Source organism: Zalophus californianus, chromosome 1 (genome assembly GCF_009762305.2).
Source record: "Zalophus californianus isolate mZalCal1 chromosome 1, mZalCal1.pri.v2, whole genome shotgun sequence".
In the NCBI taxonomy this organism is placed as follows: domain Eukaryota; kingdom Metazoa; phylum Chordata; class Mammalia; order Carnivora; family Otariidae; genus Zalophus; species Zalophus californianus.
The window spans coordinates 190,174,861-190,235,827 of NC_045595.1; the positions used below are offsets into that span (position 1 = coordinate 190,174,861).

Sequence of the window (60,967 nt, forward strand, 5' to 3'; positions counted from 1 at the left end):
TATGTGGAAAGATGATTAGATTTAGTGATCTGGGCAAATTCTGTTGAAATACTTACCTGAGTTACAAATTATTTGAGTGAGGCTGTAGAACCTCAGTTCTTAGAAGGCTCTCTTCTACTAAATGTAATAATTAGGTCGATCGTCATAACTTTGTAGATGCTGAGGGCTTTCCAACAGGGTGCCATGTATGCTTCCTCGTGTTTTTTACATCATTTAAAAAATCTCAAAGAAGGTACCCTGGGAAGATTCTAAGTAGGAGTGATCAAATCCTAGGCAACTAATTTTTTCTTTTTAAAATCAGTTTTACCAATGTAATTCCATCTGACTGAATTGAGAAAGTAATTTATTTTACTAAATTATAAATATGTTAACTAAATGGAAATAGCTAAACCACATGCCTGTTCCCTTCCTGATACAGTATAAATCTGAGCTTCCCAGGTAAACATTCAATAAAAAGGCTTTAGACCCAGCGCTTCTACTACTGACCTTTACCTAATTAGGTACAGAAATGTTTTAGAAAAATATAGACCCTTATGATTTTAATTTACTTTTTTTCAGCTTTGACTCAAAGCAGACTTAATTACAGCCTAATTTGCATGTGCTTAATAGAGATCCTATTTAAAATTTTTAATTGTTATTTTAAAAATAACAACATGCACTGTATGTTAATTAACTAGAATTTAAATAAAAATTTGAAAAAAAAACAGATCTGCTTGATTAAAATACCTATAAAATTCTGTGCACTGAGAAATATCCTTCCCATCCCATTCTCCCTTATTGTCCCAGTTGGCACCCTCATTCCAATAAGGTAACCACATTTATTTCATTAATCCTGAAAATTTTGTTGTACTTTTTGTAGGGGAGAGAGGGAGGGAGAGAAATAAGAATTAACTCTATGATAGATAAGTAAATACAAATGTTATTCTCTGCCCTTTTTATATAAATGGCAGGCAGCATAGTATACAAATTGTTCTACATCTTTTTTCATATTTATTAATATATTTTGCAGATAATTATATAAGAGTACATAAATAGCTTCCTCATTCTTTTTATAGCTGCACAATATTGTTTTGGATTGTTTCCAGTTTTATGCTGTTAAAAAAATTGCATCAGCAAGTGACTGTGTACAAATACCACTTTACAAATGTACAGGTATTTCTGTAAAATAAAAAGTTAGAATTGGAGTTGTTAATTCCAAGAGTATGTTATGAATTTGTTACTCTTGTAGATGTTGTCCAGTTACATTCCATTAGGGGTTGTACCAAGTTATAGTCCCACCAGTTTATTAGAGTGCCCCTTTTTCCACAGTTTAATCAATACTGTGTATTATCAAACTTTTGGTTTTTTAATACATCCAACAGATAAAAATGACAGTTCTAATCTGTATTCCTTATATTTGAGGAATATTGCACCTCATTTTCATATATTTGAGACCCATTTATATTTCCTTTTTGGTGAATTATCTACTTATATCCTTTATCCATTTGTATTACCTTTTTTCTTATTTGTTGAAACACACTTTATATTTTAGGAATATTAAGTCTTTACAATACATTTCAAATATCTTTACAAATTTGTCATTTGTTTTGATTTTGTTTATAGGCTTTCTGTTTCTGATTCTCTGGTTTGTTTTGTTTTATCACACAGAAGTTTTGATTATGTGGTTGAATTTATCAGTTTGGTTTTTTTAAAAGATTTTGTTTATTTGAGAGAGAGAACAGAGTGAGAGAGCACAAGCGGGGTGGGGGTCAGAAGGACAAAGGCAGAGGGAGAAGCAGGCTCCCCACTGAGCAGGGAGCCCGATGCGGGGCTCGATCCCAGGACCCCAAGATCATGACCTGAGCCAAAGGCAGATGCTTAACAGACTGAGCCACCCCGCTGCCCCCAATTTGTTTTCTTTTAAAATTTCTGAATGTTAGAGTCGTCGTCAGAAAGATCTTTCCTTGTTTTCTTCTGTACATTTATGGTTTTATTTTTTTATTTCATTTTTTGATTCATTAAGAATTTTTTCTGGTGTGCATTGTGAAATTTGGGTTCTATGTTAATCCCCCCCACCATGGCTACCTACTTGTCCCAGCAGCATATATTAAATAGCTTGTCTTTTCCCCTACTGATCTGAATTGCTATCCTTAATCCTCTTATGTATTTTGATCTATTTTTAGACATTTTATTCTGTGACTTGGTCTGTTTATTCATGAGCCAGACAATACTACTGTAACTGTTAAGGCTTTATAACAGATTTCAACATCTAGAAGTTCCAATCCTCTTGCACTGCCCTTCATTGTGCTTTTCCTTCACTTTTTTGCCTATGTCCTTTTTAAAAAAACACCAGCACTATCTTCTCTAGTTAAAAAAAGGTTCTTATTTATTGTATTGAAAGGATAAAAAGACTTATGAATAGTTGACATTTATATAATATTGAGTTTTTTCTCATACTAAAACAAAGGATGCCTTTCCTTTTTTTTTTTTTTTTTTTTTTTTTAAAGATTTTATTTATTTATTTGAGAGAGAGAGAATGAGAGATAGCACGAGAGGGAAGAGGGTCAGAGGGAGAAGCAGACTCCCTGCTGAGCAGGGAGCCCGATGTGGGACTCGATCCTGAGACTCCAGGATCATGACCTGAGCCGAAGGCAGTCGCTTAACCAACTGAGCCACCCAGGCGCCCCAGGATGCCTTTCCTTTTGATCAGTTCTTCTTTTGTGTTCTTCAGAGGGTTTTTAATTTTTCTACCTTTAGCTTTTGTTCATTTCTTAAGATAATTCTTAGGTGTCCTGTCATTTTTGTTGCTATTGTAAATGAGATCATCCCTTCAAAGCTGTTGACACGTATATGGACAAACACAAATTAAAAGTAAGAGGTTTAATTCTCCCTGTTGAAAACAAGGGAAGAGGGGCGCCTGGGTGGCTCAGTTGGTTAAGCGACTGCCTTCGGCTCAGGTCATGATCCTGCAGTCCCGGGATCGAGTCCCCCATCAGGCTCCCTGCTCAGCGGGGAGTCTGCTTCTCCCTCTGACCCTCTTCCCTCTCATGCTCTCTATCTCTCATTCTCTCTCTCTCAAATAAATAAATAAAATCTTAAAAAAAAATTAAAAAATAAAAAATAAAAATTAAAAAAAAAAAAAAGAAAAGAAAACAAGGGAAGAGATTTTCCTCCCCCTCTTTTTCTTAGAGCATTTCCTTTAGAAACTTATAATTAGAAGTACTTTCTCTTCTCTTCGAACTGCATATAAATTCTTATGGAAACTAGATAGGCCTTTTGTCAGCTTTTCAACTCAGGAACGCCTTTCTCAAGAACTCGGGAGCCATGTCCTTTCCATGTAAACATCCAAGGAAGATAGCACCCTATTTCCAAGTTTCAGTAGGAGGGCAGGAGCCTCACTTTAGGTAACCTGGCTCCCAGTTGTAAAACTACCTCCTGTCCCCCCAAAATATGAGAAGTTTGTTTTTCTTTTGTCAGTTAACTAGCACAGATGGGCACTTCAATTGCCAGGTAAATTTAGGACGAACTATGTGAAATAAAATCGTGCTGTTAAGTCTTAAACGACTTAAGGACTAGTTACTGTTTATCTTGAGAACATGTACGTAATGGGTTGTATCTGCCTATGTGGCTGAAGGGTGAGATTTCTCTCTGCCTTTGCAATATCTTATCAGATTCCCTGTGATATGTATCACATTCTGGCTTAATGCTTATTCGATAATAGAATTGTTTTCTTTCTCTACTACCTTTGTGGAGAGGTTTTCTGGATTGGGAGAAGACTTTGTTTTTAGTTGTCTTTCCTCACATTCAGCTGGGAGTTGTGTGCCCCTCCCCCTTCTTCAGCTGCAGCTGCCATCTTGGACTGTACAGGTGACCTTGAAGATGGAACCCCCCCCCTGTGTTGGCTAAGATGTTGAGGAAAAAGGAAGAAACTTGGAGTCTGATGACTGTGGACCCACTGTACCAGCCCTGAATTGCCTAGCTTTAGATTTCTTTCATGTGAGAGAGAAATAAAATGCCCTTGTTTCAGCCACTGTTATTTTGGTTGTTCTGTTATATGAGGCTGAATCAGTTATTCTAACTGATACACTGCCAGAAAGAATAACTTCAGATAAAATAAAGCCAAATCAGCTTTCTTATTTAAGCATCCTTTAACATTTAACTGTTTTTTTGCTTACACCCATGTACTGCAAGTCAGCTGATTTGTTACCAAGACATGCATTTTGTGACCAGTTTATTTTTGGTTTTTTACCATGAAGCCATTTGTTCAAATTTAAATGTCTTCTGGGTGCCTTTCTGGCTTTAAAAAATGACTGAGATGGGGACGCCTGGGTGGCCCAGTTGGTTGGGCATCTGCCTTCAGCTCAGGTCATGATCCTAGGGTCCTGGGATCGAGTCCTGTATGGGGCTCCTTGCTCAGTGGGGAGCCTGCTTCTCCCTCTGCCTGCTGCTTCCCCTGCTTGTGTGCTCTCTCTCTGACAAATAAATAAATAAAATATTTTAAAAAAATGACTAAGATGGACTTTTGCTAATACATGTCTTTATCTTTTATAGGTAAAAATATTAAACATTGGTCACATTTTGAGCATCAGTCCGCCATTAATGCATATGTTGGAATGGGCCTATAATGTTCTTAAGGGTAATCTTGACCCTCTCGTAGGCTCACTTCTATGCAGTGGTAGCTAGATCTATTTCCACATGAGACTGGAAGTGTCTTCAGCTTTTCTTAAAGGATGTTAATTCAGTTCTAGCTTTGCTGGTGATTAAAACCTATCATTCTGTCCTACGACAACACCAGAGAATGTCTCCAGGCACTTGTCAGGAAGTGTAACATTATATTCACAGCCACTTAGTATGAAGCAAAAGCCCTCTGAGAAGAGTAATATTTATGGAGGACAGCTTGAAGGATATGCAGTCCTTCCTTTCTTCAGATGATCTACAATCCATCCTTAACTTAAACAGATCCTCTCGGGGCTGTTTGTCTGAATTCCATTGTTTTGGTCCTTTGTACATGGATTTTATTTAATTATGTTTTGTTGTTATGACTCCTGCCTACATTTAAAGATATTATAAATAATAGCTGTGTGAACCTATTATAATTACTATAAAGCTATTGTTGACTCAGTTATTCATTTCATGGCATGGTGTTTTCAGTTTCAGTACAAAACTGTGCATTTATTGAGTAAGTGACTGGTTACTTTTTATTGAGCAATTGGTTTGTTTTATGGATTATGAATTATTTTATGGACTTTTGTGTGGCATATAGTTTACTAAGTCTGATGACATCTATATCTGGAACAAGGACATCAGAATAAACCCTTGGTTTACTGTCACTTCCTGATTCACACTTTCATATATTGTCGTCCTTTTTCATGATCTCTATTCCTGTGACTTCTCCCTCCTTGGCTCATCTCTGGTTTTGTGTCTTTGGATTAAGGGTAAAGAAGGTTAGTTGGTTCAGCCTGTTTTTCTTAGCAGGATAAAAAACAAACAAAAATCACTTTTTATTTATTTATTTATTTATTTATTTTTTAAAGATTTATTTATTTATTTTGAGAGAGTGAGAATGAGAGAGAGAGAACATGAGAGGGGGGAGGGCCAGAGGGAGAAGCAGGTTCCTCGCTGAGCAGGGAGCCCGATGCGGGACTCGATCCCAGGACTCCAGGATCATGACCTGAGCCGAAGGCAGTCGTTTAACCAACTGAGCCACCCAGGCGCCCAACTTTTTTTTTTTAGAGTGGAGAAGTTTCATTGAGCTTTTAAGAGAAAGAACTTCAAAGTTGATAGTCTTTTAGAACGATTTTTTCAAGAAAAATTGGAATTTCTACTTTATTTTTCAGGCTAACAATTTACTTATTTTTTAAACATGCTTAGAAGTGTTATTTTCCTTCATTTTTTAAAAATTGATTAATACATCCATGCGGCTCTCAGTGCAAAAGGAATAAACAAGTATGGAATGAAAACTCTCCCCCCAACCCGTGTCCCAGTCTCCCAAATTCCCTTCCCTTGGAAGTTGCCAATGTTATGTTTCTTTTGTACTATATGTTTTTGGGTATACTTTTTGTATAAGCAAACAAATATATATCATCTCTTTCTTCTGATTTTTTTTTTTTAAGATTTTTTATTTGACAGAGAGATAGAAGCACTAGCAGGCAGAGAGGCAGGCAGACGGAGAAGCAGGCTCCCCGCGGAGCAGGGAGCCCGATGTGGGGACTCGATCCCAGGACCCTGGGACCGCGACCTGAGCCAAAGGCAGATGCTTAACCAACTGAGCCACCCAGGCGCCCCTTTCTTCTGAGTTTTTATGGTAATATAGTCTTCACACTGTGCTGCCTTCCTTTTTTGTCAAAAATGGCCTATATCACCACGGATATATCTCCATACCTGTGCATAGAGTGCTTCCCCATTCTTTGTTCCAGTGGCCAAGGATCTTACGGTTATATTTTATTTAACCACTTCTCTATTCATGTTCATTTTGGTTGTTTCTAATCTTTTAAAAAATTATCAGTACAAATAATATTTTATTGGATAACCTTGTACGGAACCAGTTTGCCTATTTGAGTAGATCTGTAAGACACAGTCCTAGAAGTATAACTTTCAGCTCACTTTGTACATGTATTTTAAGTTTTGAGGGATATTGCCAACTTGCTGTCCATAGAAGTGGTACTAATTTACATTCCCCCAGCTATTTTTGTATTACTTCTTAAATGAGGCCCTCAAGGCATCAAATTACTTGATAATCATTTATGTGCTATACAGGATTAACCATAGATGATCTCTGCCCTTAAGAAACTAGCATTCAGAAGAGATGAATTTTTTCTAAGTACGCACATATTTTTTAATTGACCGTCCAGCTTTTTGTAATTTACTTGCCCACATTTCTTTGTCACTTTAGAAAAGTCAGGGAGAGTGAGCATGTGAAACCGACAGAAACAGCTAGAAAGGTAGTTAACAAATGGTAGTCCTCCCTTGCCCCAGGGTCCATCATGTCATCTTAGACGTCTCCCACTCCTGGATTTAAAGAGACTTATGGCTGCAGAAGATGAGAGGGTGGGGAGAGATGAGCTGCAAGTCTGGTGTCTAAAAGTGAACGCTTAAACCTAGCCTTTCTCAGGAAACTTTCCAAACTACAAATTACTCTTAACTTAAAAACAAAAACAAAAAAACAAAAACAACTCCAAACCATTCCCACGGAGGATTCTGATTTGAAAGAATAAAAGAGCAATATACAGGGGCACCTGGGTGGCTCAGTCGTTAAGCATCTGCCTTCAGCTCAGGTCATGATCCCAGGGTCCTGGGATCGGGCCCCGCACTGGGCTCCATGCTCCGCGGGGAGCCTGCTTCTCCCTCTCCCTCTCCCTCTGCTTGTATTCCTTCTCTCACTGTGTCTCTCTCTATCAAATAAATAAATAAAATCTTAAAAAAAAAAAAAAAGAGCAATATACAAAATGTCCTACGCACTAGTTGGCAGAAGTCATGAAGAAACACCTAGTTTCCGCGGGCTGGGCCTGGCAACGTAGCTCTGGCTCGAAGTGGTTCTATACCCATTTCTGCCCATCTCATTTTATCTGTGGAATAAAAGGACAAATATGCTTTTCTCCTTGTGAAAACAGACCCTCTGAGCGCTTGCCTGCTTTGCAGTGGGATCCTACAGTGGAGATGTGGCCAACAAAGCAAGGATTTGAGAAGGTTGTGCTACCTGCCTCCATTATAGGCCTCAGGCCTCTCTTTTCACTCTATGAGAAGCCAGAACTCTGCCCCGAACTCAGGGTTCTCCCTCCCAAAGTCGGCCCTCCCTCCCAAAGTGGATCTCACACTATTCTGACTCATTCTCAGATTAATCCTTCTCACGGAATCTTCATTCCAACACAGAAGTACATGCTTATCTGGTAACATACTCTATTCTTTTCCACTTCATGTCTTTATGTTCTTCTTGTGCCTGGAAGATTCTTTTCCCCATTCATGACACATCAAAATTCTAGCTGCACTGTGCATTCATTAAATTTTCCCTAACCCTGCTCCAACAAGCTCTACGGAATCTCTCTCTTGGCCAAATGCATGCTGCACTTTCTCATACTTCTCATCTGGCATTCTGGGCGGAGCTGTTCATGTTTATGAATTTGCCTCTCATCTTTCCCTGCAATGGATTATAAATCCTTTTATGGCACAAACCATTATCCTTATATCCACTGCAGTGCCTGACTCACTTGAATGGTTTAAATACACACACACACACACACACACACACGAGTGTATTTAGCATATGCATAAAGCAATTATTATTGAAGTAAATGAATGAATGAAAAAGTGTAACTTTTTTCTTGTCAGTTGAATGGGTGAAAGACATTTATTATAATTGATGCAACCAGAAGATATCGTTTCCTCCATTTCTAATTAACCGGTGGTTCTCCATGCCATCAGGATCACCTGCATAGTTTGTTAAAACTCAGTATGCTGGGCCCCATCCCCAGAATTTGATTCAGTGGGTTTGATTGGATATTTCTAACAAATTCCCAGGTGATGTTGATGCTGCTGGTTCAGGCACCTACAGGTTGAAACCGATGGAAATAAGCTATTAATTATGTAAGTTTAGTGACATAATTATTCCTCGGTCACTTTTGTCCAATTAGCCCTGGTCTGTTTACTCAGGAGGATGTTTGATAGATTCCAGAAGCAGTTTGGCCTGTGAGTGTGTCAGTGGACTGTGACTGATGAGAAAACCATGCTTTGTGGCTGGCATTGTTTGGACATTGTTGCTCCCTTGAGCCTGTGAGGGAATCCAAAGAAATCCTTTTTCCACATCCCCTACCTCCCAGAGGAAGGACCGTAGACTTGAAGGTCAATCACTATTTAAACTTTGGTGCCCTGTTGTGGTAATGCTTGGGATGCGATACACCACAAAGAGGTAAGACACTGTACTGAACATGGAGCCTGTGTGGTCCTGATGCCTAAATTTTTAAAAGAATGGAGTCACAAGAACATAATTTGTGGGGCCTAGCACAAAATAAAAATGAGGGGTCTTTTGATAAAGAATTATGAAGAATTTCAAGTGGCAACAGCAGAGCATAAAGCACATTCGAGGCCCTTTTCTCTTGTAGAGCTGGAGTGACTGCTTAGTCACGTGTCCATGAAGTTGGTCCTGACCGTGGTCATGCAAGAGTTTCCAGCCATTTCTGGAAGAGAAAGCAGATGCCAGGGGAAGAGACAGGGTGAGGCAGAGGAATTGCATGACGCCTGTGGAGATGGTGGAGCAGGAGGCTGGAGTTAGAGCTGAGTTTCTTGACCCTTCTTTCTCTCCACTTTGTTATTTTGCTTCTCCCACACACCCCCGCCCCCCCAGAATAGAGAGCAGTGAAGGGTTGGCATGTCCCTCGGGATATATGGGCCATGATGGGTTAAGAAAGAATGCCAAGGATGCCACCAACCTGCCCCCCCCCGCAGAGCAGGGAAGAGTCTGAGAAGTGCCAGGCTGCCTGGGAGCAGCAGGTCACCCCAGGAACCTACCAGAACTTAGAGTTGATGCCATTCTCCCCCTTTAGTGCATCTTTTTCTTCAGGGGCTTCCTTTTTTTTTTTTTTTTTTTTAATGACATATATTATTTTTCTTGGAAAAAACTTGGATTTTAAAGAAGATTTTATTTATTTGTCAGAGAGAGAGAGAGAGAGCACAAGCAGGGGGAGTGGCAGAAGGAGGGGGAGAAGCAGGCTCCCCACTGAGAAGGGAGCCCCATATGGGACTCAGTCCCAGGATCCCAGGATCATGACCTGAGCCAAAGGCAGAAGCTTAACCGACTGAGCCACCCAGGTGTCCCCAAAACTTGTATTTGATTAAAAAAAAAAAAAGGATCCCTAGGTTTTCATTAAGTGCCTACCAGCTGGCAAGTTCCTTGGGAGCCAGGATCGTGTCTCAGGCGTCTCGGTTCCCTGTTCCCAGTACAGTACTAGGCCCACAGAAGAAGTGAGGTACAATTATGTTGAAAAATTGAACAGAATTCTTTCTGACATTTGTTCTAAAACTTCAAATATTCTCCATAGTGTCTAGCACAATGTCATTGTTTAAATATTTTAAAAGAAAATAGCTAATTTGAGGCACACATTTGGGTAATGAGCTAAAGTTTTGCTAGTTTTATTATGGAATTTTTCTTGTTATAATAAAATCCTTTGCTAGAATATGTATGTAAAAAAATTTAAGACCTTTGAGATTTAATCTGACACACAGTCACTGTGTGATCTGGGTAGCCAGTTAATAAGTCTGGACCGCCTTTTTCACATTCATTAATTTGTCTTTTAATTGAGTAATCAATTAACACCCATTTATTGAGTCAGGCTTTGCTAAGCATAGAGGATCTTCACACATACAAATAGACATAGGTACTAGTTCTTACCTTATCAATTGGTGCTCGTGGACATGTAAAGAAAGAACAGTGTGATTATGACATGTGCCAAAATGGTAGCGGTTGTAAAAGGGCTCCGTGAACCGAGGGGAGGACCCCCCCCGACCTGGGGAGTTGAGACAGATTTCACAAAGAGGGTACACATGAGGAGTATCTCCAGGAGTGGTAGATGGGCTCCCCAGAAATGGCCTCAAACTTCTAAATATGTGGGTCAAAATGGAAGAATCCCTAAAATTCCATGCAGAGCTCGCAAAAGATGGCCTAAAAATGTTTGGGAGCAACACATATTTCCACTGACCCTCTTTTTTTCTCTCAGGCACTCAGCTAGCTCCTATTCCAAGACTTAACTATTTTGACCACATGGCTCTGTTGTGGTGAGCAGACTGTCCGTAATATTTTTATTAAGGAGCATAGTTTCTGTCCTCACCACCCTCCGCCTTCACATACTGGTTTATTCTTTTCACTCCACTTTCTTTTTTCAAAGATCCTTGAAAAAGCCTTGTTTTACAGAACCCTCTTGAGGAAGAGCTAATTAGTTTTCTCAGCAAAATTAAAGGTGAATCATCTTTGAAACTCATAGACCTTTACACATTTCTGAATTCTGCAATTTCCAGTAAGAGTCCCTTATCTTCTGATGAAATTTTTTTTTGCTGATAGTCATTTGTAATGCAAACAGATTGCTTAACTCTCTCTCGGGAGGGTGGAAGAGAATCTGTTTCCAGAGAAACCATGTAATACTTAAGACTTTTATGATTATATTAATTTGGGGGAACATTTTAGTGTGACCCTTTTTTAAAAGAAAAAGGGTGTAAAGTTTCATCCTTCTGATTCTTTATAGTCTAAGAACTTGTTTAAAAAAAGGAGGCTCCTGAAGACCCAGAGTTCCTGCAATGGGCGGTTTTAACCTTGAACAACAATTCTGTGTTCTCAAAATGGCTACAATGGAACCTTTGAAGCTTTGTGGGAATAAAAAGTACAGCAACTTCTTAGAACCTCAGGTTCTCTATCTACTAAACTAAAGCATTAACTCCTATCCCATGATGCATGATTATGTCGCTTTAGTTTTATTCCCTCAACATTGTTTTGAATAATGGGAGTAGGGGGCATGGATAGGTGGGAGATAGCCCACGTATGGGTTTTATTTGTTTTTATAGTGTGACACACATGAGTGTTTAGTAAGGGTCTTTTGGTGAGTGCTTGTGTCATTGTTGAAGGAAGCAAGGAATACTGAAGGCAGCACAGAGACTACTGAGTTTTGTGCTTCCCTGGTGCAAAGATACCTCGCCCTTCATCTCCCAAATGGGAGTGGGGGTGGGTTAAAAAAGCTCAGAGAAATAGGTTTGATGGGAGGCCGACACTCTCAGCCTCCTAGGGAAGTGCCATGCACCCTCCTGCTCCCCATAGTCTCCACACAATTGGGGCAAAGAATGGTTTTTGTCTATTGTGTGGCATTGCTCTGTCCTCTTCCTTCCCCATCACCTCTGCCTGCAAAATTTGAACTCCACAAGCAAAAGATCCTGCTACCCATACTCAGCAGTTTCAGGACAGCTGAGAAGGTTGAAATAATTTGGGTTTGATTCTCTCCCCTGCACACCCTGCATATTTATCCATGGATTTAAAAGCAAAATCCTAAGAGTTATCGAAACAGGGTTTACTTGGTAACTGTCACAACTGCTAGGGCACCATTGTTCCCTCGGCGTTCCTTCCCCCGTGTGGAAACTTTCTTTTAAATATTACTTCCACCGCCAACCTAAAGTCAAAATAAAGGTGAAGCATGATGACAGATTCCCAAGAAATGTTTCACAATTTGCTCACTCAGAGTAAGGTAGAGTGGGCTGTTCACTTGCAAAACAAAAACCATCCTTCTCAGCAGAATTCGCTTTTGTTTTTCTCCCTGTAATTTACTGCCTGGTTAGGGTTTAATAACACAATATACTCTAGTTCACTGCCCCCGTAAAACTTGCAGGCGGAGAAACAGCTACAGTCGGATACGTGCCCACTATGGGTAAAGAAATGAAATCCTGAAGTTTAATCTTGGTGGCAGAGGAGCTGTGAAATGATAAGACAAATCAAGTTTACCAGACATTTTTGCTGAGATCAGGTTGCTAGACACTCAAACACTGCAACCCCCCTGGGGGCCTATTTCATTCAGCACGCTCTACTGCTCTCACTTGGTTTCATTTCTTTTTTTTTTTTTTTTAAGATTTTATTTATTTATTTGAGAGAGAGAGTGAGAGAGAGCATGAGAGGGGAGAGGGTCAGAGGGAGAACCAGACTCCCCACTGAGCGGGGAGCCCGATGTGGGAATCGATCCTGGGACTCCAGGATCACAACCTGAGCTGAAGGCGGTCGCTTAACCAACTGAGCCACCCAGGCACCCTTGGTTTCATTTATGAACATTTATTTGTGTTGATTGTTAGTATCGAGTGATGCAATATTGTAAGCGATGGCAGAGCTGAATAGAGCTTCCAGAGCTTTTCCAAACAGAGAACACTCTTGCATACCAGAGGGGTTAAATCTAGAGTGATTTCAACATGGTCTTTCCTTTTTTTTAAGAGAAGCATTTTTCACTTTGTGGGTGCTAAAGGGAGTGCAGGATGTGATGGGGTGCAGATTGTAGAATTATAGGAGATGCCTGTGTATGTGTCTGTTACAAAATGGGAGTTTTTATGACCTCAGGATAGGTTGATGAATAGACATTTAAATGCCGGCTGGAGAAGCAGCATCTTTTATTAGTTGTCTCCTAGTTTTTAAACTAAAAGATCATCTATGATCTGGTCCATTGAATTAATATCACATTAATATCACATCTCATGAATTAATATCACAATATAATTGAATGTATAATATCTCCTTTCATAGACACTCTTTAGCATGAGGGCTGTTTGCAAGGTAAATCTGCTGGTGCTTAAAAAGCCAAACAAATGGGAAGAATCACAACAGGTGAGAAGAGCAGTAGTACATTTTGTACACGGATGCTAGAATTACTAAATGCTGGAGCTAGCAGCTGAGCCCAGACCCTGTTAGCCAGAATGCCTGGTCTCAAATCCCAGCTTCACCACTTACAACCTCATGATGTGGTCAACTCAATCTTGTGCCTCAGTTTCCCATCCATAAAGTAATAGTACCCACCTCTTAGTTTTTTATTTTTTTAAAGATTTTATTTATTTATTTGAGAGAGAGAGAGTACAGAGGAAGAGGGAGGAGCAGACCCCCGCTGAGCAGGGAGCCCAATGCAGGGCTCAATCCCAGGACCTTGGGATCATGACCCCAGCTGAAGGCAGATGCTTAACCAATTGAGCCACCCAGGTGCCCCAGTACCCACTTCTTAGGTTTGTTAAGAGGACTAACTCATTATTAGAGCAACTTGTGGCATATGGTGTTCATTGTTTTGTCATTATTATTTGCTATTATCATTTATCCCAAGTTCCTCCGGTCAAATATCTTGCCTTCTAGTTCAGTGCTCTTCTTTTATACTACGGCTACCCAGAAAAGAATCTCTTTGTAGGTTCAAGTGTGCTACATCATGCTGGTAAACACAGAAACTGGAATGTGTGTGTGTGTGTTTGTGTGTGTGTGTGTCTCAAATACGTCTATGCTTCCTTTTTTTTTAAGATTTTTTTTTATTTAAGAGAGAGAGCACAAGATGGGGGAGGGTCAGAGGGAGAAGCAGGCTCCCCGCTGAGCAGGGAGCCCGATGTGGGACTTGATCCTGGGACTCCAGGATCATGACCTGAGCCGAAAGCAGTTTCTTAACCAACTGAGCCACCCAGGCGCGGCACAGTCTATATTTCCAATCATGGTACAGCAGGGTACTTGAAAGCAATGTTGTGTCTCCTTCCATGGAGACAGGCCATCCAGAATACTGTAAGAGCTTCCTAAGTGATGTGTCCTTAGCCGTCACTCTCGCTGCCCTCCTCCAGAGTGGAACATACCTCCAAAAACTACATTTTGTAAATGATACTAGGTTTTCATCCCTGACCACAATCAGCATTGGATTTACTGTTATAGTTCTCAAGACTCTTGCTCTTTTCTGAAAACAAAAAAGTGCTTTTACCTGAAGGGCAAAATGTAAATGTGTGACACGCGCTTGTCCCCAGGCAAGTGACTCACTGCAGATATAGTGACAAGCTATCCTTCAGTTTGATAGTTGATCTGTGAACTGGATGTGGAACTGCGGGAAATTTGCAATGTTAGGAAATTAGATAAGCAAGATTATCTCTAAAATAAACCTCTACTTATTAAAATTACTACTGCAGCCAAAGTTAATGGCTATCAAAATTTGGAAGGAGTGTATTCGTAGATCCAATTCATTCCCTCAACATTAATTTAATGAGCATTTACTACCAGTCTCTGCAAGGGTTGAGGATCCAAAGACAAGGGGATACTGTCCTTGCCCTTTGGGCATTTTTTAGTCTTGGGCTGAAACTGATCCTAAATAAATGCTTTCCAAAATAGAGCTGTAAGCAAAGTGTTAAGGAAGCACAGAAATTTGGAGAAACCTTTTAAGAAGGTTAAACACTTAAAGTGGGTCTCAAAAGGTAAAGATAATTTCTGGAGAGAGAATAGGGGCAGGACATTCCAGAAACAGCCAGAGAGCATATGTGGAGGCAGAGAGAAGGGGCTGTGTGGGCTGTGCTTGGGGACTTAGCTGGAGGGAACATTTCATTGAGAAGTGTAGTGAGAAATAAAGTCAGCAAAAGTAATTGGGTCCAAAGGTACAGTTTTGAATACCCTCCTGATGGGTTTAAACCCCACCCTAAGGCAACATGCCATCACACATTTTTAGGAATGAATTGTGACTTGGGTAAATGTCTTTGAAAGCTGACTTAGGAGATCGCCTGTACTACAGGTAAGGATGGGGAGAGTGGGCCTCGGGGAAGTGTGTTGGTCAGCTCAGGCTCTGTAACAAAAATGACAGACTGGGTGGTTTAAACAACAAATATTTTTTTTTTTTCTCATGGTTCAGGAAGCTGAGAAGTCTAAGATCAAGATAGAGGATGATTTGGTTTTTGGGGAGGGCTCTTTTCCTGGCTTGCAGATGTCTGCTTTCTCACTATGTCTTCACAAGGTTGAGGGGGCTGAAGGAGGAAGGGGGTGTCTGTGTTGCAGGAGAACACTCCGGTCTCTTTTCTTCCTGGGCGGACACTAATCCCATTGTGGGCCCCCTCCCTCATGGCCTCACCTAAACCTAATTACCGCCCAAAGGCCTCACCTCCTAACACCATCACATTGGGGGTTAAGTCTTCAACACATGAATGCTGGAGGCACACCAACATTGAGGGTGTAACAGAATTAGAAGGCCCCTTAATAACCAAGGCATTAAATAGCAGGGCTAGAATTAAGGTTGAGATGGTTATGGGGGCAAGAGAGAGCTCCTACACAATGTTAATAGATCTTAGATGACCGATTAAATGTGAGGGGGGATAGAACTAAGGGTTAGGGTTAAGGATTAAAACTGCCTGTGTAATGATTAAATTCACCTAAGTTCACTCTGTGTGATGTGGGACTTGGTTCTTAAATTCTCTGTACCTCAGTTTTCTGATCTGTAGAGCGGGGATAATAATTATACCTGCCTCTTACAGAAATTTTGAAAGTTAAATGTCATAAGGTGTAGAAAGCACGAAGAACAACGCTTGCTATTTAGGAAGACACTACATGTCTGTATTTTATTACCCACTATAACAAATAATAGTATTCACTACATTTTTGAGTTGATTCTTTCAGATTGGTGACATTTGAAATTCTGAGGGTCAGGATTTGTGTGGAGAGCCATTATATGATTTTTTTCTTTGCAAAAGTCTTGTCATTTATTTTTGTTTCAAGCGCTTTGTTATCATGGGATAGCCTTAATTCATTAAATTTGTTTATTTTTTAGCTTTCAGTGAATCAGACATAAGAATAAGAGCCAAGAATTGGAAAATGTTTTCCAATTTGTTATTATCAGTTTTATATTTATATCATTTAAAAAAAACTCAGATTGCATGTTCTGATGGAAAATAGCAGTTCCTTGCCTCTTCCCGCCCCACCTTCACCCCCACTCTCCAGCGTCACTTTGATTAACTTAAGGTGGAGCTGTAAAGTTACTCGTTTCTACTTTGTAAATCATAATTATTTAGGGGGAGATGTTTTGAGATTATGTAACTCTTCCATCTCTCATGACAAACTCAATTTATTCACTTTTAAAAATCAGCATGGACATCTATTTTCCCATCTTACTCAATTGATTCACAGATTGTTTTGATACTTAAATGGTCTCTGATTTTGCCAATGGGGTCCTTTTAATGTAGCTTCTGTGTTCTTTTACATGTCCATGTCAGTTTTTGAGCACTTTTCTACTTTTTGGAACGAAAGGACTCATCATGTTCTTTTGCTGCCCTAGCTCTAATGTCAATCATTTCCCTGAGGGGCCTGATTGAGTAGAGAATGATTTGTAGAAATTAAGGTTTGGTTCTAGGTTTCTAGGTGATACTTGTTGCTTTTGTCCAGGCTCAGTGTCCCAGACCCTTTCAGTGGACAAGCACATATAGATGCGTTTACACCTGTTTGCACCTTTGTTCCTCTATTTATCATCTACCTTGAAAATTATGAATTTATTATCTTCAATTCCATTCAAGCCCACAGCGTTCAGTCTAGGATTCCCCCTTTCCAATTTACAAATTGGAAGGCTCCCATTGTATTTGATCAATCTCTCTCTCTTCCTCCTCCAGATGCCATCCTCAGCCCATTGAGGCTCTGACACCCCATAGCCAGGTCTTTATCTCTCCTGATGCCCCCATGGGTGACCTCCTTACCTCTCTGGTGGTCCGTCAGCCGGCATCAGCAGCCCCCACCTCCAGCTCTAATACCCCGCACCATCAGGGCCCCCTCCGCCCACTCTGGACACCTCACTTATTTGTCTCATTTAGTAGTTATTACACCGAATTGTTCCAGAAGGAAAGGGAAAGAGGCAACACAAACTTCCTGAATTTTCTTAGGGCATCTTGCTTGTGCTATTTCTAGCATCTCCAGTAATGAGATTTCACCTAAATTGACTGATCAGAATAATTCAGCACACCCAGATATGTGGCCAACTGCAGGCTGCATTCAGACACCAGTTCATGCTTCGCAGTAGTCTCTCTCTTCCTGTCCACTAGCACAACAGGAAACCAAGCAGTGGGTAATTGGATAGGGCCTCCTTTTACTTCTAATGAGCATTAAGTTAGTGGTAAGAGGGTGACTTACCTAACAGTTTCAGATCTTGTTCTAAAGTTTCTTTGTATCTAACTAGGTTTCCATTTCAAAATCACTTAGGTATGGGATTGGAATTTGGCTTAATGAGATCTGCTGGTCCAGCTACCTTAGCTGCCTTCTCATTGATTCTAGCGTGTGATTCAGAAATACGTCACTTCTGCAAAAGAGATTAATATAATATAATATAATATAATATAACATAATATAATATAATATATATAGAATATGGGCCATTTGGACTTTAGACATGCTGTTATCATTTCCTTCTTTTGACAGAGGAAATTCCACCCACATCATGCACAGTCCCTTTAACATACAATTATTACAGTAATATATGACTTTAGCACCTCTGTTTTGAAGAACCAGTTAGGAGCAATGGGGTATATGTTTTCCTTTTTTTTTTTTTCTAGGTAATAGCAATGGGCATTTCTAAGCTTTCATTTTTCCTCAGAATGAATTTTGCTGAAACTGGCTTTTTGATGTCAGGAATGCACTTGCTGTCTTCAGGTTCTGATAGGAACTGTTCCTGGAGCCTCTCCTGGTTGCCTTCCAGAATGAGGACATCTAAGATACTCTCTGGATTCACTAGCCATTGTCCTGGTTCAGACAAAACCTTGCTTTACTTAGCAGGGAAAACTTGCCCTATTTTTTTCTTTTCCCTGTGTTTTCCTCTCCTGGTTTTTTCCGTGGTCCATCAGAGTGAAGAAATATCCTACAGAAATATCCTTGACAGAAGATCTTGTGTGATAGAAATAAAAACTAGGAGCCCAGGTACAGGTGGGGACTCTGGAAATGGAATCAGGTGATTTGGGATTTGATCCTTGCCTTTGTGGCTAATAAGCTCTGCAGAATGTTTGGAAGTTTCTTAAGTGCTTTAGGCCACTTTAGGAGGTGAGACTAGATCAGCAGTTTCTTACAGCACTTTGTAGGTAGCCCAGGGCTGTAGTCACTCAGAGCTGACCTACAACTTTGGTGCAGGTGACAGTTCGGGGGAACCGGCGGGATAGTCACTGACAAGGGGATAGTCACTGACAAGGATGTGAAGGAAGCTTTGCTCCAAGAATCTCCATTGTCTTTCACGTAGAACAGTGGCAGCATCTCTACGTTCATATATGTTACAATTTATGTTCTTCAAGGATCTTTTTGTTTTGAAGGGCTCTCCTACAATAAAATGAAATCAAATCAAAGGTCCCTTTAGTGCCACATGTTTAGTGGTTTCCTATGATATTTATGTATCTCCCAGGCTGGGTCACTTTGTTCTCAGAGATGAGACCAGGCTGTGTCGATCCGAGACCGAAATTCCCTCCATACTTTGATAAAAAGCAGGGTAGCCCAGCAGGATGTGAACTTCTATTTGCTGGCGCTTTGTTCACACAGGTATGAAGATGAAAAGAGAGGGAGGTAGCAAAGGAAGTATGGTTTTCTATGTCAGTCGCTTGACTCCCCCTGCATTTTCTTTTCTGTTAAGGGAAACTCCCCCAATCTCTCTGAAGGGCAGCAGCAGTGCCGAAGGCCCCCACATTTTTTTCTGGTGCTTTTCTGAGAATCACTGTGGCAGCATCTAGCAGGGGGCCCAGATGCTACATTTTCTAGTCTCTGAGCTATCTGATTAGGACAGAAAGGAACTAACTCCCCACAGTGAGATCACCAGAAACTTAGTGATTTACCCTATTAATTGTGGGGAGCACTAGGGCTCTTCTACCCTCAGGACTAACTAAATTTATTTCAAAAATGTTTGCTTTGGAGTGATGGTGGTTGAGATTTGGTGATATCTTTCTCTGATACAAAATAACTCTCTAGAGAATGATTTGTGTGGTGGAGGTAGGAGAGTGCGAAGATGATAAGAGATATACAAACCAACATTCAGTATTCCAAAACCTTCAATAATTTATCTAAAATTATTGGGTATTGAGCCTACTAGGGGCTCTATCTTTTACTTTTTGTAGAACACTCAGTTTTCAAATAATTCAAGATCAACACCAGATTAAGAGGAAACATATTGGTAGATAACTGTCTTTGTTACTCAAAAGATTATTTAAGAAATAATGAAAAGTTGTTCCTCTAAGCCCTCTTAGAACACATGAAAACATTCAGAATAGAAGAGCTTGTTGAGTGCATTTCCTTCTCTGGCGATCATAACCTAAGCTGACCGTTTTGGGGGAAGTGCTGCTTAGCGGCACTTGCATGGATGAGGTAATGTCAGATCCATGGTTTTCAGACTTATCAAATGCATGGAGTGTTAAAATAAAATGAAAAATAGTGACCAACTATGGTTCAATGGTTGAATTTATGTGTCAACTGGACTAGGCTATGGTGCCCAGTTGTTTGGTCAACACCAGTCTAGGTGTTGCTGTGAAAGTATTTTTTGATGTGATTAATATTTAAATAAGTAGACTTTGAATAAAGCAGACTCCATAGTGTAGGTGGGCCTCATCCAATCAGTTAAAGGCCTTGAGAGAAAAGACTGAGGTTCACTGAAGTGGAGAGGATTCTGCCTCCAGATTGCCTTTGGGTTCAAGACTGCAACATTAAGTCTTTCTGGAATTTCTAGCCTGCCCTGCAAATTTTGGACTTGCCAGCACCCACAGTTGTGTGAGCTAATTCCCTAAAATCAATCAATCTCCCTTTCTGTGTGTGTGTGTATACACACACATGCACACACACACACATACATATATATACATAATACATATTTATACACATACATACATATATACATATTTATACAAATATGAATATATACTATATATTAAACATAGTGGTTTTGTTTTTCTGGAGAACACTAAGTTAATCACTGACATAAGATTGTGGTTTTAATTTTTTTACCAAATAAGGACTCAAAATTAAACAAATAAAAATAAAAACTACCATCTACTGCTGCTATCACTTTTTGAAAGAAAGAACAATTTTCCACTCCTATTATAGGAAAGCTATAATCTCAGGATACATGGCAGTTCTGCTGATGGAATACGTGATGTTCTACTACACAGATTATCACACTGCTTGACATTTTCATTTTCCATGCATAGGTGCAAATGTCCGAGCCAGGTATCAGGAGCTGAGCTGCAGGTGACCCAACTTCTGATTGTGTGGCAGAATCATTCCACTGTTACTCTTTAAGAGAAATAATTTTCCCTGATATAAGTCTGTGGGAGAGTAATAAGGTGTCAAGACTTAGTCTTTTTTTTTTTTTTCCCCTTTCTCCAGACAGTACACAGAGAATCGTATAGCTGTTTATGAGCCAGGTTGATTCTGCTGTCTTTTCTGTCACAGATGATCATAGAAATATCTTGCTGTAAAATCACCTCACAGTTTCTTCTTAAATGAAACCACACTTCCTTTATGTTCTTTTCAGCTCAGTTCTGCTGTTCATGCTGGGGGCTGGGGAGATTTTCCTTTGCAGGCTTCTTAAAATTTATGATCCTTTTAGGGTATGGGCTGGCAGTTCCCCTAAAGAGCACCGAGTTCAATGCCACTCTTCACAGATGAGAGCACAGAGGCTAAGAGAAGAGAGGTAGAGCTGTGCCCAGCAGTGACCAAGGAGGGTTAAAACCCAAGTTCTCGAATGCAGTGTAGCAATGGCCTTCCTCTTTAGAACTTCCTCTTCTGCCTCCATCACTTCCCATTCTGTTGCCTCTTTCCCCTAGAAGTGCCCCCCTCTTTTTACATTGCCTTCTCTTTGCTTCGAAGTTGCAGATCCGAAACTGTCTAGCCACACCTTGGCTTTGCTTCACATTCTGTATACCGACTCGCTTCTAATAAGCTCCTTTTTTGTGGGTTAGACACGTCCCACTTCCCTCTGCTGAAGCCTGATAACCAACTGACCTAGAAGGGCTTGGCCTTCACAACAGTCTTAGTCCACTCTTCAAATGAAAAGAATTGCTCGAAAATTTTGCTTGAGTTAAAGCTACAGAATTCATTTTTTTCCCGCAACACACTATTTGTAGTAGCTCTTCAAATTTCTCATTTTTCCTGTGTTTGAAATTTTATCTCTTGGGTAAGGATTTTGTGAATTTCCTTTTTGAGCTACAAATTTATCTGAGTTTCAGATTTCGATTTTCAGTAGTGGTTTCAGTTTAGTTTACTCCAACTGCAAAAACAGTCCTACTCTGTATTTACAGCAACAAAATCTGAATGCAAATGGAGAAATTCAATCAATGGCAAGTCATGGACCCCAATCCCTATCTCTTCTCAACAGTCCGGCAAGCCCTGTCTCCTGCAGCCAGGACCTCTCTCTCACTCCTCCGAAAGCATCTATTTAGCACTTCACCACTTCTGAGCCTCTGACCCCATCATCTTTTCCTTTTCTCTCAAAGAAAATAGAATCAGCCAGGTGGGGGCTTTCTCAACTTACTCCCCCAAACACATTCATCTGCAGTTCTGCCTTCTCTCCAGTGTGAAAGCCTGAGATGATCCTAAACTTCTTCAAAGACAAACCATTCTAAATGTGCTATTGTGTCCTGCCTCTTCAGTACTTTACTCCTTTTATGATGACTACTTCTCCATCTGTAGTCTTTCCACTAGATCTGTCCTCTTAGTATTTATGCATGATCAAGTACTTCTTGACTTAAAAACATAACCTTGAGTCCACATCCAGACTTCATTTATGGTTAAAATTCGTAGAGATCACAGCCCTGGTCCACTATCCTCTTTACCCACACTTCAATTCATTTTGATCTACTTTTGCTCCCAGAGGTTCATTAAAACTGTTCTCATTGAATTTTTGGTTGCTAACTCCAATGGACATTTTTCAGCCCTTATTAACTTAACCATGGGGTGGACTCCATTTCAGTTGACCAAGAAAGTCTTGTTGGCTTTTGTATCCCTTGGCCCAAAGCCTCCAGGGCTTGGAAGAGTTCCTGGCACATAACCAAGTCTCAATTTGATGAAAAAAAATTTTTTAAATGGAAAATAGGAGCCAAATGGTGAAGGCTTTTAACACTGAGGTCTGAGAATTAATTTTCATTTTTTGGACAGTGGTCATCTAAAAAAGTATGAGCAGGAAAGTAATATTATCACATCATTTGGGAAATAAACTCTGGGGCAATGGATGGTTTCGAGCAGTGGTTTCCGAAGTGCTATGTAGACCAGCAGCATCAGCATCACCCGGGAATTTGTTAGATAAAAGTTACAGGTCCCACCCCTGACCTATTGATTCAGAAACTCTGGAGGTGTGGCCAAATGATGTTATGTCTCATGAAATTCAGAAGAACCAGTGGTTTGGAGAAGAAACAGAGACAGAACAAGTGTGAGTTATCAAAGGCCTGAAATAGTCATGGAGGTGTTGTGAAGAGTGGGATACCAGGAGAAATGTATTTAATCACTGGATGAAGGCCTTAGGCACTTTTTGGATAACGACTGATTTACTTTTAGAGAACATGCAATCCTAGTGCTGCCTCTGAAGTGTCATTCGCATATTCATTCAACAGATGCTTACTGGGCTGAAGGTCATTTAGTATTATCAGGGAGCACATGGGCAAAAGCCCTGAGCTAAAGTTATGATCTTCACTGTTTCTATAAGATCATCTCTTCCAAGATCCCGCTAGATACAAACTGTGAGCACTTTCAGTAATTAGTGGCGAACAGTGAGAGGTTCTCCGATGTCACCCGAAGTCTGAACAATGAACACGTTTTAACAGGAAAACAGACATCCACATTACCAAAAGGTTTATTTTCTTTTCAGAATTTTCCCATCATTTTCAGTTGACCCAACAGGCAGACCATGTGGTCCTAAGGGCTCTCAGCAGTTCACTTTTAGGAACCAATTTTGTTAAGATTTCAGAGCAAAAGAGCATTGGACATGGACCCAGTGGATGAAGTGAGGAGTAACTTGAGTTCTCAGTTATAAACCAGGGAAAGCAACTAGTTGACTTAGGCTGAAAAGGAATTTATTCAATGGGCAGACAGCACCCAGGTTTGGAAACCAGCAGGAACAAAACCTACAAGATTCATGGGCAGATTTACACAGAGCAATGGCTTCTCAATATCAGATGCCAGGAGCTTACCTGCTGCCCCTACTCGATATTGGATACTGGATGTTTCTCCTATTGATGGACACCGCTGCTCTCAAGATGGATCCTCCCCTACCCAGATTCTCTGTTTTGCTGATCAAGGTAGGGTGTCTCAGATGCAAGAGAGGTTGGGATTAAGTTTTTGCTTCTAGAGGTAAAGGTGGTTTGTGCCATTTGAACACGGGAATGGAATTCAGATGCAGAGCACCAAAAAAAAAAAAGAGAGAGAGAGAAAACCACTAATACAAACTTGCAAGTCATGTAATTTAAGATCGTAGTGATCTGAGATGCCATTTAGATCAGAACCCAGAAGTAAAACCTTTTATGAATAACTCAGAATACCAATATATGTGATATAAAAAGGACATTATTCTGCATGCTGCTCTCCCTCCTTTCTAATCCAATACATGCACACCTACTTGCTGTGCTCTAAGATAACCTGCAAAGAATTCCAGGCCCTATAAGGACTTTTATTTATTATTTATTTTAAAGATTTTATTTATTTATTTGACAGAGAGAGACACAGTGAGAGAGGGAACACAAGCAGGGGGAGAGGGAGAAGCAGGCTTCCCGTGGAGTGGGGAGCCCGACACAGGGCTCGATCCCAGGACCCCGGGATCATGACCTGAGCCGAAGGCAGATGCTTAACGGCTGAGCCACCCAGTTGTCCCCCTATAATGACATTTAAAAATGAGGGAGAACAAATCATTTTTTAAGTAGTTTGAAAATTCCCATCAAGGCTTGGAAACTGGGCAGGAACAAAGGTGATAAAGGAGCAGTAGGCTTGCATTTTACCCACTCTTTGCTCTAGCTCGGTGAATTCAGGCTTAGAAAAGTGAAGTGACCAATTTCCCTTAACATCACAAAGTAGTTAAAGCTAGAAAGAACAACGTCATTTGTGGTCTGGTGCTCTTTCCAGTACTTTCTCCAAACCAGACTCTCTTGGTCTTCATTGCCTCCTCTGGAAAACAAAGTGGTCTTAGACTGTTAGATGTTCAAAAGACCTTCAAGGATGATTACTGTTCTCTTAGCAACCCGTTAAATGTTCCAGTTCTCCAACATCCCTTGTTTTGTATTCGGCCTCTGATCTTTTGTACAACTGTCCTTGTTTCCTAGTTTGAAGCTATCACAAAAGCATATACATTACTTTAAAAATCATTTGTGGGGAAAAATAGTAATTGTAAATAGTCGGATTCATGATGCTAACCACAAGTGACCTTGAATACTTTAACTTCTATTTTTAATTTTCTTTTCAGAGCCAATTTAAACATATTCACAACAGCTTTATTCGTATTAGCCCCAAACTGGAAACAACTCAAATGTCCATCACAGGTGAATGGATAAACAAGTTATAATACATTCCTACAACAAATGAACACGAGTCAGGAAAAAAAAAAAAAGAGGGCACAAACTAGTGATCTTTGTGTTACTATGGAAGAATTTCAAAGTATCCAGTAGAGTGAAAAAAGCCAGAGGCAAGTGACTATAGTACATCCTCTATGATAACATTTATGTAAAGTCTTGAAGCAGCCAAATGCAAGTTACAGGGCTAGAAATCAGAACAGTGGAAGGGAAATGGGGAGTGCAGACACCGGCAAGGGACACAAAGGTTGACGGTTAGCCAGTTATGTACGTTTGTTAAAACTCACAATCTGTGTATTTGCTGTATGGAAAGTACACTCCAATTTAAAAAGTTGCATAGTTATCTGGTAAGCCACAGGAATCTTATTTCCTGTTTCTGAGCTCTTGGGACACAGGCAGTAATAACTATCAAAGACAGACTTTCACAAAACATTAAGATAAACTGTTAGATAACGATGGTTAAGTATAGATTCCCTAAGCCTGCAGAACCAGACCCTTCTTATAGGTCAAAAAAAAAAAAAAAGTACACTGAAAAATATACACTGAAGCTAACAGATAACAAAATATTTATTTTATTGTTGTAAAATTAAAAATAGTAGACAAGCATATGTAGTTACAGTTCCAAGGCAGAATACAAATATATAAATTATTGCAGTTTTAAAAGAAAAAATTGCCAAGTAATGTCTAAAACTCTTTTAAAACCAACTTGTTTTTCACCACTGCAGTTTCATTTTCTTTTTCCAAAGACTCTAGCTCAATTCTGTAAAGTAAATTTCTAACAACAAAAAGAGATCAAGTTCAATGATCACAGTATATGCTACTCAGATTTAAAACAAGGTTAACACACACATACGAACCATAAAAGTAGAGATGATGGCATTTAACAGAAATCACAATGGAACACTTTCTAAACTCTTTTGGAGACAGCAGAATGAAAATAAATATTCTACATGTTTCAAGAAAAACACATTTACTAAAATTCCTTTTGAGGGGTGTGCAGTTGAGGGAAGTTCACCGAACACTTTTTTGGGGGGGCGAGGGCTCAATATTCATCTTCATGATTTTTTGGTTTTACTTTGGTAAGCTTAAAATTGTGTACTAATTCAGTTTTACTAAAATGCATTAGTAATTTGGACTCTTTTTAAACTAAAAAGAATAGGGAATGTATATGTTACAAACTAGGTGCTAAAAAAATCTTAGTGCTATAGACTTGTTATGATTGGTTCATAGCAAGGTGACCAAATTGCTAAAGGAGTTAGATTAAATTATAACAAGAGCAATTAGGAAGGGATGATGTGAATGCAGACACTGATGTATAGGACAAAACCTCGTTATTCCACAGTATGAGAACCCTCCTCCAAGATCCCTTTGCTTGTGCCAGAGCCCTAGTACCTTATTATTCTGCTAAATAAACTCTTTCCCACCCCACCACCACAAAACTTAATGTGGCAAGAATAACCTGTTGAAGGTTTTATCTCTTACTGATTCTCACCACAAATTTCCTCAAATAATTATTTCCACCGACCCAAATTTAAAAATGCAATTAAACACTGAAACGAAAATCAATTGCCCTTGCTTTACAGCTGCATCTGAACAAAAGATCTTTAAAAAGTTCGTAGGGTACTAAACTTTTTATTAAGTACTTAAAAATACTCAAGATATCTTACTTTAACATAAGCAATATCTCAGTAAATCAGAAAAAAAACACTATAAGAACTTTACATTGTACCATTTGAAAATTTTCATGTCACAACCTAATTTTAAGGTCACCAACTGAACCTCCTTCTAAGCTACACAAATAATTTATTCTTTAAAAGTTCTTAAGTTTAGAGCATATACATTTTGAATTGCATTTTACAATATTTAATAACACAAGCAGACTTCTTCTAAAACAAACCAAAATAAAACCAAAACTGGTAAACATCAACACACACAAATAGATCTTCAAAAATTAATTTAAAAAAACCTAGCAAAAACTGACAAGCTTCAACAGTGTAAACACCAAGGTAAAAATATGTATCAACAAAAAAAGTACTTTAAACCATTTTCAGTGGTAAAGAATGTGATCAGATGAAAAACCCAAGAAATTTCAAGATGCCTGTCGAGATCCCAACAAAATAGAATATAATTTTGGCTATATTTTTGAAATCACTTTCCAACATGGACTTATTTTAAAAATAATTCTCAAGTGTTACAAAAATGGGCACTTTGTGGTGAAATGAGCATAAAATTTGAAGAACTAAGAACATTTCTTTGCTCCAATATCTCAGGAACTACATGATGGAACAAAACGCCACTATTCTGCTCTCTGCATCACCTGTTACCGGGTCCTAAGTGCATGCCTTCTTTTTTTCCTTAAAGAAAAAAAAAAAAAGACTAATTTGGGTATTAAATGCTACGATCAAATGAGGATATTCTCAAATTAGAATAGATTTTTAGCTTAATTAAAAGTCTGAACAAATTTGAAAACTTTAATCTTGAAAGTGAATAGTCTTGTGTTCTCAAAATTGCCTTTGACTTCAGATTGATTTTTTTTAAACTCAATTCGTCTAATTATGAAATCTAACATGAAAAAACATTAGTCTTATTTCATTCTCCCTAATCATATAAGCTCTGAAAATGTTAGTAACAGCTGATTGGCAGTCTTCTCCCTTTTGCTGTTTTTGAGACTGATGGCATGTATGAGATTTTCTTCTAAACTTCCTCAAAAAGTACTAACAACTATACAGAATAGCCAAGTACGGTAACCAATATTTGTAGTATTTCATCTTCTCTCAAGATGGAACTTAATTCTTTCTCTTATTCTTATTTTAGCATATATAATTGCATATTCAATCAAGAAAACTAACATAGAAATCAGTTTACCAAATAGTTGGATAAACTGCTGTACAAAATCCTTCAAGAAAAAATTCTTTTACTACAATATTCATCCAAATAAAGTACTAATGTGAGTACCAGCACCACAGATATTTTTTTTTACAGCACCTTTCCTTTAAAAAGCTTAGGCAGAAATATCTAAATGGAATAAATCAGAATTCCGAATTAAGACCTTAGTACACCGCACCATCCCACCCAATTGTTCCAAACTCAATTAGTAAAGCTACATATTTGTCAGAAACAAAGCAAACACTTTTCTTTGGATTAACACTGTTGCATTTAGGACTGCACCATATGGCTCATACTCTGGAAATATGCTACTACTGATATCAAATGCAACACATCCCAAACTTTTATGACTATCCCTAAGTGATCTATATAGAAGCACAAACATGTGCGAACACACTGGCTAGTAACATTCTTGATGAATTATGCCAAAAAAGAGCAAAGTCAAATTAAAAAATGTGACCTAACAACTAAGCACTAAGATATTTACTGGCATCATCAGGAAATGTCTTTATTCAACTTGTAAAGTAAATTTATAAAGATTTTGATATTGCACACATTCAGTTTAAAGCTTATCAAAACTAAGGCAATGTATCTCCACTCCCTGGATTTTAAATTCATTTTGGATGACTCAAAAAATTGACAGAAATTGAAAACTTTTTTCAGAAGCTCCAAAACCAGTTATGTCATACTTAAAAGAAAACAAATCAATTGTGATATCAATTAATACTCTCAGGCAAATTTAACACATCTTAGCATTACAAAAAGTTGTTTTCTAGTAGATAGAGGCATTTCTTTGCTTAGTCAAATACTGTTTGTGTTCAAGACTCAAATCTGACCCACGCAGGGGCAGGCTGCCAGATATAAGATAGAAATCATTCATATCTTTATGCACGAAGCTGCCAAGCTAATGGGCTTTTCTGCAGATTCTTTCAAGCAAAGAATCTTACCTCATAAATATATTCTAAGTACCAACTAAAAACAGAATTTAGAGCCCATTTTAATTCTGCACATATTATAGATTTTACTACATAATACACTGTTAAAAAAAACGTATCTAGCTGTTTGAGATGACCTACTAGTTCAGAATTCCTTGGAAACATCACAGGCAACTTCCAAGAATATCCTTTCGAAGTGGGCTTATTTTTTTGAACTAGAGTCTTATTTTTCTGTGTCAAGCAGTCTTCTCTTTCCTCCTTTAAATTCTAAAGTTTAGAAAAATACCTCCCAATGCCTTCTTCAGGTATGAATTTCAGTGATGCTGCTAAGAGAATCTGGACAGTTTAAGGATTCTTGAACCTGTATCTGAAGCGGCAAACAGAAGACTTTGAAGCTTTTTTCAAAGATAGGACAACAATTCTGCAGCACATTCAATTTGACAGATATTACATTTGACTTGGAAGTGAGGCTTGACTTACTCTGTCCAAATTCTAACACATCAAAGTCATTAGAATGAAAATAATAATGAAGTAGAAGGGGCTTTTACTTCTATGGAGACAAGGTGACATATGAAAACTAAATCAGCATTTTCTTTCTGAACTCAGAACTGCTTTTGTTAGAAAAAAATAATGTACTTTTTTTTTCTTGGATACTTGCTTTAAAAAGTTATTAATTCCTCTTTCATAAGAGTTATTAGAAGTCAAAACAATTCAACTAGAGTTCTACTCCAAAATACATTTATCTTTGGAAAACAAGGTAATAGTAAAAAGAGCATATTAAGAGAATAAAATGCAGTGATCTGAAAGATGGATGAACATATTCACACAGGAAAGTGTAAATATACAGAGGCATTCAAATACACATTTATAAAGAGAATGGAAAGGTACCTAAAATAGCATTTTTATATATAAAATTTTCATATTAAAATATTGCTCATAATAAATAAGAGGTGTATTATGAATTCCATTTCCCTCTTAAAATTATCTTTAGTAGTTCAGACTAATCTAAGGAGTTTTTTTAAATTTTGACAGGTGAATTACATTAAAATATGTTTAATAAAATCACACTGTAACAGTAGTCACATGTGGTAAGTCAGGGAGGGCCATTTAGTAATTATGGGAAGAAAGATTCCCAAGATGATTAATCCTAGAAGACTAGAGTGTAACGATCTGCTTTATTTGATGAAGATGTTAAATACTGCCTTCAGCTTTGTAAATTTAATGACCATAAAAAAATGGACCATAACTTTCTTCAACTTCTTCAAAGTTGGCATGTCTGGCAGACCAATAAATGGTAGGGGCATGAGGGCAAAGGACGTAAGTGTAAGTTTAGTTTAATTGTTTATGGGTAGGTGTGACTTCGTTCCTGTTCGCCCCACTTGCAGACATGGTAACTTGGAATAGTTCTTGAGAAGCTGTTCGATGGCGACATGGCGGACGTGGAGCTCTGAGGCCAAAGAATCTTTTTCTTGCACTTGGTGTGTTAACTCTTCAAAAACTTCTGTAAAGATTTAAAAGGTAGTTGAATACATAAATGGGTTCAATCAGTATCTACAATGGTTTATGGACAGGAAGTGCCCATTAATATCTCGGTTTGGAAACCCCTCTAAGAGGCTTTGGAATCAGACTACCTTCATTTCTGAATTCTTGTTCCTATGCTTTTATGAGTCTCAGGTAAGTAACTTAAACTATATTTTAATTTCCTCTTATGTATAACCTCGATATTGACAGTAAGCACATCACAGGCCTACTGTGAGGAGTAAATGAGATTGTACCGGTAAAGTACTTTCCAGAGAATAAGCACTTGATAAATAGAAGTTGCTAGTACTATTATTACTGTTACACTGGCTGTGGAGTTAAGGAAGGGGTAATCCCTAATCTGTTATTAACCGAATGCATGATCTCTGAAAGCACCTTAATGCTCTGAAGTGTTTCCTCACCTAAATGGGAATCAAGTACTTAAAAAAAAAAAAAAAAAGAAACAATTGGGGAATTTGCACATTAACTGTTGTGTTAGCATACTATTTGACGATGTTAAAAGAATTACTAGCTGTTTTTCTTTTTTTTTTTTTTAAGGTGTGATAATGAAGTTGTCATTACCTTAAAAAAAAGTTATGTTTTAGAGAGAAGCTGAAGTATTTGTGCACAAACAATATGTTGTCTGGAATCTGTTTCAGAATAATCCATGCTGGGGGTGGGGGTGAGGTGAAAGGAATGGGTGCAAGTAGAGATGAGAGAAAATTAGCTATGCTTTTGATAAGTTGAAGCTGGTTAAGATGGGTCAAGGGGTTCACTATACTCACTACTTTTGTGTTTGAAATTGTTTATAATTTAAAAAACTCCACAAAACAGGGCTAATACAACCTTGTGGAACTGTTAGGGAGTGCATGCATAGGTGTCTGGCATAATAAACTGTTAGGATGGGGTAGAGGTTCAGCTCAGAGGTAGAGGTCTCCATTTTTACTGAAACAAGAAAAACTTATTTCCTCTTGATTTCATAAAGAAGTTGTTTTCTTATTCTTTTTGCACTGGAAACTCCAAAAAGTTCTAATCCCATTTCCAAATTTAAATGCAGATAAAGCTAATAGTGTCCTATCACAGGGGATTTTCTATATCAACATTTTCACATGCATAAAACATTGACACTGATTCTTTACCCTGTATTTCCTGTCGGAGCTTTGCTTTCAGTTGCTTTACTTCACCAAGAGTCATCGAATTCACTGAAACATGAAAATATGTTAATTATTACCACAGTAGGAAAATAAACTATCTACAACACTAAAATATCCTATTTTTATTTTATTTTATTTTAATATTTTATTTATTTATTTGAGACACAGCGAGAGAGGGAACACAAGCAGGATTCCTACTGAGCAGGGAGCCCGATAAGGGCTCGATCCCACATGACCTGAGCTGAAGGCAGATGCTTAACGACTGAGCCACGCAGGCACCCCAACAATATCCTATTTTTAAAAAAACACTGTCACTTATCTGCCAATATAGTATTCACTAGTATTCTAGGACTCATTCATTAACTCCTGCAGGGTGGAGGACATTTTCAAATCTTGACCGTAACCCACAGTAAGAAACATTTTACACCAGTACACCTCCACCTGAATCAAAAGTTTTGCCAGAGAATACTTAGTATTACATTCATTGGATTCTGTTATTTCCCTTTGTTTCAGTTTTTCAAAAGTGCTAGAAGTCACTGCTCATTAAGTTGATTATACTTAAGCACCACATAGTTCATGATGCACAGTTGGAAAGACACAAAAGTACTGTGGAAATAATGTGAAAAACTGATTTGTCTACCTTGTTATGTAACCTTAGATAATTCATATGTAGAATCAAGAAGTTGTATAAAAATACACCCATAGTCCCTTCGAGCTCTAAAATCACTTGACTTAGGAGTCAATTAAAATTATCTCAGCTTCTGTGAGTTTCTGGAGAAATAAATGCAAACTGAAAGGCTCACTTGGTTTCCAACTTTAAAATAAGTGCACACATTACCTTTGTCCTTTAGTGAAATGTCAGATTTTGGCTTTTGAAATGCCACCCCAGTCAGTCTTGTAGGGATGAGCAATGGGCTCCACCCAGGAGCCCCTCTATCTCCCAAGTTTTAAGCAGAGCTCAAGTATGTCATTTCAATTGTTTTTTAAAATGCAGATTATAGAATACATTTTCAAAAACACAATATATTTCTTAATACAGAATACATTCATACATTTTCATAAATTCAAGCTATATTATTAAAGTCAAACAGCACTGCTTTTATACTGAAGGTGAATAAGGGATGGGGAGCTGAAAATTAATGCCCGCCAGAATTAACCAGTGTAAATACACTTCAAGCCAGTGCTTGAAGACGTACTTCTAAACTATATGAACTCTGAACTTCCTTCTGTTTGTCAATTCCATTAGTTCAATAAATTTAAAATGGCAAAAGATATGATGGACTGTAAAATTTGAATGCTTTACGACATAATAAGGAGTATTTCAGAGAACTGATGGAGAATTTTTTTGGGGGGAGGAGGGGAAAGGGCAGAGGGAGAGAATCTTTTTGGGGGAGGGACGGGGTGGAGAGACAGACTCTTAAGCAGGCTCCATGCCCAGCATGGGCCTGACACAGGGTTCCATCTCACAAACTGAGATTATGACCTGAGCTGAAATCAAGAGTCAGATGCTTAACCAACTGAGCCACCCAGGCGCCCCAAGACACCTCATTTTTGCTAGGGTGATCCGGTCATTTAAATATTAAAAATCTATAATTCTACAGCCAAATTCTTGACATATCACATATATAAAAATGTGAAAAAACCAAAGCCAACAAAACTGCAATCTTTACCTTTCTCCCCATTTTACTTACATTCCTCTCTGCTGTAACGTGGATGCTGGACCCGGACATTAGCCTCTGGATTAGAGATTATCTCTTCTTTTTTCTGTGGCTGGTTGTGACTATGAGGCCACAAAACACTATTGTGGCATAAAGTGGCACCTGAATCTTGCAACATAGCAAGCCCAAAGTCTGTATTTCCCCTCTGCTCCAATATTCTTTGTGAACAGTTTGAGAGGCCGCCTGTACTTCCATCTATCCACTTTGCAGAATACTTTGGTACTTGGGAGTCAAACTGTGGGAGTAACTTTTTATCTGGCTTATGCCTGAAATTTAACAAGTGATGCTGGGGATTTTTAGAACATTCGGAATCAGAATCTAGATCCTTATTTTGTGCATACTGTACAATCCAGTTTATCTTCTTACTCAAAATGGTTTTAACTTCTTCATAAGTACTTTTTGAAAGTTTAGATCGAGGACAATCCTGGTTCGCGATCAAATGGTATTTTTCAAAGCAGTCTTTATGGCCCCTTAATGATTTGGTGTGCAAGAGATTTGATTTTGGTACTCCTATAGGAAAAAAAAGAAATAGAAGACTTAAAACAGTTTGTTTTTTTTAAAAGTTGCAGTAAGAGTATACAAAAATCTTAGTAAAATGTGGATGTCAGTCTGTGGTGGTTTGTAAATTAGAGGAAAAATGCTAAAGAAGATTGGTGTTAATAATATAAAATATAGTCTAATAATTTCTGCTTCAATTGAACTATATATTCAGTAAAACTAAGTTCTTATAAATAATAAAGGCCTTTCCAAGGACGTTGGTTCAGAGGCATGTTATTGCATACAATTTTAAAAAAGTACTACCAAACCAGCAATTTACATTTACAAAATGTTGGCCTTTACAGTATAGTGCTTTCTTCACTAATCCTCCTGAAGTACACACTTGCATAAATTTCTGTTATTAAGACTCAACAAGAGAAATGCTTGACAATTTTTTTTCCAATAAATACACAGTCAATCCTGTTCTTAAATTATTATGTTTCACCGGGGAAAGATACACCAGAACCAGAAATATACACATTAATAAAAGCCTCAAAATTCAATGAACTGGTTAGATTTATTTTGTTAAGAAAATGAAAGCATCTAACATGTTTTCACATTTGTTTTAGCTTACTAAAACGTTATCAAGATAATTTTATCTTCTAGAAGAAACACATTACAATTATTTTTCATACAGCAGTAAATTCAATCTGCTAAGATACAATAACCAGTATAATTCTTTAACTCACAAATGTTTATTATATACCATAAGTAGCAGAAATATTCTTATTACATTTTTCTATCTCCCAACTTTTTTTTTTTAAAGATTTATTTTACTTATTTTAGAGAGTATGTGAGCATGGAGAGGGGCAGTGGGAGAGGGACAGGCAGACTCTACGCTGTGTGCAGAGCCCAACACAGGGCTCAATCTCATGACCCTGAGATCAAGACCTGAGCCAAAATCAAAAGTCGGATGCCCAAATGACTGAGCCACCCAGGAGCCCCTCTATCTCCCAAGTTTTAAGCAGAGCTCAAGTATGTCATTTCAATTGTTTTTTAAAATGCAGATTATAGAATACATTTTCAAAAACACAATAATTTCTTAATACAGAATACATTCATACATTTTCATAAATTCAAGCTATATTATTAAAGTCAAACAGCACTGCTTTTATACTGAAGGTGAATAAGGGATGGGGAGCTGAAAATTAATGCCCGCCAGAATTAACCAGTGTAAATCTGCTTAGCTTTGAAAACAGGGTAAGTGGAGAGCCACTCAGGTGCTAGGTTTAAAAAAAAGTTAGCTGACTCCTCAGAAAAAATTACATTCTGCATTCATCCTTTGTTTTAAAAATTGAAGCTGTAACAATTTTATTAACCAAATTTCAAACTCTGGGCTAATAGTAAGATAATGAAGTATTTGCACTTTGATGGTATTAAATCAGGTATAAACATGCTTGTATTAATTTGTTCTAAAACGATGTAACATCAGCCAACGGTGGGACCTGCTGAGTTTGCCAAAACCAGTGTTAAATGGGCTATCGGTTCCTTCATAAGTAAGCTATGTGAGTAGACCTCCTGAGCAGTGATAATGTAATAAGCATATGGGAACAGCTGCTCTCCTGAGGTAAACTCAAAATATCTCAGCCTTATGTCTTCCACTGAGCACTAAAACTGAACTTAAACTGACTTTCATACACATTCTATTTATGCCTTTGCTACTTGTACTGCAGTTGTGTGTGTGTGTATGTTTTTTACCAGTTATTGTCTGATTAGGTCAAATTTTCAGCAAAATTAAGGTACCTGAAGTGCAAACTCTCAAAGCTCTACTTGATGACATAGTGTGCGTAAATTAACACAAAAGGAAGTTTACAAATCTTGCTTATTAGAATAAAATAAATTAAAGTTTTATTATATATGTTTTAGACCAGAGGTAAGATAAAAAGTAGCTAGTACAAATTACAGACCAAATAAATAGCTCCAATCTGCTGTTTGATTCTAATACTACTGCCCTGGATAAACAGGCAGAGAGAACTTGAATTTGCTTATTTTACTAATTGGAAGATCTGTTAAAGAGCTGCCTTACTCTGCAGCCTCCCTTCAGTCTCACTGCCAACATATGGCCACAGTCAACACCTGAAACAGTCAACGGTCTCGTTAGCCCACTGCCACAGCTCTAAACCATGGAGCAATGATTTAGTTGAATCTAATAGACATAGTAAATTTTAAGTTTCTCCTTCTGTCTATATGAAAGGAAGTTCTTTGGCATGTAAAAAAGGGTTCTAAATTATGCTACAGAAATTACTTTTTTGCTGTTAATTTTGTGGGCTTTTGGTATTTATTTAGAAACTTCAAAAACTGTATTGATAAAAAATAAAAAATTATATAAAAGGATGAATTTTGTGATATACCCAGAGTTTCAAAAGCAGGTCAACAGATGTCTATTTGAAGAATAACATGGGCTTTTTGAAGTTAAAAATTTTTCTTATCCAATGTTCCTTCATAGTAATTTGTGAAATATAACTTTTCTTTCTTCAAAAATAATTTTTCTTTTAATTTTTACTTAAATCCCCCAATGAATGCTAGGAACCCAGATAACATGATTATATGCATATAGATAATCTTTTGAGATAAATAGCACATCAGAGAACTACAACATTCAATTTGCTGTGCAAATACATAAATGTAACATAAATGTCCAATTCTTTGAGATACTCAGGAGAAAAAGTCACCTATAAAGGACATGAAATAAAGTGGCTCTTCAAACAAACCCTGCCTCAGCGAAATGCCTTTTCCTCCACTCTCAGTACCCCCAAACCCGCTTCTCCTCCTGAGTCTGGCACCACCTGCTCAAGGAAGAAACCTAGGGGTCCTCCTTGACAGCTCCTCACCTTACCCACCCCAAATGTTTTGCTGTCCATTTTAATAGATTTTTTTCTGCCATAAAATCTACAGTACAGTATCACAAATCCTGCTTCACCCTTGGATCACCCCCCCCACACACACACACAACACTGTCGGGTCACCCCCATCTCCTATCCAGTTCTTACTCTAAGAAGCTTCTTTTAACCAATATACCCGGGTTAGTTGATCAGACCAGACTTCACAAGTGCCTCTTCACTGGTCTTTTTCTCCGACTGTAAGTTCTGTGAGAAAGGGGACCGTATCTGTTTTACATGCATCCTCGGCATCATGCCTGGCACATGGCGAGTACTCAAGAAAAAGTTGTTAAAACGAATAAAGGAAAAACTTAAATTATATTAAAAAAAAAACCCTAACAAAACTTATTACCAATTATCATTCAAGGTCTACTACAATGAACTTCTGCCCATCCTAGGCAAGGGAACCAGGCTGTGCAGTTTTGCCAGGGTACTCAGAGGTTAATGAAAGAAAGCCATCTTCCAGTGAAGTTACTCCTGCATTTAGTTCAATGGGCCATTATTCTGAAGAACTCCATAGTGGCACGGATATAGACATGGCAATCTTGTGGCATCGTTCAATCTGCCAGGCAAAATCATGAACTTCTCCTCAGTTGTATAATTTTAATAGAATTTACATGCAGTGAATATGTAAGAAGGCTGTTTTACACAAACTGTAGCTCATTAATACCTTTAATTTCTTTAAGCTCTCTTAACAATTTGAAACTTGACTGAGTTTTAAGGTTCAATTTGAAAATGTTTTATAAACGTGGTTTAAAACATCCCACGCAGTAGCAGAGGAAACAAAAAATTCAAAAAGGATAATACACTGACTAGTTCACATATCTGAACAAATTACTTTTTAGTCTGGCAAAGAATGTTGAGTAGCCCACTTAATTTGTATCCGCGATATATGTACCATTTTATAAACTCTTGAAGTGATTGTTTTTTTCCACTTCATCAGTTCGCATTATTATAAGAGAAACAACCATTGCTATTATCAGAGGTCCCAGTGAGTCTCCCTACTGACTTTTCAATTTTAATTGCATTTACAAGTGTAAACAGCTCTGAGCACTAATTTGTTTCCTCAGCAGCTTTGGAAAGGGAATGAATCTAAATGCAGTTAAATGAGTTGATATTTTTGAGGAGCTGAGTTATAAGGAGTTTCCAAACCAGGTCAACAAAAATTGCATTACAACTTCCTTACTAATAAAGAAGGTGAAGGCCAATGTAACTGACACCCTATTACGAAAACTTCTTTAAAACATACTTCAAAAATGTCCTTGTAAATTTTTTTGTGATGACATCATTATTTGATGATGTCTTTAGACATTTTAATTAAATTATGGTTGCCAATTAAAAGACTTTAATTGGCAACCATAATTGCTTATATTAAAGTACTAGTTTCTTTAAAAAAAAAAAAAAGGGCGCCTGGGTGGCTCAGTTGGTTATGGGTGGCTCAGTTGATTAAAGTACTAGTTTCTTCTGGACAGAGGCCATTTAGAAATTTATATAGGCAATATATTTCTATATGAACAGTGGTATTTTAAAAAGTTCTGTTCCTATTCAATAGTTTTCTTTCTTTATCTTTTCCCACTTTCATCTCTGATTCTACCATTCTCACATACTTTGAAAACCCTCCCACTAACCCATCTGGCATGCTATCCCCATTTCTATTCTTTAAGTCCCTCTTTAAGATCAATTTACTTTTAAGAAAACTTGGTTAAGCCCACGGAAGAGCAAAAAACACTCAAATATAGATTTTTTTTTTGTCTACCTACCACAGTGGCCCTTTTAAAGTAAGGATTACTTCCATGCTTATATTTAATCTGCCTTTCGTAGTACCGCATTTTTTCCCCCTAATAAGATGATACTCTAAATGGCACTACAAAATGGGCAGAAAACCCGAAGGCTTAACAACTCCTATTACATGTTCCATCATCCTTGGATTTTACCCCCAGCCTCTTGAAGACCTGATTTGTGATTTGGTGGTAATGAGGTAAGCTAAGCAATCTTTTCTTAATGGTCCACCAGCTGGTCCCGTCAAATAGCACGCTTCTCAGCTGACTACACTGATGCTACATGGCTTTATGCCTCACAAATTCTTGAAACCTATCATCTGGCTGCCTTATGCGTGCTTACTCTCTGTCAATTAGACTTCATTTTGAATTTGATTCTTTCATTTCCCAATCAAAGGAGTGGCTTCCCATAATTTGGTGCTCCCCAGGCAGGGCACGTCTAATACAACCAATAATGGTTGGATATAAAGCTGTAATACACAGCAGTAGCAGACTGGACAGCCCTAAGAGAGTGTCCATGAGTTACTTCAAACATAAAACAGAGAACTGGCAGTACTGGTTTTCCAAACTGTGGGTTTGTGTGTTCTTTCTTAATATTTAAATAAGGCAAGAAAATTTAGTATGAATTTAAGTTCCAGGCTGTTAACATGCTGTGAAGAAATTTTAAACATATTGCCTTCAAATATGACCAACATTTGTGCAACGATTCATGCAGTACCGCTTCAAAATCTTTTATATGGAGGCTCACATTGTACCCAGTTTAAAGAATTTTCTGAGTTCAGGTGTTTTTCTTTATTTGATGATCTTCTCTTGGTTGCTAAGAGAGGGAGGACAAATACCTGCACGTTTATGTGCTGTGCACCTGAAGAAGTAATCCTGAACTTATGTGTTCATGGTAAAAACGGGACGGGAGCTAAACTTTGTTGTCCTAAGAAAGACTAAAGGGATTAAGGGGTTACTTCTTTGTGAGGATCAGACTCCCATTTCTGACCAAAGGAAGAGAGGAAAAGCTCTAGAAGCAGAGGTAGCACACCCACAACCATACTGCAGACAAGTTTTGTTTAGCCTACAAGTGTTTGAAAAGAGAAAAACAAAAACAAAAAATATATATACATACTTATCATTTGTTTTCTCTTAAAAACCAAATCAGAAGAGCTGGCAGCAACTGGCTAGTCATGAGAAACAGCTACATCTGAAAAAAGGACAAGTGCTCTTTAATTTAAAACAGTTCTTATCATTTCCTTCATGAGTGTGTAGGGAACCTGTGACCTAGCAAGCTGTGCAGCCATGTTGGTTAGCGACACTTGTCACCCATCAAGACTATGCAGTGATACAAGGTCTGAACTGCTCTGGTGTAAAAACTGCTTGTTCCAATGACGCTTTTCCTTTTTTTCCCCAGGGATGCTTTGACACCAAGCTCGCCCAGGCTAGTCTCCATCTGATGAGCTAGCAGGAGCAGCCAAGCTAGGATTCAAGAAGAGTTATTACTACTGTATCTACTGCCCATCACAGCCACTCAACAGTGGAGGAAGCTCAGATCATCTATTGTGTCAAGGGACTAAAGGTAGGAAATTAGACCAAAGGCACGAAGGCAAGGATAGAAAGCTGGAGCACCTGCCTCCTTCCCCACCCACAACGAGCTAGCCTTCTGACTTTTCTCGGTTGTCCCAGGTGCCTCAGTGAGTCCTGTGGGTGTAACAGTGTCCTATCCCCTCCCAGCCTGTGCCTTTAGCTAACCGAGGAGTCACTTAAGAATGTGTCCTATTCAAGTACCAAACATACTGTTTAAGAGTAATAGGTAATTGCTTATCTCTGCATTTAGCAGATGGAATTGCCGGCAACCACAATAAGCCACTATACAGATGGGTTCAGCAACTTGCTTTTCTACATTTTGAGAATTATTGCCCTAAAGAAAGATATACCAACAGGTGGTCTTTAGACAGCAGACTGCAGCTTAGAGATGTTTATTCCATTCTAAAGTTTTTATGTGTGCTAAGAGAAGGATTAAGCAGTTAAACAGCTTAATCCAGTAAATGAATTATAAGGGAAAATTTTAGTGAGCAAGAGTTCAGAGAGATAATGTTAAAAGATAAACTGCAGTCTCCAATAACCAAGGAACTGAGGTCTGGTATTGAAAGGAGATATATAAACTGCAAGTGACTTGTTAAAAAGAGAACCGCTCAGTGAATTTTACTTTTTCATTTTAACAGTTGGAACACTGGGGAAACACACCTACATAACAACTGTTTATTACTAACCATACAAAAAATAACAATCCACACTCAATTCTATTCCCTAATTTAGCTACCTGTTTTTTAACTAGCAATGTCCAATAGAACTTTCTGTGATGACAGACAGGTTCTATATCTGTGCTATCCAATACGGTAGCCACCAGCCACCTGTAGCTATTAAGCATTTGAATGTAGCTGGTATGACCAAGGAACTAAAGTTTTAACCTTATCTAATTTTAATTAAGTTTAATAACCACATTGTGGTGAGGCTACCAAATTGGACAGGGGCAGTTTGTCCAGAGGTAATTAAACAAGAGTACTTGTATTGAGAACATGGATGGAAGCTACCCATGTTCTTACTGATAATTTCATATGGGATACTAAGCTCACAGCAGCATACAATACAAAAAGCTAAATTTGTTTTTCTAATACATTAAAATATGTCAAATTTAGACTATAATTTCTAAGTGGCACAAAGTTGCACTATAAAAAGTTTTAAGTCAATAATCCAGCTGACCCAAGTAAACCTCTACTTGTTCCATTTTCTCCAAAAGAGCTTTAACTGAGTGTACTGATGTTTATTCTAAAATTGTTTTTGTGCACGAAGCTGTCATAAAAGACTCCTAAAAAGCTACACAAATTTACTGTAGTATGATTGAGTTATCAGTTTTAAATATCTACTTTTATGTGACACAAAGAGACACTAATTTGCAGAAAAAAAAACAAAAACCCCCAACTTTCCTAAAAATAAAGTTAAAAAGATACATGTTACTTAAACAAAAGAAAGACTCAAAAAAACCACCTTTAGAGTAACACCAGATGAATGGGGGCAAATCATTATGACAAAGTAAAATTACAGGTTCAAAAGTCAGAAATGTGATAGGTGTATGAATTCTTTGCCCCTTATTTAACTCATGAAACCTTGTCTGCCTGGTTAAGGTTCTGAATGATTTATTTTCTTACAAATAAGAAAAACAAAATGAAAAGCTGTCCCACAGGTATTTTAAAACCTCAGTTTTGCATTTCAAACTTCTGCATACGTTTGAATCACAGTTCCTGAAATTCTAGTTGACTATTTCTTAAATAAATGCTAAATGGCAGCATCTAGTAGAGATATATTAGCTAGTGAATTTGAAAGCATGTATAATTCACTTACTGCTATAGGTAGTAAATGGTAAAAGTTCAGGCTGATGGTTAACAATCATTACAATTCACTAACCATTTGATAAGAAAAACTAAAGCTAAAAAAAGCAATAATTGATGAATCATACTGCAAAATGCTAAAATAAAAAAATATTGTGACTGTGTTATAATTGCATCATAGTAATTCTAGAGTAGAAAGAACTAAACAAAGGGGTTGGAGAACTGATGTACAATAAAATTTTCCCAACATGAAATAGTTTTTTTTTTTTTAATTGGAAGATTACATGGTATTAATTCAGCAGTAATGGAAGCCATTAAAACAAATGATAGGACTGCAAGTTGGGACATGCCTCTGATCTAAAAGTCTACCTCTGGGAATTTAAGCTACCATGGAATGGGGATTTAATCAGACATGCATAAAAGATGTACGTATAAAGATGTTTTAATACTGGTATATTGCAAGGAAGCTAAACATTCATCATCAGTGCGATAGTGGCTAAATAAATTAGGGTACAGTGGGACGCAGCCTTAAAGAAAAAGTGGTAGAATTTTACCTAACATGAAAAAGATGTTCCTAATATAGTAAATGAAAAGGCTGATTATTAATTGGTACATACAGTTTGATTTCATTTTTTAAACACAATTTACTATACATGTGTGCGTGCACATACACATACATAATCTACTGCAGAAAATAATTTAGAAGAACATACCAAAAGTATCAAGAAATTGATGGTAGATAGGTAGGTGGGACTATGAATCTTAATATACTTTTTTTTTTTTTAGGGTTTTATTCATTTATTTGACAGAGACACAGCGAGAGAGGGAACACAAGCAGGGGGAGTGGGAGAGGGAGAAGGCTTCCTGCAGAGCAGGGAGCTGGATGCCGGGCTCGATCCCAGCATTCTGGGACCATGACCAGAGCCAAAGGCAGACGCTTAACGACTGAGCCACCCAGGTGCCCCGAATCTTAATATTCTTATTACTTTCTGTATTTTGATTTTTCTGTAATAGGCATAATTTGCTTTTTCAATGAAAAACATTTAAAAAAATGCCCGTGAAGAAATACATTTTGGTTTGGGAAAGAACACAGCATTCCTTAGTCCAAGACAAATTATGCTTTAAGTATTGTACTGTATGTTCCAATGGACTAAGTGAAACAATAAAGACTGAGATACTGAAATGGTAAAAGACACATATGGCTAAAATTCTCAAGTTTTACCAAGACTGTGGGAATTTTCTTAGACTAACAATGTATGGAGCAAGGAAAAATATTTACCTTCAAATGAAAGCAGTTCTCCTGCCCCAAAGAAAATCATAACCACATTATAGTTTTATCTGGCAATCCTTGGTGAAGACCCAAAGACACAAAGGAAGTAAGGGAAAAAGACACAAGTGAACACAGTTTTATATTGTTGATAAAAAACAAACTGTGGTGAAAGGACTTTCTGAGCAGCTGCTACATGAGAGAACTGATGAAAGCTAGAGGAGAAAACCCTAGTGACATTAAATCACAGAAAGGTAAACTCAGGGGCGCCTGGGTGGCTCAGTAGGTTAAGCGTCTGACTCTTGATTTTGGCTCAGGTATCTCAGGGTCGTGAGATTGAGCCACACCAACGGGCTCCGTGCTGGGTGTGAAGCCTACTTAAGATTTTCTCTCTCCCTCTAGTTCCCTGAAGGTAAACTCAGAATAAATTCAAGCCTCCTCAATGTACATAAAAAACATTAAATGGAGAAGCTGTTCAATATACAAACCAATCACAGGAATCTTTTCAGTATTTCATCTTTTGAGATGAAATGCAAACAAAATCTTTCTATATTTGAATTTAAATACTAACATTCACATCACATACTATATTTACCACAGGGCTTCTATATTCATCATTTGTGTGATCCTGACAGCTGCCCCTTGAACACAGGCAACGATGTTACTTATCATCACCTCTATTTAATGCCATGTACTCCCAAAAGTTGAGACATCGCATACTAGGAGAACGGAGAAGTTAATGATGTTTAGAGCAGAGGAAACTTAGACAAACCAAGACATGGAAGTGAGAAAGGGAGGGAACTGGAGTGAGAAGGACAGAGATGGAGGGGGAACCCCTTTGGAGGAGTAATGGAAGATGAAAGTGGTAGCTGAACACATTTTAAATGTCATGCTAGGGAGCTAATAACTTAACCTGAAGACAATGGCAAGGAGTCAGTGGACAGTTAGTTCTATGACAATGAATGACAGGAAGAGATCTGTACTTTAAAGACCTTTCCTGATACTGAGGGAGAACTGGGGGTGTAGGGCAATGAGGGGGATAAAGGGATCGAATCTACGAAATGAATTAAGTGGTCTTGAGGAAATACTGGTAAGGAGGAAAAAGGGCCTGGACAGAAGTACAGCAGCGGGAATGAAAAGTAGCGAACGAGTGGGAGAGCATCAACAGGACTCGGGGACAGACTGCAAAGAGAGGGTGGGTAGGAGTCGGGTAGCAGACAGGACCAGCTGCTAACTCATTGGCCAATTCGCCTTTGTATATCCGAAAATTATCCCTGCCAGGGCACACAGCTTGAACAGCAGAGCCTAAGTAAGATTTCTGCTCTACACATCCCTGCACCTACACAACTCTACATGAAAGTCGTGAAGAACCTGGAACCCTTCATTCACTAATGGTGCTTTTTCAAAGTTTGCTCCTGAGAACCATCTGCCGAAGAATTAGCTGGGATTCTTGTTCACATGCAAATTTCTAGACTCAATTCTAGACCTACTGAACCAAAATCCCTGCATAAGAAACCCAGAGTTTCATGTGAACAAAGATGAATGAAATATAAATTGCATGTGTATATGGAAGTAGAGATACATTTAGTTCAAGAAACTTTAATTCAAGACGTACAGAACATCTAACGGAGGGGTCTAGCAAGCAGGTGAATATACAGGTCTGGCACTTAGAAGAAAGACTTGGTTTGGCCTGGCACTGTGTCTGTGGTAAAGTACAAAGGTATGGTTGAAGACACTGCAGTGAAAGAAATGCAGGCGTGCAATATGAGAAGGCGAGGACAGAATTCGATGAAAACACTAGTATTTCAGGGACCTGTAACAGGCAATGAACCTGGAAAGACAGAAAACTGGATAGAAATAAGAAGACATATATTTTATCATGGAACCCAGGGAGTCAAATATTTCAAGAAAGTGGGAAATGTTAAATGTCAGATTCTGAAAATGGTGACCAGTTATGGGGCGCTGAAGAGTAAGAGGAGAGGACAGACAGTGAATGAACACTACTGTTTCAAGAACTATGGTTTAAAGGAAAGAATGTTTTTGTTTGATTTTTCCTTTTAAATATGGGAGACAGGAGCATTTCTGCCATTCTGATCACCTTTTGGTCAACCTGGCAGGGTACGGAGATGGTAACTGTAGGCAGGTAAAATGATGATTAAGCCTCAGTTAAAACAGACGGAGGAGAGGGTAAATAAATGAATTAAGAAAGTGGGTGGTAGAAAAGACAGTCCGTAAAAAGCATGACATTTTTCTATATCCAGTCTTAACTGGATTAAGATCTTAATTTCTTTCTCAAGACACTTACGGCTGGTATTTATCAGACACAGTTAATAAATACACTGGTAACCTAAAACTGAGTTTTCTGGAGAACTTTCTGATACAGTAGGTAGGAATTATATTTTATCTATATTGTATTTATTCTACTTTGTAGTAGAAATATAGCCAAATGTTGCTTGACATTGAGTTGAAAATTGATGATGTCCTGAAAATAATCTGAGGAACCAAAGTAACAAAGTCAAGATTATAAAGGATACTTTAATAATAACAAACAGAAATGTTCTCAGGGCAAATATTAACAGTGTTAATGAGGAAGTAGAAAGAACACAAAAACTTTAAAATTTTTTACACTGTCCCCAAAACTTAAAAGATCATTACGTATTTTATGTTAATTTTGAAATACTCCCCAATGCCACTAAAATTTCTCAACATATGGGCTGTTTTCAAATCAGACTAGCAATTTTTTTTCCTTAAATTCATTGTAGATATTATTCTACGAGTTATCCTAAGTTTTAGATATTAAAAATGTCATTTAAGTATATTTGTAGAACACTTAGACATTGGAAGGTGCTTTTACTGTCTATTAAATTTAATCTCCATGTTATTACATAGGAAATGAATAAGTGTGAATTTTAAGAAAGATAATACATGGAAAAATATATTGGTGACTGAATTTATACTTCATAAAGGCAAGTAATTCCATATCCTCTTCTAACATGTTATATAATTCATTTATTCTATTGTCTTTTACCTCCTCTCAAGTAAGTTTTGCAATGGTGGGGATTTATGTTTGTTTTGTTCAATGTCTTATCCTCAGCTACTAGAACAATTTCTGGCAGTTGCTTAATTTTTACTGAATAACTGGGCTTAAAAAAATTGCTATGGATCCAACCACATAGCTTTAATTACGAGATTTAGATTTTAATGGGTACATAGAAATCATTATTCTGCCTTTCTGGTATACAACTGAGACAGTAATGGCAAAAAGCTACCAGAAATCGGAGCACCTGGGTGGCTCAGTCGTTAAGCGTCTGCCTTCGGCTCAGGTCATGATCCCGGGGTCCTGGGATCGGGCCCCGCATCGGGCTCCCGGCTTGGCGGGAGCTTCTCCCTCTCCCACTCCCCCTGCTTGTGTTCCCTCTCTCGCTGTGTTTCCCTCTGTCAAATAAATAAATAAAATCTTTAAAAAAAAATAGCTACCAGAAATAGATATACTAGTTTAAAATTATTTGTAAATAAACAATGTTTCCTTATCACAAACTATAAATCCAAGGCTGTGTTTAATGGGTTTATTCCCCTTATCAAAATCCTAACAGATGGTGTGCCAAATTGGATTAACATAATTTAAATCCACTCGAACTAGAACTATAGTTAATATCACATTTTGACAGTTTTTCAGGGTTAGCCACTTTGGTTTCAATCACTTACACATTTTTCATATATTACTATATTTGAAATTCACACTCAATGTTAATTTCCTCTATGATGTGGAGATTAAATTTAAGGTGCTGTAAAAGCACCTTCCAATTTCTAAGGAGCTATACAAATATAAAGATATGTTGTCTTCATATTGTATTCAGTAATAAACACTGGAAAATTTTAAGTTTTATTATTAGAACATCAACAGAGGTGCAATATTTCTACATATGTCCTAAATATTTCTAAAATGTTCTATTGATGTAGTTAAGTTCAATGTTCATTATCTTCTAAACTCAGAAACTTTCTAGAAAACTCACCTCAAACTACTTTCTCTCTTTCTCAAAGCACCCCAGGCACTTATTGGGGCTGATGAGCAAAAGGAACACAGTGTGCAATTCCAGGAACGGTGCTAACATTTTTCACTTTGTGTTTGCACTGACTGCCTTCACTTACTCAAAACCCTATTTCCTCTTGAGAGAAAGACTAATCAGGCTATGTTGGCCTCCATTACCTAGATGGTTGGGAGGACAGAGAACAGTGTTAGAACCATTACCTCATTATAAGCTGACACCTGCACGATTCTGTAGCAAATGTCAGTCTACTCTCAACTAGCTTATCCTTTCTGGGCAGGAATGGCAAGACAGTCACATGTGTGTGTCCGTTCTCCCTGATCATTACCAGTCCAACCTAAGAGTTCTAAAAACTATTTTCTTGACAGATTGTTGAGATTACAATCTATATGGAGACTGCATCATTCCACTCTCTTAAGTCATCAGAAATGTACATTTTCAGATATTCCACTGAACATGCATTAATTAAATATGGGTAGAAATAATTTTTAAAAAATTACATCTCTCTTGAGAGCCAGATTTTGTTCCTTGCCTCAATATTCAGATTTGTATAATTCATCTCTAACTTTGCCTAAAAGTTACTTAATATCTCCTAAATTTTAACAGTTCATGTAGTTTTCTTTGGAGGCAGAAATGATTTAGGTACTTGGTTTTTTAGAATCAGAGGCCTTGGGTCTGAACTTGTAAGCTGTGCAATTTTGAACTAGTTACCTAGACTCTCTGCTCATTTTCCTTATTAATCAAATTGCAATAACACAGTACTTTACAGTTATATTAAGAAGTAAAACAATGCAAGGCGCCTGGGTGGCTCAGTTGTTAAGCGTCTGCCTTCGGCTCAGGTCATGATCCCAGAATCCTGGGATGGAGCCCCACATCTGGCTCCCTGCTCGGTGGGAAACCTGCTTCTCTCTCTCCCACTCCCTGCTTGTTCCCTCTCTCGCTGTCTCTGTCAAAATAAATAAATCTTAAAAAATAAATAAAACAATGCATGTAAAGTGCATAATACTTGACAAACAATACCTATAATTTGGATAAGTCTCTAATCTAAAAATGTAAATGCCTTAAGTATTTACTGACAGTTGAACTAGCTTCTCCCAACTTGAGAGTGATATTTCACTTCTTCCAGAGAACAGAGAAACCTACTTTGGTCTTCTTTCTTCACAGGCCAATATTACTTTGCATGGAACAGACAAATTACCCTTTTATTTCTGGATAGCTGATTTCTCTTTATCAACTTTCCAGTAACAGTTTTAAATTATTTTAATCACAAAATTTATATCCCTTTACTGAGAATAATTTTGACCTACATATTAAAGATTTTCAATCTAGACTTGTTTCCATATCTCATAAAACATTTTTCATCTTTGTCCACAATGGGATGAAATAACTATGAAGTTGAACCAGAATGCCATTTTTAAATATTCTAACAAATCCTTTTTATAAAAATAATTATATAATTATAAAATCATGATGCTGTTACTAAGATATTCTGGGTTGTATATTCTGCTTCCTTGTTTTCAACTTTAAATTACTGATTTAAGGAATATGTTCTTATCACTGATTTAAAAAGGACTCAGGATCATCAAAGGCCTTGGGGTCATCATTATGAGCACAAATCATTCTGTTGGGGTGTCCAGAATAAGAGAAATGCAATGAATAAAATGAATCTAGAAACCCCCTTTCTAAACATAGCCCTGTTAAAAGTTCTTGCTCTGTGTTTGGGGGAAAATACTGTGTTTTTTATCCTCCTGACTGAAAAGGAACCAATTATCAGTTAGTATTATTGGCTACATTTTATTTTTTTGAATATGATACAAAGTTCTATTAGTAAGATTCATAAAACCTTTAGTAGACTCCAGAAAGATCTCATGAAATTCTGTAAAAGGGCAGAAAAGAGCACAAAAGTTTCATTGTGAGGAAGTTTAAAGGAAAAGAAATGTAAAGAAAAGCAGTACTCTTGTCTCCTTTAGATTGATTCACTCATCAGTCAAATATTTATTCATTACTCCTTGCCAGTCCTTGTGCTACTGCTGATTATATACTAGCAAATAAAAGAGACTCTAAAAGAAATCCATGCCCTTACGGAATTAAAAATGGGGGGAGGGAAGCACATCCACCAAACAGGCAAGCAAATAACTGCAGTAAACAATTATAACAAGTACCATGAAGAAAAGGGTGCTGTGGGGAAAAGAACATTAGGAGGGGGGGGGGCAGTGAAAGGCAGGGAAGGCTGCTTTGAGAAGTAACTTTTTAAGAATTAAGATACAGGTGGGTTCTCTCTGTGGAGCTACCTTGCATCTATTTTAGCTAGGCATGTAAGTCTATACCTTCTCCACACTTGACTTCCAACCCTGGTATTTTTGGTTAAAGGGATGGAGGGGGAATTCGCTTATTTATTCACTCACTCATTCTGAAAAGAGATACGGAGAGGGTAGGAATAATAGCTTCGATCTGGACATGTAATTTGAAGTACTTATGGGTTATACAGGTAAAGATGTCTAAAAATTAGTTGCATATATTGATGTGTATGTAGCTTGGTTGGGGGGAAGATAGGAAGGAGGGAGGAGTTATTTTGCTAGTTTTCATTATATAAAAGTCATGAAAGCCCAAAGAGTCAGGATAAAAAGCCTAGGACAGAGTATGCTAACATTAAAAAACCAGAAAAACAAAAACCTATAAAGATTATCAGGACTAATCAGAAACATTAGGAAAACAACTGAGTGAATGGCATCATCATACAAGTGCTGGTCTGTAATTTAAGCACTTAAAATATGACAAAGGTCAAACAGAGAACAGTTCATTTCCCACAGTGGTACAACAACTCTGACATGAGGGACCTGATCTGAATCCCTTCTGTGCCGTTTACTATCAAGGTGACTTTAAGGCAACTTTACTTGACCTCAGAGCCTTCATTCCTCCATATGTAAAGGGAACTACTACCACTTACCTCTTAGTCCTGATGGGAGCGCTCTGTTAGCTATAATAAATGCTTGATTCTGCTTAAAAATCAGTTGGCAAATGAGGGTTTCCTACCTGCCTAGTCATTTCTACAGGCATTTTAGCTATACACTGTGTCATAAATGGGAGAAAATAAATATTAATCATTCTCTATTTAAAACTTGGATGGGCATATACCTCTAGCTGAACTGACAGAATTATAATACCCATAAGTAACTTGCCCAAGTTCTCTCAGTTAGTAAATGGGAATTTGAATCCCAACAGTCTGGCTCTGGTATGTCTGCCCGACCTGGAGTTTCTGGATCTTTGGAGCACAGTATCACTACACTTTGGTTACTCTGCAGCCCCATCCTGAGCATCAAGAACAAACAAATCTGAGCTCCACTGCTTATTCTGCCAAGTACTCTTCTTGGAACAAATGGCAACAACTGGAGTTCGGCCTTCTGAAATAGATTCTGGCACAGTAACTTCAAGATTAAGAAATACAAATATGAAACTGCTTTTACTGGTTACATCTGAGAACCAGTATGACACAGAAACTTAGGAATCTTGCTAAGAAAAGCCAACTAGTATGTGGCAGGGTCAAGATGCAAGGCCAGGTCCGAGTCCAGGGCCCACATGCTTCATCAGTGGAGCAGAAGTGGAGCAGTGACAGATGTGTCCAGCTGCAGAAAAGTGAAGTATGTAAAGGTGTGAGGAAGGCGGCATTACCATGTTAGTCTATCATGAACAGAGTCAGGGAGAAAGCAGGAAGAGTTTTTCCAAGATTATAATCTCTAACTTGCTTCATCACACAAGTTTCCAACAGAGTAAAATATGGGCGGGGGGGTTTCTCTTTAAGAACAATAGCATTAATCATTACATGTTATATACTGAGACAGGTCAGAAACTTAAAATTCTTACAGCTGTCTGGCAACAAGTCCACACGTGATCTGGCTGCATGTCCATCCTCAGAATATAAACCTTCATTTTACTAAAATCCCTTATAGTTCTAACTCCAGGATTAGAAGAATCATTAGAGCATTACTTGTTGGTATTAGCTGGAGCTCAAATAGTTTTGTCCTCAACGTGGAATCACCTTTAATTACTAGAAAGGCCTCTCTGTGGCTGATTTTGCGTGTTGCCTACTCAATATCCTTTGTCCCTTTTCTTTAAGAAACATGATTTTATTTGGAGCAGCTTCTCTTCAAGGGCAATGAAATGTGTAAGAAACTATTAGGTGGAAATTCAGGAAAAACTCCTTTTTAGATGTAGGAGACTACTAACAGATGAACTTGAAGACGGTTAAGTATGTGGTAAGGAAGGTGGAATAGAAAAACAGAAGCAGCTTGAGACCTTCTGATCATGGAGCTACCATACCAACTCCAGATTCAACTTCTTTTTATATGGGAGATATAAATATCCATTCTATTTTATTTCACCATTATTATCCTGTTATATACAGCCAGATCTCATTCTTAATGGATATATCTTCCCAACCAAAATTTGGGTACAATCTACATTTTAAATTCGTCCTAGACTTTAGATTTAGAAAACTTAACAAAGTTAAAAGGGAGGGAAAGTTGGGAGTAACTAAAAAGAAGCCACCATGACAGGGATAAGACTAGAACCTGGCTCCTCAAAGATGGGTTCCAGTTAAGTCCCAAGTCTTCACTAGATGTTGTTAGCCTAGATTCAATTATTTTTTTAATATTCTATAATTTAAACTTATCACCAAACCCACCTTCCACTTCCATCCCTCCCTATTTCTGTCCATATAATGAGGTTTAACTGTTACTGCCATTTAAAAAGTATTCAAGTTTATTTAAAGTGTCACAGGTACTTTAAAGGCATCAAAAAGGCAGGTAAGAAAAAAAATTAACCTTGTGTCTGTATTTCTAAGTATATCAAAGATAACCAAGTTAAAGTTCAAAAGTTACATTAAGTTTTATATTTAAAAGTGTTCTCTTAGTTAACACCAATGTATGATGTTTGCAATTATGTGAAACAACAGAAAGAGGCTAATGCCAGATTGTTAGCTGTATATACAGTTTCCCTATCACAAGAGGTGGGTCATTTTACTTAAGTGGAAAGATGCTAGTATGTCAGAAGCAGGACAATGGAAGAGCTATAGAAAGACTCTGAATAGTAAATAACCATCTTGACATCCAAACTGAATCAGGACTTAATATTGAGATTCAAACTGCTCCCTGACTACTAACCATGTGAACAGTGTTTTGGTCAAAGACACAGAATCAAGGAAGAACGAGATTAAAAGTAAGCACTGGGTTCACCAGTGCCTTAACTAAGAGAAAAGACCTATAGATTTTTCTTTCTAGAAAGATTACCAAGGATCTGAATTTGGAATGGCTTCCAGAAAAGTTCCTAGAAAGTTCAACAAATGAGGGGGAGAAAGAAGACTGAGATGCACTAGTAAGCATTAGTGACGCTTACTAATCAACCACCAAGTTAGACTAAAATCTTGCTTGGCATAAGAGGAATTGATCCAGTCTTAGAAAAAAAAATTATTTTCACAGAAAAGAAAGGAAGTCAATTATTAGAGGAAGGTAGGGATGCTCTAAGAATTATTTGCACAGTGTTTTGGCACAAAATTAAATAGATAGTATGAAGTAACAGATCAGAGTTCTGGATCTTTGCCCCCTCTAGTTTCATTTCTGACTCTGTTACGTTTTACAACCGAGTTTCATTACTGGCTCCTGATTGCCCTGGGCTGACTTCCTCCCAGCCTCAATAGCTTAGGGAAAGGTAGTAATTTCATCACTAACTGTAGAGATTTTAGCATAACGAACTATGATGCATATTACAATATCTGACCATACATGCATAAAAAAGTTTATAGTGTTTTAGGGCCATGGATATAGGCCACGAGTATTAGTTAGTTTATGCATCTGTGTTCTAATCCATAGGCAAATTATTCTAATGGTGAATTACAGGTACAAAGAAAAGTCAATCTTACAAGCATTTCAAAAGAGTTGAATTCTCAAAGTGCACTTCTTAGATCCTTGAAGTATACAAGGAAATATACAAGATGTAGGTACTATTTCCTTTTAATTACCAAAAAGTCACAGAAAAAAGGCAATTTAGAGCCAGGCTCAGAATATGAAATCTGACAAGATTTAACTGTCTTTTGTTATTTTTCTTTTATTTTCATTTTATAAATATATGCACACAGCTTTTAAACAAGAGGCCATTTGAAGAGACCAGTTTTGATTTGACCTAATGAGCAATCCTAAAGACATATAAAATATTTTTGTTTACTACAAATGTGTGGAGTCAAAATTAGGTAAATTGTTATTATTTCTTAAGAAAATTTTTAACTGGTCTCTTAGCAGAGAAAACAGAATGCTTCAGAGTAAATTTAGCTATTAGTAAACTAAGAAACCAGGTAAGATCAACATTACTATACTACAAAAAGTTATACCAAACTAGTAAAGTTAAATGTCATGTTTTACAAGTTCTTCTTACATTCTAACATTCATTGACTGGCATTGTGCTAACAGCTTTGTAGCTTAAAGTGTTTTAAACCTTAAAACACTTTAACAGATTTACTGACATAGACATGAATATACCTTATTATTTTTCAGGTATGTGATTACTTTATTATCACCTTTTTTTTCATTGACTTTTAAAAACCTGTATACTGATATGAAAAACCAAAACTCTGCAGAATTCAGTTTTCTCCTATAATAATCTTAGGACATTAAGTTAAAATGGTTATAACAGACTAGTGCGGTAAATATAAAAATCTGTGTATTTGGGAGAACTCACATCAAATAAATTGAGATAAAAAAGTTTAATTCTAAAATAATTTTTCCTCATGAAGGTTTAATTCACATTTTAAAATATAAAATCCTGAGTGTATGTAGAGTACAAAATGAAACAGTTCTAATTCAAATAGAGAACGGTCTTTTAAGTTAAACATAACTATTATTTCAACAACATATGACTTATATATTAAGATAGATATTATTAGGGGGTGGGGGCGCCCGGGTGATTCAGTCCGTTAAGTGTATGCCTTTGTTTGGCTCAGGTCATGATCTCAGGGTCCTGGGATGGAGCCTTATATCGCCCTACATTGGGCTCCCTGCTCAGCAGGGAGTCTGCCTCTCCCACTGCCCCTCCCCCACTGTTCATGCTCTCTCTCAAATAAATAGAATCTTAAAAATAAAATAAAATAAAAAATATATATTATCACAGGGCACCTGGGTGGCTCAGCTGGTTAAGTGTCAGACTCGATTTCGGCTCGGGTCATGATCTCATGGTCCTGAAATAGAGCCCATGCTTAGTGAGGAGTCGGCTTGAGATTCTCTCTCCCTCTCCCTCTGCTTCTCCCGCCCTCCGCCCCCCCCCATGCTCTCAGAACGCATGCTCTCTAAAAGAAATAAATCTTTTAAAGAAAAATAGATATTATCAGAAATGAAATATTTACAAAAGTGGTACCTGAGGAGTATTTGTATATTCTCTATATAATGACAAAAAACCAGTTAAAAGGCTTATTTTAAAAAGGCTAGAAAAGCAATTTCTGGAAGTTTAGGTTTCTGTGGAAAAAGTCCATCACAGCACGATCCCCACTAATGATGATTTAGTAGGAAGCACTGGTTAGGAAAAGTTGGCTGACCGAGTAGCAAGGATAGCTAATTAGGATTCAGGAAAATGGGTTTCTAATATTAGCCCTATCAACTAAAATAACTACTGACAATAGCTCAACGGTATTAAGATCATATATATATACTGGAAACAATCACTAGGCTTCAAACCCCAGCATGTCAATTACTGCTGTGTGACTTCGAAGTGCACTTCTTAGGTCTCAAAGGTTAGGTTCCACTACCTTTAAAATGGATAACAGAAGCCATGCCAGAACTATTCTGAGTTAAATAGGGTAACTCATGTAAGGTGCTTAGTACAGAGTCTGGCCCTAACAACAGGACGCCATCACCACTAGAGCAACCTTGAACGGTCCTATTTGGCCCTCAGTTTCCTTCAATGTAAAATACAGGTTTGAGCTGGATCATTTCTAATGCCTTTGCCCATCCAAAATTAAAATCTACAATGTAGGGGCACATGGGTGCCTCAGTCGTTAAGCGTCTGCCTTCGGCTCAGGTCATGATCCCAGGGTCCTGGGCTCGAGCCCCGCATTGGGCTCCCTGCTCAAGCAGGAAGCCTGCTTCTCCCTCTCCCACTCCCCCTGCTTGTGTTCCCTCTCTCGTGTGTCTGTCAAATAAATAGATAAAATCTTTAAAAAAAAAAAATCCACAATGTAAAAGAATACATATAGGGCCAACTCTTATTTTCAAAAAACATAAATTTAGATCTTTCACTGTAGTATTATTAAGGACATGGTAATTCAAATGCTATACAAGAACCATATTTTTAAGTGAGCCCTTTTAAATTAGTTATAATGACTACACTTATTAAAGACAAAGTTATAGGTATTCTATTTACCCCCAAGAAATTCAAGATCTTCCATCGATTATCATGTTCAGCAACTATAATTCTTCCAGAGTAAAATGGCAAAACTATCATAACCAATATGATCTTAAATGGAAAATGAATACCATATAATTATACTTTAATATTAAGATTCTTTTTAGTTTGAGTCATAAATATTTTTTAAAAGTCAGGGTCCATAAGATCAAGATTAAAGAAAAAAACACATCCCTCATGTTTCTTGAGGGCAAACTATTAACGTCCATACACACATTAACTGTATACTAATCCAAACAGCGTACATAACATTTTTTTTAATATTTGGAGAACTCTTTTTCATATGCTTTCAGAGACACTATTAAGAAATGTAAAAAACCTTTTTAATTTTTAAAAACTATTGAAAGTGTGTGTGATTACTGAAAAGAGGTTATCTAAAAATTTAAAAAAAGTTTTTCCAGATAAGACAGCACTAGGGAAAAGTTCTAGCTCACCTCGGTCAGGTACCGGCATGGAAGGCCAAAGTAATTAAATTACATTTGCCCATCAACTAAAGAACAAAAGCATACACACAGATCTATTAAACTTGACAACTTAATAAGGCCTCAAACCAGAAAGCATATTTACTAATCAATACTCATACTTTGTTTTTATATTAGCAAAAATGGGGTTAGTACTGTGGGAGTTAAAAAAAAAAAAGGCAAAGATTTAAGTTCACAGCTGTGAGAACTTCAGCTTCAGTTTCCATAAATCCTTATCTTTAACAGATCTTCACACATCATACTTGGCACAACTTCCAGTCATTCAAGAAATTTTATTTTACCTTATAACTAGTTCAGCAAAAGTAAAGTTCATGCCATAAAATGAATCTATACTGTGTCCTTACCCTCAATATTTAGCTCAAAACAAACGTGGCAGAAGGAGAGCGTTTCTTTGTCTGTTCCCAGTTTACAAACACTGCAAACGTTGTCATCATTCAAATCAATGTTTACAAACTGCTCCTCTTCGTTCATAGTGCCCCTGTTAAGAAACAGAAAGGGAAAGTTATGCAATTTCAAGAACCTGACAGGATGGTAATATTAGGAACTTCTAGAAGGATGCTCTTTATCTAATGCAACAGACTCATTAAAACAAGCATCGCCATACTTGTACTTCAGTATCGCTCTTACTGTGTAATGACACAAAGCTAGTAAAACTTAAAGCCTTGCCATAGGTGTCACTCTGCCTAAACGCCTTTTTCTGATCCCGTATTTCATTCGGTTGAGGAGGGGATCTGAAGGAAAGCAGTTTGCGGGGGGTTCTGCTCTGCCCCATCCCCGGCCCACGCAGAGAGAGCTTAGCAGCGCTGCCGGGGGCGTCTTTCAACCTACTTAACGCCGTTAAATGCAGGAAAAACGACCTGTTCGGGACACTGCTTTGCTAACTTCATTGTGGGAACCGAGATGCGTTTCGCTAACTCGACGTGGCGAGGCTTCCTATCGGAGATCCGCAGCAGGAAAATACACGTGGAAGCGCTAACACCCGAGGACGTCCCGGCAGCGTCTGAAGCACCCGCACGGAAGGCCGGGCAGAGGCTCCACCGTGCTGATCCGGCACGGCGGGAGCCGGGGTGTCCAAGCCGGGCCGGGAGGTGCCTTGGGGTCCCCTCGCCCTGGACTTCCTCCCGCCCAGGAAGAAGGCGTCCGAGGGCCAAGGCAGCCGGTCAGCCCGGGACTCAGAGCCTCGGGGAGCCGGGACTCAGAGCCTCGGGGAGCCAGGCCCCCACTCCACATCCGGCGTTGGGGGCGCGCACCCGCCGCGCAGGATGCCGCCGACCGGGAGTCCGTCTCTCCGTCCGTCGGGGCGCCCCGCGCGGAACAGTGCGAAGGGCCGCGGGGCTTGGAGCGCGAAGGCGGCGGCACCGCGGGGCAGCGGGGCCGAGGCGCGGGCCGGTCGGGGACCCGGGCGCGAGTTCTTTACCGTCGGCTCCGCGCGCCGCAGGAGCAGTTCCGCGCGGATCGGGCTCCTCCACTATTGTTTCCGGCCGCGGCGGAGGCGGCGGCTGCAGAGGCGGCAGCCGCGCGCCCGGCCCCGCCCCCTCCCGCCGGTGCCATCCCGCGAAGGCTGGTGGGGGGATGCGCGGGGAGGCGCGGTCGAAGGCAAAGCTGCGCGCCGGCACAGCGGCTGCGGGCTTCCCCTCTCGCCGCCTGCACCGACGCCGCATCCTTGGCTAGGAGTTCCTGGTGATTCCGCGTCTCTTGGCCGGATCTCTTACGGTTCTCTGGAACGTGGCGACTCATATGCCCCCCTCCTCGAGGCAAGCAGATCGAGGAGTCCGTTACCACCTACCCCTTCAGCGTAGTGGAAACTACTGCCCCCGGGCTGGGGCCGCCGGGGGGCGGGGGCAGAAAAGTGACGAATGGATGGGAGAAGGGGACAGAGATGCGTGGGTGGGATTTTGTTTGAAATCAGTAGCCTGAAGCAGTATATCACTGAACGTCGAGTTAGGTTCCAGTTGAAATATTTAATAAGGGAAAAGTTCATATTTTAGGGTTTCGTAATTTAGGGATAATTTTAAAATCCAGAACCTTGCTTTTTAGATGGGGCTCCCCTTCCCTATGATATGGTCCATTCCGTGCTCGCCCACGGGGATAATCCCGGAGCCCCCTCCCCACCTTACTTTTAGGTCCGGCCCTGTTCTCAAACTCTGGCACTTAAATTCTTTTGCCTACTGTGCTTGACGTTTTAAGCTTTTTTTTTTAAAAAAAGATTTTATTTATTTATTTGAGAGAGAGAATGAGAGATAGCACGAGAGGGAAGAGGGTCAGAGGGAGAAGCAGACTCCCCATTGAGCAGGGAGCCCGATGCGGGACTCGATCCAGAGACTCCAGGATCATGACCTGAGCCGAAGGCAGTCGCTTAACCAACTGAGCCACCCAGGAACCTTTTTTTTTTTTTTTTAGGTTATAGTTCATGCAATACTTTCCACTTACATTTTCTATTGTAATCTTCACAACCGCCTAGAGAGGAGAAACAGGAACTATTCTCTCATTTTGCAGCCTAGGAATGACTAACTCAGATTATGGTTGCCTGAGGAACAGAACTGGGATTTGAACCTGAGGCTGCTGATGGAAAATCACTGATTTTCCACCGCATCATGAGCACCTGTACTGGTTACGTTCACAAATAGGAAGCGGGCTGGGTTGTCAATTTGCATGGAATGGATTCCATAGGTTTGAGAAACTTCTAGGCCAAATTGGCTCTTGATACAAACCAGCAATGCCTCACAAAAGTGATGTGTTCTTGCTACTCAAAGTGCAGTAGATGAACCAGCAACATCGTCATCACCTGGTGTTTTGTAGAATCTCAGCTCTTACCCAAGACTTCCTGAATCAGAATCTGCATTTAGCAAGACCTTTAAGTAATTCCTATGCACACTACAGTTTGAGAAGCATTAATTGAAATAGAATAATCTGCCCTTTTTCTATTTGAATTTCTCAGTCAAGGTACATATAACTGAAATATCTTACATCATGGATTCCACACGGTTTCAGTGAAAGTGCTATATAAAATCACTCACACTTTCCTTGTAGTGAAACAAGTTATTTTCAATTCTCAGAGTTACCTCATTTTCTGTGACGTTTTGCCCTGTTAACTCTCCTTAAACCTCCTGACCCGTGTCACATTGTTGTTTTTAAGTCCACAAATCCAGGCCTAATTTACAGAAATAAAATTTTCAATTTTAAAGGTAGAGTCAGTAAATTTTGACAAATGCATACATTGTGTAACCACCACCCTAATCAATTTATTGAACATTTCCACAACTCCCAAATTCCCTTGTGTCTCTCTCCAGTTAAGCACCCGCCACCTCTGATCTAATTTATATCACTACAGGCAAGTTTTGCCTCTTCTACAACTTCATATACATGGAATTAAATGATATATATTCTTTTGTGATTGGCTGCTTTGAGATTCATGATGATGTTTTATAGTAGTATTGCACAATTTGTTAGCTCTGTGAGTTGTTTCTAGTTTGGGAATTATTATTATAAAGCTGTTATGAATATTCATTTAAAAGTCTTTTTTTGTATTCATGTTTTCTTTCTTGCAGCTAAATACCTAGGAGTGGAATTACTGAATCGTATTGTAAGTGCATATTTAATTTTAAAAGAAATTGCCAAAGTGCTTTCCCAAGCACTTATGTCATTTTATGCAGTTAGTACTGTTCTGTCTTCTTGATGAATTTACCCTTTTGTCACTATATAATTTTTCCTTTTATCTGTGGTAATAGTTCTTCTGAAATCTACTTTCTCTGATATTGGTATAGCCACTCCTGCTTTCTCATGCTGAGTGTTTCCATGTGTATCTTTTCTTCTCTTTTTATTTTCACCTCCCCTGTCTTAAATTACTGCATTTTTTTTTTTGTAGACAAACATAGTTGTGTCATGCTTTTTTAATTCGGTCTGACAATCTCTGTCTTTTAATTGGTGTGTTCAATCCTTTTATGTTTAATGTAATTATTGATATATTGGGTTAAGTCTACCATCTTGCTATTTGTTTTCTACTTGTCCTATATGTTCTTTGTTCCTTTTACCTTTTTGCAGGGCTTCTTTGGATTAGTTAGGTTTTTTGTTTTGTTTTGTTTTTCTGTTTAGTATTTTGTCTCCTCATTTTATCTCTTCTACTGGCTACATTTTATGTATGTATGGATGGATATATTTATGTATTTGGGGGCTGAAAAATAGCTATGGTTTAGTAGTTTCATCTTTAACTTATCACAATCTACCTGAAATAAAATTATACCATTTTATGTATAATGTAAGAAGCTTACAATAATATATTTCTCTACTCTGATCATTTATTGTCATATATTTTACTTCACATGTGTTATACACTCCAAATACATTGTTTATTTTCTTAATAAGCTATATTTTAAATAAATTGAATAAGAGAATCAAATAACTTTTATATTTACCCACATATTTACCAATTTCAGTGTTCTTCCTTCCTTTGGTTATGTCCATATTGCAGCTCGTATCATTTTTTTTACCTGGAGAACTTCCTTCATTATTTTTTGTAGTGTTGCTCTGTTGGTAACAATTTCTTTCAGCTATAATTTGTCTGACAATATCTTTATTTCGCCTTCAGTTTTGAAGGAATCATTCTGAATATATAGAATTCTAGGAAGATACATTTTTGTCTTTCACCCTTTTAAAGATGTTGTTCCATGTTCCCTAGGATTGTATTATTTCTTATGAGAAGTCAGCAGTACTTCTTAATTTTTCCTTGCATGTGTAATGTGTCCCCCACCACAATGCCCCATCTGCTTTAAAATTTTCTCTTAATTGTCTTAGTCAATTTGATTATGATGTGTCTTGGTTGATTTTCTTGTGTTTATCCTGCATGGGGCTTGTTGAGCCTCTTGAATATGGGGTTGATATTTTTCATTAAATGTAGAAAAAAATTTGTTTAATCTTCTCCTGTATGCCAGGATTGCAATTACATATATGTTGGATTAATTGATATTATCCCAGAGATG

At 38.2% G+C, this 60,967-nt stretch overlaps 1 protein-coding gene across 4 annotated transcripts; it reads right to left on the reverse strand.

The window, feature by feature from the left end:
* Window positions 1-25,524: 25,524 nt before the first annotated feature.
* On the reverse strand, window positions 25,525-57,670 carry C1H21orf91 (chromosome 1 C21orf91 homolog). Of its 4 annotated transcripts, none has more exons than XM_027582952.2 (5): window positions 57,409-57,670; window positions 56,336-56,469; window positions 33,160-33,696; window positions 31,454-31,516; window positions 25,525-30,297 (listed from the first exon to the last, which is right to left on the reverse strand). In XM_027582952.2, the coding sequence occupies exons 1-5, from the start codon at window positions 57,540-57,542 to the stop codon at window positions 30,131-30,133; spliced, it is 1,035 nt and encodes a 344-aa protein (XP_027438753.1). In that variant the 5' UTR covers window positions 57,543-57,670; the 3' UTR covers window positions 25,525-30,130. The 4 variants fall into 4 exon arrangements, with proteins under 4 accessions (XP_027438753.1, XP_027438757.1, XP_027438755.1 ...); XM_027582956.2 differs by lacking the exon at window positions 57,409-57,670 and adding an exon at window positions 57,242-57,390; XM_027582954.2 differs by lacking the exon at window positions 57,409-57,670 and adding an exon at window positions 56,849-57,209.
* Between the last annotated feature and the right edge of the window lie 3,297 nt (window positions 57,671-60,967).

What these genes read in the sequence shown, in the direction of transcription:
- C1H21orf91 (XM_027582952.2), bottom strand. Translation starts at nt 57,542, where the DNA reads ATGGCACCGGCGGGAGGGGGCGGGGCCGGGCGCGCGGCTGCCGCCTCT. An exon ending in TTTTGAGCTAAATATTGAGG is followed by an intron (nt 33,697 to 56,335) that starts GTAAGGACACAG and finishes TTTTTCCTATAG; the next exon opens with GAGTACCAAAATCAAATCTC. An exon ending in GCTCCGACAGGAAATACAGG is followed by an intron (nt 30,298 to 31,453) that starts GTAAAGAATCAG and finishes AAATCTTTACAG; the next exon opens with AAGTTTTTGAAGAGTTAACA.